This window comes from Mytilus galloprovincialis, chromosome 9, assembly GCF_965363235.1.
Source record: "Mytilus galloprovincialis chromosome 9, xbMytGall1.hap1.1, whole genome shotgun sequence".
Classification (NCBI taxonomy): Eukaryota; Metazoa; Mollusca; class Bivalvia; order Mytilida; family Mytilidae; genus Mytilus; species Mytilus galloprovincialis.
Window position 1 is genome coordinate 56,855,353 of NC_134846.1, and position 59,961 is coordinate 56,915,313.

Sequence of the window (59,961 nt, forward strand, 5' to 3'; positions counted from 1 at the left end):
AAAACTTTAACCCCATACTGTACGAACGAACCCATGATAGAACTGAAAGCATAATGACCATCTGTTGTCGCCGACGGTGCAATTGAATTAATTTATTGCAAAGTTTGTGGTTACTATTTACAAGATTGAAAAAATTAAGCATTTTTTAAAAATCGATAAATCCCAACTCTTTCGCTACCAGAAGATATGATATGAGTGCCAATGACACAACTCTCTGTCTAAGTCACAACCATGTAAAAGCTCTCACACAGACAAACAACCCCCCATAATTGAGAATTATAAGGGCATACACCACAAGCATGGGGCCATATTATACTGCATCTACCCAGCACGAGAAACAAACCCTGCAGTAAATAGATGTAAGAATATGTGGTATGAGTGCTGCTTGTGTTTGTAGTCACGTTTCGGATTTCAATAAAATTTATTTTGTATTACTGATCAATTATAAAAAAAAAGATTGTTTACCGCAAATTAAATAAATCCTTGAAGAAATTGTGGTGCTTGTCTTGTTTTTCTCGTGGTTTTTTTTTTTCTTTTCGTCATAGCGTGTCAATCGGAGCTTATACATGTGGGTCTCCAACACACAACCTCGGTATTGAAGGATTAGATAAGCTGTATATAGACTAGGACTCTAGGCCAACGAAGCCCTGTCCTATTTTTAAAACTGCATATAATAATTCAACAAGTCTATTTTCACAGCATTTATTGCAGATTTAAAGGCTTCTTTATAAAATGTATATGTTTATATATATATATATATATAAATTCTCAATAACGTACACTGAATCGTAAATACAACTTGGATCCTCCAAAATATTGCTCACAACAAAAAACATATATTCTACATTCACACTTATCTGATATGCATTGGAATGCTAGTTATAATATATAATGATTTAAGTATATCAAATCAAACTTTGTATCAAATGGATAGGAAATTATATATATGGTCGGATTAAGGCTTCTTTAATCATGAGAAAACCTACAATTCCATTTTTGTGTATTTAAACAGGACAACAATGTAAAGAAGAAAATAGTTTACATTAAAAATCAGGTTATATAATTTAGAATCAAAAATATTTGTTCATAGAACACCTTGCCCAGCTTGCCCTTTCCCATTTCCATGTTCTGTGAAACTTAAACTTTTCACATTTTCAAGTTCCATAAACAGTGTTGTTGAAGGCTGTACGGTGACCTATAGTTGTTAATGTCTGTGTCATTTTGGTCTTTTGTGGATAGTTGTCTCATTGGCAATCATACCACATCTTCTTTTTTATATTTGGCATATATACAAATGGATTTCATAATGAAATTATGCATCAAATTTCAAGTTGATGTGAATACAATCTGACCTATACTGTACTCTACCTTTAACCAAAACTTTAACCCCATACTGTTTAAACGAGGCTAAAAGCACTAAAAACATAAGGCTCTCTCAGCTCTAACTTGCGACACAATTAAACTCATATATTACAAAGTCTAGGTTAACTATGTACATACTTGAAAGATTAAACATGTTTAAATATATTATTATCAACCAAAAATAGTGATTGTAAAAAAAAACAAATTAAGCCAACCTGAAATGTTTTGTTTTCGTAAACTAAAGGCTCTAAAGAGCCTGTGTCGCTCACATTGGTCAACAAAGGACACAGATGGATTCATGACAAAATTGTGTTTTGGTGATGGTGATGTGTTTCAAGATTTAACTTTACTTAACATTCTTGCTGCTTACAATTATCTCTATCTATAATGAACTTGGCCAAGTAGTTTCAGTGGAAAATGTTTGTGAAAATCTACAAATTTTATGAAAATTGTTATAAATTGACTATGAAGGGCAATAACTCCTTAAAATTACCAATTCAGGGGCAGCAACCTAACAACAGGTTGTCCGATTCATCTGAAAATTTCATGGCTGATAGATCTTGACCTGATAAACAATTTAACCCCCATATCAGATTTGCTCTAAATGCTTTGGTTTTTGAGTTATAAGCCAAAAACTGCATTTTACCCCTATGTTCTATTTTTAGCCGTGGCGGCCATCTTGGTTGGTTGGCCGAGTTACCGGACACATTTTTTAAACTAGATACCCCAATGATGATTATGGCCAAGTTTGGTTTAATTCGGCCAAGTAGTTTTAGAGGAGAAGATTTTTTTTAAAGATTATTAAGATTTACGAAAAATGGTTAAAAATTGACTATAAAGGGCAATAACTCCTAAAGGGGTCAACTGACCATTTTGGTCATGTTGACTTATTTGTAAATCTTACTTTGCTGAACATTATTGCTGTTTAGAGTTTATCTCCATCTATAATAATATTCATGATAATAACCAAAAACAGCAAAATTTCCTTAAAATTACAAATTCAGGGGCAGCAACCTAACAACGGGCTGTCCGATTCATCTGAAAATTTCAGGGCTGGTAGATCCTGACCTGATAAACAATTTTATCCTGTCAGATTTGCTCTAAATGCTTTGGTTTTTGAGTTATAAGCCAAAAACTGCATTTTACCCCTATGTTCTATTTTTAGCCATGGCTGCCATCTTGGTTGGTTGGCCGGGTCACCGGACACAATTTTTGAACAAGATACCCAAATGATGATTGTGGCCAAATTTGGTTAAATTTAAATTTGGCCCAGTAGTTTTAGAGGAGAAGATTTTTGTAAAAGTTTAAACGACGGACGACAGACGACGGACGACGACGATGACGAACGACGTACGCCAAGTGATGAGAAAAGGTCACTTGGCCCTTTGGGCCAGGTGAGCTAAAAAAAACAAAGCACCTTACATCATTTTAAGTTTAGTGGCCACAACCACAAAAATATATCACATTGGAATGTGTATTGTTAGGAATCATTTCGAGATCTCTTGTCAGATGTAAGAAGTTTTTCTGTATCACAGTCAGCCGATACAAAATCATTATCCCATTCTAATTCAACGGACTGTGCTGGACTTTCTTTGTTTCTTGTACCAATGGTAGCATAAAGGTTTTCTTCAGTTAGTGATCTTTGTCGCTTTTGAGGCACTACACCTAAAATCAATTCAAATAATTGAAGAAAAAAAATAATGAGTGTGACAATTTTTTAACTTAGTCTGTTACTTTAAAAAGATTTATTGTGAGTAGTTATCACTACTATAGAATAACGTATAGTAGAAGGATGATGCAAGCTTATTTTCATTCTTCATTTAGAGCTCCTTGATGAAATCTGTAACTTCTATCTTCCCGTCTGACAGGGTTGATATGACAATATTTGCATAGTTCATTGATCAGCATTACTTTTCTTGATTAGGTTTATTTTTCAGATGCTATACGTAAAGTGTAAACCATATTTCATGTATAAATGAGTTAAAAATGACATGTTTGTCTTGCAGTGTTCATATTTTTATGGTTAATTGGTAAAAATTAAGTTTGATAAAACGTTTCATTTCTCAAATTCCTTAATTAATAGGTCAATATTTATCGGAGAATACAACATATGTAATGATGTAACTTAATGTGATACCTGTAGCAAGACCTTAATACTAAAGCAATTTTACAGTAAAATTTAATCATGATTTGTAGCAAGTGAGAAATTTTATCAAGTGCACTCTACATTTAACTATTCATCCATATGCAGTTTAGTTTTCTTGCTTATATACTTCAGTATGGCTTACCTTCTTCATGTTCCCATTCTAAGTCTATCGATGATGATTTGTCTTTGGTATGTGTCCCTGATAAAGAACTTGTTGAACTATGTCCATCTGTTGAGCCTGTTCAATTTAAAAGGTATACATATTTGAGGTATTTGAGAGAGGCGTTCATCTGATTTAAAAACAGTTTTCTTGTTCACCATAATTTTTACAAAATTGTTTGCTTCACATTGATTCATAGGCAAAAAGTAAAATCACAAACATACTGAACTTAGAGGAAAATCAATTCGGAAAGTCCATAATCACATGGCAAAATCAAATAACAAAACGCATCAAAAAGGAATGGACAAGAACTGTCATATTCATAGGCAAACGTCTCTTTTTAGTATTTCTGCAAATCTTACGAAAATCAAAGTGAAGGCCAACACTAAGTCTCTGATGGGACAGACTGACTTCAACCATTGTTTGACGACTACATCAAAGTAATTTATGGAAAAATCAGACAATCAAAACTGTATTATTCAGAATTTGGAAAAATATAATTCAATCATAGAGGCAGTATTGGGTATGGAACAGACCATCATGGTGGTTTCGTGGTAACGGTCGCCTCTAGTGTGGAGGTATTAGGTTTGATTCCTGGTCGTGTTAAATCCAAGACTTGATTCTCTAAACACACAACATTAAGAACAAATACTGGTTGTGACAGATACACAAGAATGTGTGCGAGTATTGAGATGATATATCGTCGTTTAGGCTGTGGACATTGTGTCGGTGCAATATAAGCAGAATCCATACTCAAATAAAAATCAATTGTTCTCGTTTTGATATGCAAGAATTCTATTCCTCTGAACGTTTTAAATATGCATCATCGAGATATACATTAATCGTATGGAACTAGTGATAATGACACTAGTTGTTCAAATATACCCAACAATTACATCGGTATTAGTGTACTTTAGGGGGTTAATCTCTTTAGAATTATTTTCAACTTCAAAAATCACCTACTTACCGTGATTTAAATGAGTCTTTTTAAGGGATCGCGCCCTTACACTTTCTAAGAACATATCAAAATCATCTTCTCCTCCTGCACTGAAACATTTAAAAATACATATACACTATATATAAAAATGGAAGTTTTTCAATGAAAAAAAATTAGAGTCCTCAAGAATCTTCAAAATATCTGATCTATTCGTTTACTTGCAGGAAATGATTGCTTGTATTAAGATATTTTTTGATTGTATAATAATACTGTATACCAAAGTTCATGAGTTTGTCGCGCGCTTTTCTTTGTTTAACTTCATCAGGAACGTTCAAACTAAAACAACTGACAGCAAAGACTGTATAATACCAAAACAAAATGAAAATATATATGACTAAAGTGACATAAAAAAATACAAATTCGACTATTTCAAAGGTAAGCTTTGTCTGAACCAGCTATAATCTTAGCCTCTTTTATCAACGGGCACTGGGAACTATCAATCTACCAGTTTAAGTGAGAACATGATAAGGAAACAATGTACATGAAACAATATCCTCGTGATACACTTTGAAAATATCACATATCAGAGGAACAATATTAACTTTTACAGTTTTAAAATTTAATTACATTTCCCATTCGGTTTCATCATCACCAAGCCATGATTTACCACTTTTGGAAGTATTTTTATTTTTTGCCGTTGTCTCTTTTGCTTTTTGGAATTTAGCAACCCGTGCTGCTTCACGTTTAGCTTCATAGAACTTTTCTTCTTCAGCTCGGATTTCTTCCTCTTCTTGTCTCAGCTTGAAAGTAACAAATAAATGAATTGAAAGGGTAAAATGTCAAGCCTTTGCTAACTACTAGTATACATTAACATTTTTGTCTCTACTCTAAGAAAATCATTTTTTTATTTGACAATTTTCTCTCAATAATTACACTAGCTCTTACTCTATATAGCAGTTTGAATCACAAAATTATTAACAATTATTTTAACTAATATTTACTTTGAGATTGCACTTCTAAGTTTTGTAGTGATTATTCAAATGATCATAACCTCTCTGAATTAGCACTGCGTTCGCTTGATTGAATACTACTATAATTATATAATGTTTCTGTTACAAAGACAGATCAAAACTTGCTAAGTTAAAACTTCATTTGAGAAATACGTTAAATATATTATCTACGGAAATCTTGATATTAAAGTTCGGTCTTATAAAAAAATCTAACCAATGTTCGATAATAAACTATTTATATTAAAACTTTTAAAAGAAAAGCTCCAACAAACATTTTCAATATGATTAAAATGTATAAACATGACTTTACAAAATACAAAACAAAATTAACATGTTTTCAATATATTCAAAATACGTAAATTATATTACATGTGCATACAATTTCATAAAATAACATACTATATAAATATAATAAAATATAAACGTAACAGAATAAAAAATATAGCAAAGTGAAGCGTTTTGTGAAAAAAATATGTAGTTTATTCATAAATATTATTACCAAATAACGATTACTCCTAAACCTTCATTCATGCATATATAAAATTATCAAAATGGGTTTATTTGTCTACGAGACAGTCATTAAATAAACATATGTCTTGGATTTGAAACTTTAAAAGAAAATATTTTGCATTTAAAGATATTTTTACAAATGGATACAAAAGTATTGTACCAAAGAAACTGTTAGCAAATGTTATCCTACCTTAGAGTCGATTTCAGCATCAAGTATTTTTTGGTGTTTAACGATGTCCGTATAAGATTTATTCAACAAAAGCTGTTTTTCTTTCTCAGTCACCAATCTAATATACAAAAAAATAAAAGGAAAATTCAACACATGCAGACATTAATTAACTAAAAACATTGCGACGAGACATCTTGTCCTTTATTTTGTATTTGTACAACATGAATAAATATAAAATAAAAACAGCCACGTACAACACATTGTAATATTTTTCAAGTTACCTTACCCGCTCAGCATAGGAAGAAACTGTAAAAGGCCCTGGTTGTAATTCCAAATTTACTCTACAAAATCAACTGCTCAATTTTAAAAAGCTAAAATCTGCTTTGAAATTTAATTATATGACAAACAAACCTCCATCCCACTGAGATGAACATTGGCTTAGATGTAAAACATGTAATTAGATGATCTTAAATACTGATCCAGAATTATGGAAAAGGGGGACCAAACAAGGCAATGTTGGGGTTTGGACACATGTAAACAGTTTAAACGTTAATCATCTATGTAACCCCACTAGGAGGAGAATTCCACTTAATCATGCCATTAATAAATTTGTATGATCATACCATCATTTGTAGTGTATTAGCCATACGTAGTTTAAAAAAAAAACTATAAAGAAATTCAGGATAATTCTAAATCTCGAGCTTTCTCTGAAACTAATTCTATATAAATGTTTGATTTTTCAACCCTGTATATCACCATTCATGTGAAATTAAAACATAATCTTAAAAAGAAAAATCAAAAATGCTTTTAAATATAAAACTAGCAGCATGCGCTATAAATTTGTTAATAGTGAACAAAACGGGGAAACATGCTACAGAGAAACCAGTAATCAGTATTGGCGACCTACATTTGCGCGGATTTGTAAATGAAACGCATTACATTTGCGCAGAGAAATAGTATTAAATTTGAATGAATTTACCTGCAGTTTACCTGGTTTTTTTTTTACCTATAATTTGGTTTTCGATTAACATCGTCACTATATATATTGAAAAGCATATACTAATATAAGACAAGTCTCTATTTGTTTATATAAACATTAACCAGATGCTCCGCAGGGCGTAGCTTTATACGACCGCAGAGGTTGAACCCTGAACGGTTGGGGCAAGTATGGACACAACATTCAAGCTGGATTCAGCTCTAAATTTGGATTGTGATTAAATAGTTGACACAGCATAGGTTTCTGACACAGAATGAATGTGTTCTAATGAACTTAAAATTTTTGTTTTCTCTTAGAGCAATTCACTATGCTGTTGAATATTAATCCTCTCAAAAAAATGTTTGAAGAAATTTTCTTTTTTATTTATGAAATTTCAAATGAGAAAAATTGAACCCAATTTTTTAATCACATCCCCTTTCCCTTATTCCAAAACTAATCTCAATTAAAATTTCTAATGGAGTTTGCAACTCATTTAAATACATCATAAAATATTAAGATGTAAAAAAACTGCTTGTTATCACTGAATGGTAAAGATTATTTTAATTTATCAGTTGGTAGTAAAAAGTGAATATACATTGTATATTGTATATAACAAAGATTTAAGTTGATTCTGGACAAAGAAAGATAACTCCAATTAAAAAAAAATCTTGCTATTGCACAATATTTTGCAATTAGATATTTCTTGCTTACTATTCTGGACAAAGAAAGATAACTCTAATTAAAAAAAAATTGCTATTTCACAATATTGTGCAATTAGATATTTCTTTCCATTGCGCAATACTGTGCAATTGAAAAGACTTGCTATTGCACAATACTTAATATAATAATTTTAGATCCTGATTTGGACCAACTTGAAAACTGGGCCCATAATAAAAAAATCTAAGTACATTTTTGGATTCAGCATATCAAAGAACCCCAAGATTTCAATTTTTGTTAAAATCAGACTAAGTTTAATTTAGGACCCTTTGGACTTTAGTGTAGACCAATTTGAAAACAGGACCAAAAATGAAAAATCTACATACACAGTTAGATTTGGTATATCAAAGAACCCCATTTATTCAATTTTTGATGAAATCAAACAAAGTTTAATTTTGGACCCCGATTTGGACCAACTTGAAAACTGGGCCAATAATCAAGAATCTAAGTACATTTTTAGATTCAGCATATCAAAGAACCTAACTGATTCATTTTTTGTCAAAATCAAACTAAGTTTAATTTTGGACCCTTTGGACCTTAATGTAGACCAATTTGAAAACGGGACCAAAAGTTAAGAATCTACATACACAGTCATGACAGTTAGATTCGGCATATCAAAGAACCCCAATTATTCAATTTTGATGAAATCAAACAAAGTTTAATTTTGGACCATTTGGGCCCCTTATTCTGTTGGGACCAAAACTCCCAAAATCAATACCAACCTTCCTTTTATGGTCATAAACCTTGTGTTTAAATTTCATAGATTTCTATTTACTTATACTAACGTTATGGTGCGAAAACCAAGAAAAATGCTTATTTGGGTCCCTTTTTGGCCCCTAATTCCTAAACTGTTGGGACCTAAACTCCCAAAATCAATACCAACCTTCCTTTTGTAGTCATTAACATTGTGTTTAAATTTCATTGATTTCTATTTACTTAAACTAAAGTTATTGTGCGAAAACCAAGAATAATGCTTATTTGGGCCCTTTTTTGGCCCCTAATTCCTAAACTGTTGAAACCAAAACTCCCAAAATCAATCCCAACCGTTCTTTTGTGGTCATAAACCTTGTGTCAAAATTTCATAGATTTCTATTAACTTAAACTAAAGTTATAGTGCGAAAACCAAGAAAATGCTTATTTGGGCCCTTTTTGGCCCCTAATTCCTAAAATGTTGTGACCAAAACTCCCAAAATCAATACCAACCTTCCTTTTGTGGTCATAAACCTTGTGTTAAAATTTCATAGATTTCCATTCACTTTTACTAAAGTTATAGTGCGAAAACTAAAAGTATTCGGACGACGACGACGACGACGACGCAGACGACGCAGACGACGACGACGCAGACGACGACGCCAACGTGATAGCAATATACGACGAAAAATTTTTCAAATTTTGCGGTCGTATAAAAAGCACTACATTTAGGTAAAAGAAAAGTTTTGAAGAAAATACAGCGACTATCATGGAAAAGAACATTCAAAGTATATAGTAATGAATAAAACGCAGTATACATGCGGATGATATCTTTCCTTGCCTGATACTTGTATTTTAGCGATTTGAGATAGCATTGACGAACATTTCACCAGTTTAAAATTTCAGAAACTGTTGAACCGTAAACTGAATTTTCTCTTTGTCTGTGCGTTTTACAAGAGCTTGGTATCGCTGACGCATTTTTAAATTAACAGTAGCCTGAACTTGTAGAATAATCCCAACGAAAATGTAGAAGGCTGGATAAGTTGAATAAAACTGTTCATTGTAATGGCTATGAAAAGACTCTGCCCCATTGTTGATACGTTTTGTTTCTTCATTGGGACAGCCGTCCACATTAATGGTGGAAATTTTGACTCGCTGGTAACATCATTTTCTACTAAGTAGTCGGCATTTGTTTCAATTTTCATTTACAGTCCTAAGCATTTGACATTTAACTGTCTTCAAAACTGTTCAGTTTAATGTCCTAACAATATTAAGTTTTTTTTATTATATGTTTTGTATAAATCCGCGCAAATGTAACTTTTCAACAGGTAAATTTCGCGCAAATGTAGAACCAACCGCGCAAACGTAACGCCCCGATCAGTATGATAGAGTTAATAATCGACAACATATTTGTTGAATCTGGATGTAGACTTTTTCAACAAATTGTCGGCATTCCTATTGGAAAGAAATGTGCGCCTCTCCTTGACGACCTCTTGATATATTCATATGAGTCGTAGATCCTTCAGACACTTGTCAAAAACAAGGCGATAAAAGAATCTAGATCATTTGATTTCACATTCATTTATATAGATGATGTTCTATCCATTAACAATCAACAACTGTTCTGATTGGGTTCCATCAATATATCCCCCAGAACTAGCAATTAAAGAAACAACATAAATGGCTGCCTCTTTCTCATTCTTAGATTTAAACCCCGAATTAGAGGTGAGCGGTCATCTCAGTACCAGAATATATATGACAAACGAGACGATTTTAATTTTGTAATTATCGATTTCACCCACCTTAGAAGTAATATACCAACTTCTGCTAAATATGTGATTTCCCTACTCATTCGGTATTCAAGGGTTTGCAGCCGCTACTCAGACTTTATGGACGTCCCCAGTGTCTGGGCAGAAAGTTGATGAACCAGAGTTATATCAAAGAACATGTTGTCATCTTCATCGTTCATCGGAAGATACCCCGAACTTTGTTGATAGATATTCCGTGTCAAAGTACTCCACGTCCTTCTTAAATAATATATGATGGTCGAGAGGTACATAGTTTAAATGTCCACGTCCTTCACAAATAATACATGATGGTCGAGAGGTACATAGTTTATATGTCCACGTCCTTCACAAATAATACATGATGGTCGAGAGGTACATAGTTTATATGTCCACGTCCTTCACAAATAATACATGATGGTCGAGAGGTACATAGTTTATATGTCCACGTCCTTCACAAATAATACACGATTGTCGAGAGGTACATAGTTTATATGTATTGACGGGGTTTGTCATCTTTTAAACTACATGTTCTGGTGTTATTTTAGTTATCTTTATAAATTATTAGCCTTTACTATTTATTCCAATGTTTGGACATATTCTTTTAGCGTGGCTCGGTACTTATACATCCTGCCATTGTTTTTTTTTTTTTTTTTGTGCTATAGATGGTATTTTTTTGTATTCTTGTCTTTCATTTTTGTTTATGTGCTTTGTCTTTATAACATTGTTTTTCTTTGTTGACACAATGTTGACTGCTGAATAGAAAATAAGAAGATATGATATGATTACCGAAGGGACGAATCTCCACAAGAGACCAAATGACACAGAAATCAACAACTGTATGTGTACCCTATTTGTGACGGTTTAACCTATTATATCTTTGTTCGCACATACTTGGCAATACATGTATAATGGAATTTTATGAGACTGTTATACAAGTGAGAGGTTAAGCTAGCTATAAAACATGTTTTATCCACCAGTTTTACATAAGGAAATGCTTGGACCAAATGATAATTATAACAATTGTTTTTCATTCGTTTGAAATGTCTGAGATTCTGATTTTGCCATTTGATAAGGGACTTTCCGTTTAGAACTTTCCTTGGAGTTCAGAATTTTCTGTTATTTATTTTTAACTATAGACTGAGACTGTGTCTCGGTTTTTTAACGTGCTAGCACAAAACTATTTTTTAACGTGCTAGCACAATAGTCTACAAAACTACATTTGTATGTACATTATCCTACTTACATTGTTGTTTTAACGATGAGCCCACCTTACTCACTTACTCCTTAATATTTACGAGAAAAAAAATCATAACATCGTTATCGAAAAGGTGAGGCTACAGAACATCTTTATCGAAATGGTGAGGCTACAAATAAACAGTGAAAGTGTAGCACTGCTTTTTCATTACCTGCATGCGTATCCGATAGCTACCTTTTCTATTTCTTTCTTTTAAAAATTACTGGTTTACGGAAGAATATCTACTCTACTTTATTTATAAAATTGTTAAAACCTTTTTTGTGCATTAATATTACAGGGTTTTCTTTCCTACAAATTTATATATACACATTCTTTATAAATTTCATTGTTAGCTCACCTGGCCCGAAGGGCCAAGTGAGCTTTTCCCATCACTTGGCGTCCGTCGTCCGTCGTCCGTCGTCATCGTCGTCGTCGTCGTCCGTCGTCGTTAACTTTTACAAAAATCTTCTCTTCTGAAACTACTAGGCCAAATTAATCCAAACTTGGCCACAATCATCATTTGGGTATCTAGTTTAAAAAATGTGTGGCGTGACCCCGCCAACCAACCAAGATGGCCGCCATGGCTAAAAATAGAACATAGGGGTAAAATGCAGTTTTTAGCTTATAACTCAAAAACCAAGGCATTTAGAGCAAATCTGACATGGGGTAAAATTGTTTATCAGGTCAAGATCTTTCTGCCCTCAAATTTTCAGATGAATCCGACAACCCGTTGTTGGGTTGCTGCCCCTGAATTGGTAATTTTAGGGAATTTTTTGCTGTTTTTGGTTGTTATCTTGAATATTATTATAGATAGAGATAAACTGTAAACAGCAATAATGTTCCGCAAAGTTAGATTTACAAATAAGTCAGCATTACCAAAATGGTCAGTTGACCCCTTTAGGAGTTATTGACCTTTATAGTCAATTTTTAACCATTTTTCGTAAATCTTAGAAATCTTTTACAAAAATCTTCTCCTCTGAAACTACTGTGCTAAATTAATCCAAACTTGGCCACAGTCATCTTTGAGGTATCTAGTCTAAAAAATGTGTGGCGTGACCTGGTCAACCAACCAAGATGGCCGCCATGGCTAAAAATAGAACATAGGGGTAAAATGCAGTTTTTGGCTTACAACTCAAAAACCAAAGCATTTAGAGCAAATCTGACATGGGTTAAAAGTGTTTATCAGGTCAAGATCTATCTGTCCTGAAATTTTCAGATGAATCGGACAACCTGTTGTTGGGTTGCTGCCCCTGAATTGGTAATTTTAGGGAATTTTTGCTGTTTTTGGTTATTATCTTGAATATTATTATAGATAGAGATAAACTGTAAACAGCAATAATGTTCAGCAAAGTTAGATTTACAAATAAGTCAACATGACTAAAATATTCAATTGACCCCTTAAGGAGTTATTGACCTTTATAGTTAATTTTTAGCATTTTTCATAAATTTTTGTAAATTTTTAGAAAATATTTTCCACTGTAATTACTGGGCCAAGTTCATTATAGATAAAGATAATTGTAGCAACAAGAATGTTCAGTAAAGTAAGATCTACAAACACATCACCTTCACCAAAACACAATTATGTCATGAATTTATCTGTGTCCATTGTTTAATATGCACATAGACCAAGGTGAGCGACACAGGCTCTTGAGAGCCTCTAGTTTATATACTTTCTGAACTATTAGACAGAATGTTGGCATACAAAAACTCAACCTGACCTGCAGAAAAATTCATGTTTTTTTACAAAGTTCTTGTAACCTATTTATTTCAACACAAATATATCATTGTATGTAGTTTATCATGCACTTCTTTTTAAATAAAAATAAATTTCATAAATTGAATTCTGTGTTAATAGAAATAGTACTTGTGCAACCAAATAAAATGATTGTGACACATACAAATTATACGATTAAAACCATTGTAATAGTAAAAACCCATGCTTTCTTCATACAGTATATCAGATTTAACATGATGAATTCTCTTTTCATTAGAACCTTTGACAGGGATAAAACATCGATAGGGATGACATATATTAAATACCCCAAAAGTCTACTCTTTATATCTACCAATACAATCGTTTACCGTGCATTGTGGGCTTTTTATATACTCATAAAAACCTATACAAATGACTTGACTGATCATTTATAAGTTATTGACGTTCAGTGATTCGTAATTGTCCTACCTTGTCATTTCATCTTCATTGTTGTCCTACAAAGATAAACATATCAAATGATATGAAATAAAAATTTTAAAATATAGGTCTAAGTCCTTATATCAATTTAGTTTTCTTTCAAGATGTATTTTTCAGATTGTAAAGAGTCAAAGCATATAACGTTAACATATATACTTATCCGTTGTAACGTATTCAACTGTTTTATACAAAAACATGAAAAAGTGAGATAATTATCGCTATTAATGAATTAATGATAAAACATTTCTTCAAAAGGAAAACTATCGCAGTGGTCGTTCGCATACAGAGCGTTATAAAGACGAATTTCTCAATAGCTATTTCATTTAAGAAATAGTAATGTTTCACTGTTATATAAAAATAACGCTTTCATGATATAAAAATTCTTTAGTGGATCAACTTATCAGAAAATTATAAATTGGGTCATCCATGAATTTTGATTTTTTCATAGTTATATATGAAATATTCAAAGTTCAGTGCGTCAAATATGTCAGAAAAAATTCTATATCCTGTATCTTTTTTTTTTTCTCTTTGTGGAAATAAATAAAAACTTACATACATAGTGAGGTGTCGCATTGTCGATTTTTATATTTTTTCTAATTAATAAAAATTCAGTTTATCATTGTACTTACATCGTCCATCAGATTCTCAAACTGAAAAAAAAAATAAGAAAGAAAATGTATCTACGTGTCTACATCATACATGTATATGCCCATCATGATTCTATGTACGTATAGTTTAATTTTGGATGTAACGCGTCTTTTGATTGGCTGACGTTATTTTGTAATCAGCCCATAGACATAATTTAGTCATGTGACCATGACGTCATCAGCGTTTTTTCATGTTTTCTACGGTTTAAAATGGAATTTAGAATTAAATTTTAAGAAATGACTTTGATATTTTATCTGTCTATTCAAAATAACATTAAAAAAACTGTTAAATAACCCGCTACGCTTAAATAAAGTTTACATTGGCATCCCGTTCTTAATTTGTCAATTATAATTATTCAGTAGAAAAGAAAAGATATGGGATATCAATGGCACAAGATCAGTACATGCACAGCAAAAACACAAAAAAAAACAAGTTTGGACTGTCCTTCTAATTAATAAAATATACATGTAGACAATGTAACATAACATGCTCTTCAAAGCGATTTTTTTAAAACAATTTTTAACCAGATGCTCCGCAGGGCGCAGCTTTATACGACCGCACAGGTTGAACCCTGAAAGGATGGGGCAAGTATGGACACAACATTCAAGCTGAATTCAGCTCTAAATTTGGATTGTGATTAAATAGTTGACACAGCATAGGTTTTGGACACAGAATGAATGTGGTCTAATGAACTTAAAATATTTTTTTTGCCTTTGAGCAAATCACTATGCTGTTGAATATTAATCCTCTCAAAAAAATGTTTGAAGAAATTTTCTTTTTATTTATGAAATCTGAAATGAGAAAAATTTAACCCCCCCCCCCACCATTTTTTTTTCACATCCCCCTTTCCCTTTTTTCAAAACTGATCTCAATTCAAATTTCTAATGGAGTTTGCAACAATAACTACTCATTTAAATACATCATAAAATATTAAAATGTAACAAAAAGTGCTTGTTATCACTGAATGGTAAAGATTTTTTTTATTTATCAGTTGGTAGTAAAAGTGAATATACATTGTGTATTGTATAAAACAATGATTTAAGTTGATTCAACTACTATTCTGGACAAAGAAAGATAACTCCAATCAATTGAAAACTTCTTGCTATTGCACAATATTGTGCAATTAGATATTTCTTGCTATTGTGCAATACTGTAAAAACTGGGCCAATAATCAAAAATCTAAGTACATTTTTAGATTAAGCATATCAAAGAACCCCAAGGATTCAATTTTTGTTAAAATCAAACTAAGTTTAATTTTGGACCCTTTGGACCTTAATGTAGACCAATTGGAAAACGGGACCAAAAATTAAGAATCTACATACACAGTTAGATCTGGCATATCAAAGAACCCCAATTATTCAATTTTTGATGAAATCAAACAAAGTTCAATTTTGAACCCTTTGGGCCCTTATTCCTAAACTGTTGGGACCAAAACTCCCAAAATCAAACCCAACCTTCCTTTTATGGTCATAAACCTTGTGTTTAAATTTCAAAGATTTCTATTTACTTATACTAAAGTTATGGTGCGAAAACCAAGAATAATGCTTACTTGGGCCCCTTTTTGGCCCCTAATTCCTAAACGGTTCAGACCTCAACTCCCAAAATCAATCCCAACCTTCCTTTTGTGGTCATAAACCTTGTGTTTAAATTTCATTGATTTCTATTTACTTATACTAAAGTTATTGTGCGAAAACCAAGAATAATGCTTATTTGGGCCCTTTTTTTGCCCCTAATTCCTAAACTGTTTGAACTAAAACTCCCAAAATTAATCCCAACCTTCCTTTTGTGGTCATAAACCTTGTGTCAAAATTTCATAGATTTCTATTTACTTAAACTAAAGTAATAGTGCGAAAACCAAGAAAATGCTTATTGGGCTCTTTTTGGCCCCTAATTCCTAAAATTTTGGGACAAAAACTCCCAAAATCAATCCCAACCTTCCTTTTGTGGCTATAAGCCTTGTGTTAAAATTTCATAGATTTCTATTCACTTTTACTAAAGTTAGAGTGCGAAAACTAAAAGTATTCGGACGACGACGACGCAAGACGACGACGACGCCAACGTGATAGCAATATACGACGAAAAATTAAAATTTTTGCGGTCGTATAAAAATGACAGATTGATAAGCCCAATTCTTCAGGTTACCTCCAAACTGAAAGGTCTATTTGGCTACTGAAAAGTTTGTGAAGCTACTCTTTACGATTAAATAAAGCTCATATACATTAAAACAATATAAAGAGGTTATAAATATGAAAATGGTCCAATTTATTAATAGATTTCTTTCTTTTTTTTTTTGGTGAATGTTCTAATACCAGGGAATGATCCTATACCATGCAGATGTATAATTTATCAATACTCCTCTCAACCTCACAAAATAGCTCAATTTGAAGGATCACAGCCAGGGGTATTTAATCATATCTTAATTCTTTTCTTTAATATTTTAATTCCATTTTATTTGGAGATCGGTGTCATTGAATATGATAAAGTTGGCACCATAAAACTTCACATAGTCCTCTAAATATTGTAGTACATTTGAATTTCTAGACATATATATCCCGTGCACGAAATTTGTAAATTATCCGTTTTATATGGATCAATCTAAATTAATATTTTTTGAATTCGAACCAGCTTATAAAATTCAGCAACATATTTATGTTTTTTTTTCTTTTAAACAGTTTTAAAAGCAGGATAATAGAACAATTTTAGGAGTCAGTTTGGTTTAATTTTGTCAAAATACATGTAAACTGTGGAAACTATCGCTTATCTGTTGTTGGCCTGCAATTCAATAATCCAACCCCATATAAATATGTATGCATGCATTCTTCAACTTGACACTGAGCCGGAAATTGCTTGTGCATGATGGTGAATTTTCGGATATTGAAAAGAATGTCGACATTGATAAGTGGAACAATGGAGTCTCCAAAGAACCATTTCGACGACGAATTCGCTCCAGAACATAATTATACAGCTTAAACAAAGATTTTCATATTCTTTAATCTAACATCATCACATGAAATCTAAGACCTAGAAAAAATGTTATAATATGAATGTTTTGGAAGTGTTCTTCGAAATTCCTCCTGATGGTTAATTCTGAGTCTTTGTCTAAAAACGCACAAAATGCTGATAAGATTACAAAGAGTCCATGTATTTTCAATTGTTTCTTTGATTTTTTTGTAAATTTTGGTATATGTTTTATTATGTAACAAATCAAAGATAAAAAAAAATGCGTCGAATCGTTGGAGATAAATTTGACAGCTAATTTCCCTTTAATCAAACAGAAATATATATATAGCATCAACTTTATGTGTAGATGCTGCTGAAATATCCACAAAAAGGAGTTTTAAAAAAAGATGAAATCATTTATCTTTTTGTCATGCAAGACGAATTTCAAACCGTCTTAATATTCGATTTAATATTAATTTGAAATTAAAGTACTGAACATAGTCAAGCTTTTATCTTCAGATTTGACGGAGCTTAACATTAGATTGCATTTCAGGCATTACAAAGTATATTATAATGTAAACATGTGTTTTGTCTGCACTTTATTCAACTTTTAATTTCCTATTTTAAAATGTTAATTACACGGCACATTATAGAATAGAAATTGTTTTTTTAAATATCTAAATGCAGATCGGTGCATCGGTATATCTAAGCGCTACGTGTGATGTTACTCAATCATATTCGACAGGATTCGTACACTGAAAACGTTCCATCAAAATAATTTTAAACGTAATGATATAAAAATAAATATCTTAAATAATATTTGATACCAGGTTCTACTTGTATTGTTATTGTGATTCAAATAATAGTTTCTTTCTTATAACATCAGTTTCTTTACGTTTTTCATGTATATATTATGTATGTATTGTCTACGAATCTACAAACATTATATGAGGGCAAATAAAATATTTGTTTTCTTACATGACGCATTATTGTAGAATACAACGAACATACCATACCTTTCAAAAATCAAAATGGATAAAGCAAATTTTTTACATGAAAGGCAATGAATAGACAATATCAACCGCGTATTTAATTAAAATATTTGATCACGTGATAAGAAATCGAATAATGAAAAAAACTTCGCACCTATCACGTCATATCAATAGACCGTACGTTTTTTAAATTCAAATGTTAAATGATGTCAAACGAACCTTTTTACAGAAGTTTATAGCATTCATTTCTAATTAAGATTTGGGAAAATATAAATGTGAACAATATTTTCAGCAAAACGTCACCATGGGTATATGTGGAGACGCTTCAACTTGGGCAAAAGTTGCCGCAATTTTAGATTTAATTGGATTACCATTGTTTATATCTGGATATGCTACTCCAGCATGGATGGTGTCAGAGACAATCAGGCAACTCTTAGATGTTTCTATAGGACTTTGGCAAGTTAATGATTGCTCCTCCGGGTCATGTAAAACTAGCAGTGTTCCAGATTCTTATAAAACTGGTAAGGATATTCCATCTTCAAAAGTTATTTTTTGTGGAACTTATTTAGGAGTAAAATGGATATTTAAGAAATTAGTGTTCCAATATATAATGTTATCTGTAACATAAATATTGTTTCCTAGTAATTGTTCGTATAATTTATTAAAAAAAAAAAAAAAAAAAAAGAAGTTATAAAAGACCTTAAAGGGCAAACTGAAACTAGCATTTCTGTTCACTATAACATATAGCCACATTTGTCTTTCAAAGTCTCTTTTCATAAGCACCATGTATGAAAATGGACTAGATGAAAGTTTGAACTTTGTTTTATTTTGTTTTTTTTCAAAAGATAAATCGAAAAGTTGATTAAATCTAGCGGAATTTGAATATTAAACGTCTTAATGATATTCTAGACATTTTACTTTAATTTTACACTTATGGATAAAATTAAAACGTTTGACAGTGATTTATGTTGCCAATGAAGTCCGGTATGTTATTGTTTTATTTACAACGAAGACTTTTCGGAACCAACATGGATTAGTTCGTGCTTAATATCTCATCTGAAAGGTAAAACATTGCCTCAATTCTTGAAAATGTTGTTTTCTATTTGGAAAGTTCAATAAACACTTAAAATTTATCTTCAGCATTAAAATAGCATATTTCTGTCATTGTAATATATACTGAGAATATACAAGAATAACTCTACGAACGACAGCCAATATATAATTGGAAAAAAGACAGACAACACTCGATCTTTCTCTAATTCCAACAATGGAGGTTATTGATCCAAGCATACTTTTGTAAGTGCGCGACATGGACAGATATCTATAAAAGTGTAACGGATAAAGTCTCTGTGCAATGACAAACAATTTATTTTTGACAATCTTTACAACAAGATGAAGTTTGAAGTAAATAGATCCAAGCATACTCGATTTTTTTGATTCGATATTTCTAACGACTAAATTAAAAAAAAAAATATTTGTAACGACAAACAAGAAAATAAAAAAAAAATGATTTTACTTTTACCCATCAAAACAATAGTACTATAAAGTTTTAAGATTATTTGCAAGTAAATGAACGATATGTTACCGAGATGCTCTCAAGAGCATGTGTCGCTCACCTGTGGTTACTGATGTTTTGAAAAACATGTAAAATAAGGTTAAAACATAATAAATAGTATTAGATATTAGATATTATTAGATACTATAATGATATCTAAGATAATAACAAAAAACTGCAAAATTTCCATAAAATTATTACAGAACTCAGGGGCAGCAACCCAACAACGGATTGTCGGATTCGTCTGAAAACTTCAAGGCAGATAAATGTAAATCTGATTGAACAGCAATTTTTTAAAGGTTTTAGTCTCGGAGATATAAGCCAAAAACTGCATTTCACCCCTATGTTCTTTTTTTAGCCATGTCAGCCATGTTGGTTGGCAGACGGGATCTTCGGACACACATTTTTTAAACTAGATACCCTAGTGATGATTGAGGCCAAGTTTGGTTAAATTTGGTCCGGTAGTTTAAGGGGAGAAGATTTTTGTAAAAGTTATCAGACGACGACAACGACGGACGACGGACGCCAAGTGAAGAGAAAACCTCACTTGACCTTAGGTCAAGTTTAAGGTCAAGTGAGCTTAAAAAACAGAACTTAATCAGATGGCAGCCAGTCTCAGATTGAAACAACAAACTGCAAAATTTTCAACATCAAACAAGATAGCCTTCACCAATACAATAAAACGTTTAAAATGTCAAGTAAATCAAGCAGAGAATACTCTAGTTAAATTACCGTCAATCTAACTTTACTGTAACTTGAAAGGACAAAAAGATGCTCCGCAGGGCGCAGCTTTATACGACCGCAGAGGTTGAACCCTGAACGGTTGGGGAAAGTATGGACACAACATTCAAGCTGGATTCAGCTCTAAATTTGGATTGTGATTAAATATACACTCCGCCATAAGTTAAGCACCACCATTTAATTTCGAAATAATTATTTTCTTAATTATTTTTTTTATAAAAGAAATACTATATATTAAACCTGTAAACAATAGGTAACTTTTGGATACAGGTAAAATGTCAATCGATTACATTTTGATTGTTCAAAACCAGTTTTAACAACCTGTCTTGTGTGTTTTTCGCGTTACTGTTTTTGCCTAAACACAAATGATTTTAGCACGTGCATTTCGCACTTGAATTAGCCATTGATATCAAACTTTTAAGATGGCAAGACGAAAACTGAGTATTGCGGAACGCTGGCAAGTTGTGGGTATGGCAAATACAGGTCTAAGTTGCCGTAGAATAGCGGTCCATTTTGGTGTTAACCACACTGTGATTATCAGGCTCGTGCAGAGATACCGACAGACAGGGTCAGTTGAAGACCGCCCTAGAGCAGGCAGACCACGTAAAACTACTCCCAGAGAAGACAGAAATCTTTCCCGGCAAGCAAGATTGAAACCTTTCTCGTCTGCTGATCAGCTTCGTAGCCTTTGGCCTATTGGGGGGAGAGTAAGTGTGCGGACTGTGATACGTAGGTTGCATAGTTTCCGTCTAAGGGCTCGGAGGCCAATAAAGCGCCCGGAATTAACTTTAAGACACCGTAGAGCAAGACAACAGCGGGCTAGGAACCATCGCCGATGGACTTGGCGCAGCTGGAGAAGAATTCACTGGTCCGATGAAAGTCGTTTCTTGCTGAAGCCCGTCGACGGCAGAACACGTGTTTGGAGGGAAAAAAACACCGCATATCGGGACAATAACATTCTTGGTACAACAGCTTTCGGTGGCAGCGGTGTAACAGTATGGGGATGTTTTTCCCATGACTGTAAGCTTGATATGCATGTTCTTCATGGTACCCTGAATGGACAAAGGTAACGGGATGACATCCTGAACACCATTGTATCGCCTCATTTTGACAATCACGCGTTAGCTGATAGACCGGTCTTTCAAGATGACAATGCGAGACCTCATCGCGCACGAATTGTCAACGCATACCGGACGTCGGAATCAATAGACACTTTACCTTGGCCGGCCATGTCACCTGACATGAACCCAATTGAACATGACTTTTTTGTATGGGACTTTATCGGCCGTAAACTTTACCAGAGACAACCAAAATGTGCAACAATACCAGAATTGATGGTCGCTTTGGTACAGGAATGGCAGAGATTTCCACAGTATAGGCTACGACGACTTGTGCAAGGAATGAGGAGACGTGTATTGAATCTCTACCGGAAGCGAGGAAGCTATACACGATATTGACTTTATGAACCTTAATTGACAGTAAATGTATACTTGATTGTTTTCCCAAAAGTTCAAAACTGTATCATTATTTGAAATATATGAAAATGATCAACAAATTAAAACATTTTATAGGGATTTTAACTTGTTGTTTTTAACGTAAAATTGAAAGTTCCCTTCACACAGCAGGAAGCATAAAAAAACCCTAACTTTTATTTTTTTATACTGCACAATATTTACATTTTATTTAACCAATGTCAACACGATTAACTCTTATTCAAAAATATTGAATTTTTGGATTTGAAAATTTCTTATTGATAAAAATATGGGTGGTGCTTAACTTATGGCGGAGTGTATAGTTGACACAGCATAGGTTTCTGACACAGAATGAATGCGGTCTAATGAACTTAAAATTTTTGTTTTGCCTTTGAGCAATTCACTATGCTGTAGAATATTAATCCTAATATAAATCTGAAATAAGAAAAATTGACCCCCCCCCCCCCCACAATTTTTTTTTCACATCTACTTTCCCTTTTTCCAAAACTGATCTCAATTGAAATTTCTAATGGAGTTAATTTTGCAACAATAACTACTCATTTAAATACAGCATAAAATATTAAAATGTAAAACAAGAGGCTCTCAAGAGCCTGAATCGCTCACCTTAATTCTTTTGGTTAAATCTCTCATCAATGATTATTTTGGCTTTTCAATTTATTTAAATGTTTTTTGGATCGTCCTATTTTCTTCAAAAGCCAAAAAAAATAATCATTTTCTCCTATGTTCTATTTTAGCCATAGGAGCTATGTTTCTTGACATACAAGGAAATAAAATATAAAATTTATACTAGATACTCTGAAACTCATTTAGCCTAAGTTTGGCTGAAATTGATACAGCAGTTTCAAAGGAGAAGATTTTTTAAAGTAAGTCAACATGATGAACAAATTGTGAAAAAAGTCTTTAAAGGGCAATAACTCCTTAAGTGGTCAATTGACAATTTTGGTCAAATTGACTTAATTGAAGATCTTACTTTGCTGAACATTATTGCTGTTTACAGTTTATTTCTATCTATAATTATATTCAAGATAATAAACAAAAACAGCAAAATTTCCTTAAAATTATCAATTCAGGGGCAGCAACCCAACAACAGGTTGTCTGATTCATCTGAAAATTTCAGGGCAGATAGATCTTGACCTGATAAACAATATTACCCAACGTCAGATTTGCTCTAAATGCTTTGGTTTTTGAGTTATAAGCCAAAAACTGCATTTGATCCCTATGTTCTATTTTTAGCAATGGCGACAATGTTTGTTGATAGATCATAACTTCGGATACAATTTACAAACTAGATATCCTAAGGAACATTCAGTTAAAGTTTGGAAGTATTTGGCCCAGTAGTTTCAGAGGAGAAGATTTTTGTAAAAGATAACTAAGATTTACGAAAAATGGTTAAAAATTGACTATAAAGGGCAATAACTCCTAAAGGGGTCAACTGACCATTTCCGTCATGTTGACTTATTTGTAAATCTTACTTTGCTGAACATTATTGCTGTTTACAGTTTATCTCTATCTATAATAATATTCAAGATAATAAACAAAAACAGCAAAATTTCTTTAAAATTACAAATTCAGGGGCAGTAACCCAACAACAGGTTGTCTGATTCATCTGAAAATTTCAGGGCAGATAGATCTTGACCTGATAAACACTTTTAACCCATGTCAGATTTGCTCTAAATGCTTTGGTTTTTGAGTTATAAGCCAAAAACTGCATTTGACCCCTATGTTCTATTTTTAGCAATGGCGACCATGTTTGTTGATAGATCATAACTTCGGATACAATTTACAAACTATATACCCTAAGGAACATTCAGTTAAAGTTTGGAAGTATTTGGCCCAGTAGTTTCAGAGAAGAAGATTTTTGTAAAAGATTACTAAGATTTACGAAAAATGGTTAAAAATTGACTATAAAGGGCAATAACTCCTAAAGGGGCCAACTGACCATTTCCGTCATGTTGACTTATTTGTAAATCTTACTTTGCTGAACATTATTCCTGTTTACAGATTATCTCTATCTATAATAATATTCAAGATAATAACCAAAAACAGCAAAATTTCCTTAAAATTACCAATTCAGGGGCAGCAACCCAACAACGGGTTGTCTGATTCATCTGAAAATTTCAGGGCAGATAAATCTTGACCTGATAAACAATATTACCCCATGTCAGATTTGCTCTAAATGCTTTGGTTTTTGAGTTATAAGCCAAAAACTGCATTTGACCCCTATGTTCTATTTTTAGCAATGGCGACCATGTTTGTTGATAGATCAAAACTTCGGATACAATTTATCAATTAGATACCCTAAGGAACATTCAGTTAAAGTATGAAAGTATTTGGCCCAGTAGTTTCAGAGGAGAAGATTCTTGAAATAGTTTACGACGACAGACGACGGACGCCAAGTGATGGCATAAGCTCACTTGTCCCTTCGGGACAGGTGAGCTAAAAAGTGCTTGTTATCACTGAATGGTAAAGATTGTTTTAATTTATCAGTTGGTAGTAAAAGAGAATATACATTGTATATTGTATAAAACAATGATTTAAGTTGATTCAACTACTATTCTGGACAAAGAAAGATAACTCCAATTGAAAATTTCTTGCTATTGCACAATATTGTGCACTATTGCACAATATTGTGCAATTAGATATTTCTTGCTATTGCGCAATACTGTGCAATTGAAAATATTTGCTATTGCACAATACTGTGCAATTGAAGATTTCTTGCTATTGCGCAATACTGTGCAATTGAAAATTTCTTGCTATTGCACAATACTGTGCAATTGAAGATTTCTTGCTATTGCTGAATACTGTGCAATTGAAAATGTCTTGCTATTGCACAATACTTAGTATAATAATTTTGGATCTTGATTTGGACCAACTTGAAAACTGGGCCTATAATCAAAAATCTAAGTACATGTTTAGATTCAGCATATCAAAGAAGCCCAAGAATTCATTTTTTGTTAAAATCAAACTTAGTTTAATTTTGGACCCTTTGGACCTTAATGTAGACCAATTTGAAAACGGGATCAAAAATTAAGAATCTACATACACAGTTAGATTTGGCATGTCAAAGAACTCCAATTATTCAATTTTTGATGAAATCAAACAAAGTTTAATTTTGGACCCCAATTTGGACCAACTTGAAAATTGGACAAATAATCAAAAATCTAAGTACATTTTTAGATTCAGCATATCAAAGAAGCCCAAGAATTCATTTTTTGTTAAAATCAAACTTAGTTTAATTTTGGACCCTTTGGACCTTATGTAGACCAATTTGAAAACGGGACTAAAAATTAAGAATCTACATACACAGTTAGATTTTGGCATATCAAAGAACCCCAATTATTCAATTTTTGATGATATCAAACAAAGTTTAATTTTGGACCCTTTGGGCCCTTATTCCTAAACTGTCGGGACCAAAACTCCCAAAATCAATCCCAACCTCCCTTTTATGGACATAAACCTTGAATGTGTTTAAATTTCATAGATTTCTATTTACTTATACTAAAGTTATGGTGCGAAAACTAAGAAAAATGCTTATTTGGGCCCCTTTTTTGCCCCTAATTCCTAAACTGTTGGGACCTCAACTCCCAAAATCAATCCCAACTTTCCTTTTGTGGTCATAAACCTTGTGTTTAAATTTCATTGATTTCTATTTTCTTATACTATAAAGTTATTGTGCGAAAACCAAGAATAATGCTTATTTGGGCCCTTGTTTGGCCCCTAATTCCTAAACTGTTGGAACCAAAACTCCAAAAATCAATCCCAACCTTCCTTTTGTGGTCATAAACCTTGTGTCAAAATTTCATAGATTTCTATTCACTCAAACTAAAGTTATAGTGCAAAAACCAAGAAAATGCTTATTTTGGCCCTTTTTGGCCCCTAATTCCTAAATTGTTGGGACCAAAACTCTCAAAATCAATCCCAAACCTTCCTTTTGTGGTCATAAACCTTGTGTTAAAATTTCATAGATTTCTATTCTCTTTTACTAAAGTTAGAGTGCGAAAACTAAAAGTATTCGGACGACGACGACGACGAAGACGACGACGACGCAGACGACGACGCCAACGTGATACCAATATACGACCAAAAAAATTTCAATTTTTGCGGTCGTATAAAAAGAAAATTTCAAAAAATCGAAATGCAGCTTCTTCCCTCGATTCAAATATCACAAACAAGCGCAATGAAAAGCGAGCTACGCATTATCTATTTATTGTACGACGTGCAGACAGACGGACAGATAAAATAACCGACGGAACATGGTATTCAATGGATATGACTGAATTGTTTTTCATTTGTCATTTTGAAGCCTTTTATAGCTGACATTTGGTATCTGCTTTGTTCATTGTTGGAGGCCGTACGGTGACCTATAGTTGTTTATTTCTGTTTCATTTGGTCTCTTTTGGAGATTTGTCTCGTTGGCAATCATACCACATCTTGTTTTTCATATTGGTAATTTTTGGTTTAAATATATTTTACTTATATATCGCACATTTGACGATAAAATCTTATGTTTGGTTCTAGCTGAAATAAAGAACATTCGCAAAATAATTACCTTAATGATACGGTTTTTTTCACGTTTCTTCTTTTCTTACGATAAAACGTAAAACGTAAGAAGCATTTACCATTTTCGGTCTCCAAGTTACAGATTCTTATTCACTTTGAGGTATTTAAATTTCTTTTACATTTCATCGATAGATATTATGTTGCTTAACATCCAATAGCATTTATACCAAGTATTTACTGAATCAGATGCGAATCCAGGATTTTAAAAGGTTGAGCAAACTAGGCAAATTTTGTTTAGTTCTCCATGATGAGAGCCCTCCCCCTTAATCCGCCTCTTTGGACGACTAAGTATTTTAAATATATCTGTAAATAAAGATCTGCACCATCTGCGCATGATACGCCTGTCGCTTTTTCAAAGAATAAAACTTCTCAATGGCATATCAGAAATTAAAAAAAAATAACTAAAGGGAGGTCATTTTAATATATAAACCAGTCATCACTGCTGACAGCATTTGTGAATGTTTGTCCAAATACTCGAAAATTCGATTTTTTAAAGTAAATAACACCCCATTACTAGAAAACGCAAAATCGAAAATTTATAAAAATCGAAAAGGAGCTCACGTCAATAGATATAAACAATTCACCATAGTTTAATGCAAATTGGTAAACGCGTTTTTGAGTTATTGTGCGACGTTTTGACGACAGACGGACAACGGTATACCATAATACGTCGCGTAAACGGGCGTATCAAATTGATTGGGATAACATAAAACAACAGATGTAAAATAGATGTACCAATATATACAAGGTGCTTTAATTGATATTGTTCATCGTAAAAGCTGAAACATGATCTCGAGCAAAAAGGTCTTACTTTAGCTGATGCACTCACATAGGAGAAATTTGTAATTATGTATCATATATTATATAAATAACACATAGCTGAGAGGGTGATAGAGCAGATTGTTACCCCGAGAAAACATTGGCAACTGAGGCGAAGCCAAGGTTGACAATGTGTTTTCGAGGGTTAACAATCTGCTCTATCACCCTCTCAGATTTGTGTTATTTAATTTATTATACTGAATGTTCTGTTGTTACTGTCGATTAAATTTAAAATTCAAAGTAATAAACTACGAGATCTTGTACATAACCATCCACCATCCGTATTTAATAAAGCGCACACTTGATCAAACGTCTCCGTGAAGGGTAATAGAGTATTTGTCATAGGATAGAGTCGTATTTAACAAAGCGCACACTTGATCAAGCGTCTCCATGAAGGGTAATAAGAGTAAATTGACACTCCGTATTAGCCAATCAAAATCTGGCATTTTGACATGAAGTATAATAAATAAAGATGTTTGAAAATGATCTCTTGAGTCTCAACCACTTACATGCATAATAGTATGCAGAGATTCAAAACGAATGACTTTTTCTTTTCATTTAACCGAATGACTTTCTATTTAAATTTGAATTCCCATATTAAATGCAATTTGTACACATATAAAATAGAATTCTTATTCGTAAAATTATTTTGAAAGCTCTTTGAAAACCATCAACTTTTATTTCCTCAGAATTTTAATGGAGTTGTCTTAAGTTTTCTTTTTCTTTTCTTTTTCAAATGTGGGTTAAAGTATAAATAGGATTTTAAAAGAGATGGTTTTACGTCATATTTTAATTTAATTTCGTTATACCAAACTTTTTTTTTCTGAATCTTAAATCAACACCGGAAAGGGAATTTCGTCTGGAATTTTTCACTAGCATTGAGTCAATTTTTAAAATTGAGTGGAACCTAGCGGCATAAAATAAGAGTCTGAAAATGTATTATCTAACTTTTATACCGATATCCATAATATTCAAGACTTAATCCATTCATTTTTTACTCACTGCTATTGGTCTTTTTAATTGAAATATTTGAATGATATTTGAAGTGTAAGCTAAAAAAAAGTTGAAAAATAAGGGTGACCAGACGTATTCAATTCCCGCCACAAGGTATTCATATTCTGCGTGTAGAATTTGAGTATTACAAGAAACAAATGTTCCCTTTTACTTTTTCTCTTATTTTTTTCAAATTTGAAGATATGATTTGATGACATCAGCGTAATATGAATCACGGATTTAGGGTGCTTATGTTATTGTATAAGTTAGTTACTTACAATCGACACACCTCGACAGATTCCACCGCCTATCGCGTCAAATTAGACTGAAAATGGCTAGATATGCCGAGGCGTGCCGAATGAGAAATTTCAGATATAAATTTCGGAAAACAAAGTCTTGAAAGGCTCTTGAATTGAACTGATGTCTAACAATGAGAAAGTATTACATGATCCTCTTAAATTAGACAAATTACAAACACAATTTCGTATAGATTAGAACAAATAATTATGAGAAAAATTTTCTTTACAGGTTCGTTTCTTGGAACTCAGGCTCTAGAGTCACTTGCAATGGTAGGATACGTTTTAGCAACTATTTTCATAGTTATCTATGTTGCTACAGAAAAAGCTAGAACAAGATGTTTCGCCATTACCATAATGACATTCAGTTTAGCATCAAGTAAGTTCCATTCAGATTCGACATCGAATAAAAAATACAATATACAATTATAATAAATCATTAACTTTAACCAAATATAATTGCCTAGGAGCTTTTATTAAATTTTAAAGTATTTCTAAATGTATTATCATGATTTAAATCTTTTTAGTCAGAGGCGGATTTAGGGGGGAGGGGGCTCGGGCCTTTTTGGGAAAAAATTTGGTTGCTTATATAGGGAATCACTGAAGCGTGACTGGAGCGGGCTCCCTCTTAGGTCAGTCAGTGGGCCGCCACTTATGAAAATTTCTGGATCCGCCACTGTTAGTGTTCATTTATTAAATGTGGATTAAAGATGTTCACGGGATTCATGTACATCGATACGTAATATGACATGTTATATTAGATCCCGAAGATACACAAAACCAAAGAGATTGTCATGCAACCTCTTTCGGTGAGACGATGACGCTGAAATTCAAATTTTAGTTTGTTTATAAAGGAAAAAAGTTTGCAACAAAAAAAAATGAACTGGCGAAAAAATATTGTTTTGAGATGGTGTGGCTAAAATGAAAATTGACAAAGGGAAGATTTTTATTTACTCTAAATCTATGTTTAAAAAATGCCCTTTACCGGTAGCATATTACCAGGGAAAACTTTAATATTCCTATCGATGTTCGTATAGAAATAATACCGTAATTATTTATACGCATTTTTTTTTAAATTAAGGAAATCCCAAAAAATGTTTTTAATCTTATATACAACATAGATAAATGTTCTGATTTTCTGTATTCGTTTCTGTTTCAGCCTTTTTCTGTGTGATCGGAATGATTATCTGGCTGGCAGAGATTCCAGAATCGTATTTTGGATCCTGGTCACTTGGGTTGACAATTGTCGCTGCTGCTTTATATGTGGTTGCTAGTTGTCTTCTGATAAGAGACCTTCGTGCGCAGAAAAAGGCCAATATTCTGAAAGTTCAACCACAAGAAAAAGTACCACCAATTCCTTTACAACCTACGTACTTTATTCGAGATCACAGTCCAAGATATGAGAGAAAGGCGCTTCCTCCACCATCAGAAACATATTCACCGAGAACGCCTCGGTCAGTGCGGGTCGATGTGGTATCCCCAGCCTTCACAGATAACTCTAACAGATCACAACGCCGCTATGGAACACCAAAATATTCACAAAGATATGATTATAAAGCGCGATAAAGTGAAGTTACTGCATGTGGATAAAGTTATAGAAGTTATTATTCATTAGCTATAGGGGATCCTGGTCCGTGTCAATTGCAGTAAACAAGGATTTCAACTCGAGCAAATTGTGACGTTTGTTAATGTAGGATGACGCTGTTCATTAAATAGAAGTTATCACAAAGCATGTCATTTGTTCACTATGGATACATAAATTCTAATTCATACTTTTCTAAATTCCATATAGAGTGTTCAAACACAAGTTATTGTCTTAGATTAAAGAATGAATTGTTAGAACTTAGAAGTGACAAATTTTGATAGAAATAAGCGAGATCACAACATGGACCGTCAGTGCCTTGTTATACATTGTGAATGTCATCATACGAAAACCTTGTCTCAAAAAGGAATCAGTTCAACATCCTCAATTAACGTTTCTTTACAATGCCTAAATAATAGGCATATAGTCGAAAAATTATTTCTATGGCTGTATTTGAATTACATATTGTATTAATATTTTGAAAGACGTTTTAATTTATACAAACGAACTATTATAACCGACAGTATATCGTTGATGTATGCTTTTGAACTGAAGCGACTTCATCGCACAAATGGAATAATCAAACATGTGGGGGAAAATCGTTATCGACAGGCTTAAGAAAATATGTACACAATGAAATATGGAAATGAAGGATAGATGTTTACTATAACCTAAATCCGATAAAATGTCAATTAAATACAAAAAAATGTTTTTAACAATAATATCATTAAAAAAGTAATTTTCGTTAAATTTTCTGTATGTAATGAGGCTATTTTGTAGATTTAGTTTTTCTAAATTAAATTAAAGGAATTAAAGTCTTAAAAATGATTAAATTCAAATTCAAAAATTCTGATTTCTGACAGATTTATTATAAACGCGTCTTGTGCAAACTTATTTACTAAAGGATGTTATTTGAATTGTAAAACTTTTTGGTTTTTGAAATTATAGGGCCAATAGAGGTCTCATTGTACCTCTTGTTACATCGATGACCATTTTACAATTTATTTATTTTTTAAACAAACGCAGTGAAATTAACGCATTTAAAAATTATCATCTAATTAAATATTGCGGGAAATGAAACTTTTGACCAACATTCTGTGATTTGGTGTTCACTTTTTTAATTATTAGTTTTTGCAGTCAGAAAATAGTAGAAAACATTTTGTTTAGACTCACAGGCACTTCGCTCTGAATGTTTTTTTACCAATATTATTCAATATTATAAAAGTATATTGGTAAAAACATTTTCAAAGACAAGTGACTATGCTTAGTGCTCATTTTTTTTTACATAAATAAGGCCGTTAGTTTTCTCGTTTGATTTTTTTTACATTGTCTTATATCGGGGCCTTTTATAGCTGACTATGCGGTATGGACTTTACTCATTGTTGAAGGCCCTATGGTGAACTATAGGTGTTAATGTCTGTGTCATTTTGGTCTTTTGTGGATAGTTGTCTCATTGGCAATCATACCACATCTTCTTTTTTATATTTAGACTATAAACTTGTTCTTTCTTATGGTGTGATCGTGTACCCAGAAGTATACATGTTGTTTTCTGTTATCATCACTATACTATTACTGGGACCAGTATATCTAACATCAACATATGTGTTCCTGGTCGGCTGTCGACTACTTTATAGTTTACAAATATTTAATTCTTTGATACTTATTTCTATTTGAAATTTTTGGAGCGATGCAATGTACTGTAAAATGTACTATAATATTACTTTCTTTTTAATTGAAAACCGTTTGCCTTTAAGTACGTCTGCTTAAATACAATCACACCAATTTCCATATGCTCTGACCAAATTTAATAACCAGTTACTTTGATTGAAAAGATTGAAAGTTGATGACCTGTTCTAAAATTCCATTGTTTTGATGTCGTTGTTCTCAAAAAGTTGTTTGTGGGAAGGTCAACACAATGTACTGGGTTCTGTTGACACCGTAAACAAAACGACAATGAGCAACACTGCTGAGAAATAGAACCGTATCATTACATATTGTAAGAATGTAAATCATTTTCATTTTCTTTTTATCTTTTGACAATATTTACCACATGGATAGTGTCATGGCTTTGTATAAACCAACAATGAAATTTTGAAAGAAGACAAAGTTTGTTGAGAAAAAAAAGAGAAATGTACGTAAATAATGGCATAAAAGAAGATATGTTGTTCAATTTAAACTTATGTTATCATAAAATATCAGGTAGATTTATTAAATAATTTATTGACGTAAATGTACTTTTGTTATTCATATTTTCATTATTTGTTGTTGTTGAATAATCTTTTCTTGTTATACATTGATGTTTGTCATTTGATTTCATTAAACATATAAACATCAATATATTGTCTTTTCTAGGCCTAAACATGCAAACAGTTTGTGGTCCAATGACTTTCATTGTTCCTGTTAAAGTCATAGTGAACTATATATTGGTCATGAAATCGTCAGCTATATTTCAAACGGAAAATCAAAGCATTGGACTTCACTTTTCCCCAAAATTAACTAAAAATGAAATTGTGAAACTCTCAAAATTGTGCAATCTCTGTTGTTGTAATTTATAATGAGTTCTTGGATACTCATATAGCATGCAATGGACATATTTTAACTGCAAACATGACAACAATTGGTGATAATAATTGTTTATCTGTAACTCCTACAAAATTGGTACATGTATATTAAACCTGGAATTTTAGAAATATGGAGCAGTTTATATGAATTTCGTTTTTTTTTTGTATTGAACAGATTATTTAGAGTAAATATTTAGTTTTCACTGAGACATGATACATGTATTATATGTCTCTGGTTTTCATCAGTCCTTCATGATATGGAATCATAGATTTATAACTTTATTTGGCACATGTCACAATAACAAAGAAGAACTTTCCTAATACCCTACATGTATATACCTGCATTAAACCTTATATAAGTATCAATACAACAGAAAATATTAGTTTGAAAAAAAAAACTATACAGACCTCAAAAGATATTCTTTTGTAAACATATCTCGAATGTCTTGCCAAGAAAACTGTTTGTTAATAAGTTCAAACTGAAACTTGTGTAATTTTCTAAGTAATTTTGACAGAAATGTGAATTGTAATACATGTTTTCTTGGCTCATCCACTCAAGGAAATACTGATAAATGCCAAATTGCGTCACTAAAAAATCTTTCAAATAATATTCAGATCAATGTGTCAAAAATGTCAAAAGCAAGGAGATGATATATTAATGTGTTGTTAGTACTCTTACAATTGAAAAAAAAACAGCTTTGGGCCTCTTAAACCCTGGACCAACAGATAAAAGTGTTGAAGTCTCAGTATATAACTTGCTTTGTATATTGCATTATACTTGTGCATTTCTACTAACAAAATGCAATAGGAAACTCAATGATTTCATGAGAAGAACAACTGTAATTAACTTTTTAGACATAGTGTTTTTTCCAAAACATGAGGTAGCTGTGCATTGGGTTTGAAACAGGTCTCAAGGTGTAGCTAATCTAAATACTGTTTGTGATAGGTAAAAGAAATTGGGTAGTAACCATACCTGTGTCTGCTAATAGAAATAAAAATAGGCACTTTATAATAACTGGTGAAATCATAAAAAAGGCATATGAATTTCATGCAAGTTACTCATAAGGAACAATTCAAACATGAATCATGAAGCATTTGTTATGTTACTGTCAGATTATATTGCAGGAAACAATGATCAAAATCGACTTAGTATCTGAAACAAATTATTTATCTTGGTATTAAGTTATCCAGTCTTTCACATAATATATGAGAATTTTTTTTTATCTTTTAAACATGCTAGATAAACAGGGATAAATGTCTCTTGTTTGTGTTGTTCTGTTTTTTACACCATGCATGTAGGCAAACAACAAAACATATATTATGATGATACATAAAATGGATAACAGAACATATATCATGATGATACATAAAATGGATAACAGAACATATATCATGATGATACATAAAATGGATAACAAAACATATATTATGATGATACATAAAATGGATAACAGAAAGAACCATAATTATTGGAGCAGTGTTCTCCCCAGCATTTTTGGATAGCACCAATGTAATGCCAGTCAACAGCTTTGTGAAATGATTCCCATATTTATTTTGTTTTCCTGTTAGTTTTTGTGTCATTTCTTTACATGTATGTCTTTTGTTTTGTTAACTGTGGTATTGTGTTATGTAGACTTTGGGTCCGAAAATTATTGGTAAAAAAGAAGTAAATCAATAAACAGTTTGTACACTTTAATATCTTTTAAGAATAAATCAAACATGACTATACACAAGACATAATGTTATAACCAGATGCTCCGCAGGGCGCAGCTATATATGACCGCAGAGGTTGAACCCTGAACAGTTGGGTCAAGTATGGACACAACATTTAAGCTGGATTCAGCTCTAAATTTGGATTGTGATTAAATAGTTGACACAGCATAGGTTTATGACACAGAATGAATGTGGCCTAATGAACTTAAAATTTTTTTTTGCCTTTGAGCAATTCACTATGCTGTTGAATATTAATCCTCTCATAAAAATGTTTGAAGAAATTTTCTTTTTATTTATGAAATCTGAAATGAGAAAAATTTAACCCCCCCCCCATTTTTTTTTCACATCCCCCTTTCCCTTTTTCCAAAACTGATCTCAATTCAAATTCCTAATGGAGTTTGTAACAATAACTACTCATTTAAATACATCATAAAATATTAAAATGTAAAATAAAGTGCTTGTTATCACTGAATGGTAAAGATTGTTTTAATTTATCAGTTGGTAGTAAAAGTGAATATACATTGTATATTGTATAAAACAATGATTTAAGTTGATTCAACTACTATTCTGGACAAAGAAAGATAACTCCGATCAATTGAAAATTTCTTGCTATTGCACAATATTGTGCAATTAGATATTTCTTGCTATTGCGCAATACTGTGCAATTGAAAATATTTGCTATTGCACAATACTGTGCAATTGAAGATTTCTTGCTATTGCGCAATACTGTGCAATTGAAAATTGCTTGCTATTGCACAATACTTAATATAATAATTTTGGATCCTGATTTGAACCAACTTGAAAACTGGGCCCATAATCAAAAATCTAAGTATATGTTTAGATTCAGCATATCAAAAAAGCCCAAGAATTCAATTTTTGTTAAAATCAAACTTAGTTTAATTTTGGACCCTTTGGACTTTAATGTAGACCAATTTGAAAACGGGACCAAGAATTAAGAATCTACATACACAGTTAGATTTGGCATATCAAAGAACCCCAATTATTCAATTTTTGATGAAATCAAACAAAGTTTAATTTTGGACCCCAATTTAGACCAACTTGAAAACTGGGCCAATAATCCAAAATCTAAGTACATTTTTAGATTCAGCATAACAAAGAAGCCCAAGGATTCAATTTTTGTTAAAATCAAACTAAGTTTAATTTTGGACCCTTTGGACCTTAATGTAGACCAATTTGAAAACGGGACCAAACATTAAGAATCTACATACACAGTTAGATTCGGCATATCAAAGAACCCCAATTATTCAATTTTTGATGAAATCAAACAAAGTTCAATTTTGGACCCTTTGGGCCCCTTATTCCTAAACAGTTGGGACCAAACCTCCAAAAATGAAACCCAACCTATCTTTTATGGTCATAAACCTTGTGTTTAAATTTCATATACTTCTATTTACTTATACTAAAGTTATGGTGCGAAAACCAAGAATAATGCTTATTTGGGCCCCTTTTTGGCCCCTAATTCCTAAACTGTTGGGACCAAAACTCCCAAAATCAATCCCAACCTTCCTTTTGTGTTCATAAAACTTGTGTTTAAATTTCATTGATTTCTATTTACTTATACTAAAGTTATTGTACGAAAACCAAGAATAATGCTTATTTGGGCCCTTTTTTGGCCCCTAATTCCTAAACTGTTGGAACCAAAACTCCCAAAATCAATCCCAACCTTCATTTTGTGGTCATAAACCTTGTGTCAAAATTTCATAGATTTCAATTTACTTAAACTAAAGTTATAGTGCGAAAACCAAGAAAATGCTTATTTGGGCCCTTTTTGGCCCCTAATTCCTAAAATGTTGGGACCAAAACTACCAAAATCAGTCCCAACCTTCCTTTTGTGGTAATAAACCTTGTGTTAAAATTTCATAGATTTCTATTCACTTTTACAAAAGTTATAGTGCGAAAACTAAAAGTATTCGGACGACGACGACGCAGGACGACGACGCCAACGTGATAGCAATATATACGACGAAAAATTAAAATGTTTGCGGTCGTATAAAAACCAGCACTGAACAAGAAGGGCAGTAGGTCACACAAACCATCATCAACCTAGGCCCACAAAATGATGAAACAACAATTAACAACACAAGGTCTGGATACTTTTAGCCTTACTTCATACAGACACAAAAACGTAAATAAAACAGTATCTTTTATATACGTACCATATTCAGTGGAAATTTTAATTGTTTGAAGGATTTTTCATACCCTATTTAATAATTGTTTCAGCTACCACGTTTGTCTATCTTATTAGTATGGCTATGAGGCAAAACAAAATAATACGTGCATTTCCTATTACACCTTTGAAAACCAGGTGCTCCACAGGGTGCAGCTTTATACGACCGCAGAAGTCGAACCCTGAACAGTTGGGGCAAGTATGGACACAACATTCAAGCTTGATATAGCTCTGAATTTGGATTGTGAATTAATAGTTGACACAATATAGGTTTCTGACAAAGAATGAATGTGGTCTAAGAACTTAAACTTTAAAACTTTTAAATTGGACATTTACCTATTATGGTCCAATATCCAAAATTAAAAAAACATGGTTAGATTCAGCATATCAAAGAACCCCAAGAATTCAATTTTTGAAGAAATCTAATAAAGTTCAATTTTGAACCCTTTAGACCTCAATGCTGACCAATTTGATAACTGGGCCTAAATATCAAAAATCTAAATACATATGGTTAGATTCATCATATCAAACAACCCCATATATTCAATTTTAGTTGAAATCAAACAAAGTTTATTTTTTTACCTCGATTTGGGCTCACTTGAAGACTGCGCTTATAATCAAAAATCTAAGTGCATGTTAAAATTCAGCATATCAATAATGAACCCCAAGAATTAAATTTTTGTTAAAATCAAACTTAATTTAATTTTGGACCCTTTGGACCTTAATGTAGACCAATTTGAAAACAGGACCAAATATTAAGATTCTAAATACACGGTTAGATTCGGCATATCAAGGAACCCCAATAATTCAATTTTTGATGAAATCAAACAAAGTTTAATTTTGGACCCTTTTGGTCCCTAATTCCTAAACTGAATGGACCAAAACTCCCAAAATCAATCCCAACCTTCCTTTTGTGGTTATTAACCTTGTGTTTAATTGTCATAGATTTCAATTCACTTATAATAAAGTTATTGAGGGAAAACCAAGAAAAATGCTTATTTGGGCCCTTTTTAGCCGCTAATTCCTAAACTGTTCGAAATAAAAAAAATTAAAAAATTAATCCAAACCTCCCTTTTGTGGCCATCAACCTTGTGTTAAAATTTCATAGATTTCTATTAACTTATACTTAAGTAATTAAATACTTAAGTTATAGTGCGAAAACTAAGAAAAATGCTTATTTGGGCCCTTGTTTGGCCCCTAATTCCTAAACTATTGGGACCACAACCCCCAAAATCAATCCCAACCTTCCTTTTCTGTTAAAAATTTATAGAGATCCATTTATCTTAAACTAAAGTTATGGTCTGGAAACTAAATGTGTCTACGGACGACGACAACATCATACCATTATACAACACAAAAAAAATTTTGCGGTCGTATAAAAATAGAGTAGGTAGGTAGGGATTTTTTTTTATTTTACATTTTTTTTTTCATTGAGTCTATGGGAGGGACATTCTGATATTAATGCCTCGTTCACACGGATATTTAATTGGAATTGAATTGGAATCAAATGCGAATCGAATTCACAAATTGCGTTCACACACTCTTCTTTTTTAATTCGAATTGATTCGAATTGGCTAATTCGAATATCTAATCCGCATTAGAAATACGCTTTTGTGAATACAAATTAAAAGTTAACGTCGTTTGGACAGTAAAGCGAATTTGACGCGCATTGTAATTCGAATTAGAATTGACGTTAACTTAGGACTAAAAACGTTTCGAATGCGAATTAAACTAATTCAAATTAGTTAATGTGAATCGAATTTGAATTACGTGTGAACTCAACATAACAGTGCTTATTGAAAAATGACCAAATAAAATTCAGGGTAGGCTGTTTTTGAGCTTAAAAACTAGGGTGGGTACTGTAATAGGAAACACACATCTTTTTTTATTTGGCCTGAGAGTAAGAAAATATCTTAATTAAGTTACCTCGAAATAAAAGAGTTACAGGAAATATAAGTCAAGGGTGAACAGAATAAAAGACTAAGAGTATGCATAATTTTCAAGACCAGTTGTAATCATGTGCAATACAAATGTGAGCTATTGCAAATATTTAATCTGCATTTGTTATAAAGTTATGAAATATGTGGTTTCTATATCATCTATAGAAAAACAAAGTATATGGGGTATCCATCTAAGACACAAAATCTATTCATGCACAGCATGTACACTCTAAAAGATTACAAAATATAAACTGAAGGAAACTTACCTCTATGGAAATATCTCTTTCTACATTGTATCTTGTTCTCAAAAACTTTCTTCTGAAAAAAGGTTCAAGAATTAAAGATTGCAGTAAGGGAGTAAATTCAAGATTCCTTCAAACACTTTAAGTACACACCTGTAGTAAAATATACCAGCTCAGGGTAAAATATTTGGCATAAAATGTTATAATATTGACAAAAAATTATGTGATTATGTGATTACTTTTGACACCTCTGGACCTGTTTGAATAAATAGTTCAGTTGTGCTTTAAGTTACCATCAGGAACTACTTATGTATAGATATTCTGTTCTCAGATTACCTTATGTTAAAAAAAATAAAACATCAGGGAAAAATTATTTGATAAAAGTGAAAGTAGTAATTTTGTCAAAGTGAAAGTAAGGTAGTAATCATGGTAATTAGCTTTGAGCTTTTTATTTATGACTTAAATCATGTAAATGCTGCATGCAGTGCTCTCAAAGGGAAAAGAAAGATAAATTTTGATTAGAGGTCTATATTTTACTAAACTATTAATGTTCTATATGCAGTTTAATGCATTTCATGTTAGAGGCCTAGTTTTTGTTGGTTTTTTTAAATTTATTTCAGATTCCAACAAGCACTATCGAAATGAATTGTAGTCTGGAGACTATAGTTTAGCATAGACATATATGTGTCTGTAACTTCAGCTACTTTACTTTATTTTTTTATTTTTTTTAATAAGTTTTGCATTGAAAAACTAGATTTGATCATTTCATATAGGATATATGGTGGGTACTTTTGTTTGTCCGATTAGTCCGTTTTATATTATGCATCTTAACGTCTGACCGGTCGAACAAAATTACCGGACTAATGGTACATTCCGTGATCGATTTTGCGACTATAGCTCGACAGACCCTCGTGACATAGTCATAGACCAGTTTGCACAGGTGATCGAAAGTAGGTCTGTTTATATCAGATAATTTCTCCTAATCTCAATAAAGGGGGCGTGTCGTCTTGTGTTTACAGGTAATCGCTTTCCTGAATGTTTACATATACATATTATGCACCTTTTGTCAGAAATACCAAAACACCTTCCTAGACAATTCCCCATGATTGAGGAAGAATAAACAATATCACAACATGATCTTTCGTCATCAATTGGGAGCAGACATTTACTTCCTGTGTAAACAGGAAATGTACAAATGAACAAAGAAAGACAACTTATCGAAATATAACTAATTACCAAACTGCAACGTAATTTAAATTGGCCTGGCATCCCGGCCCAATCTAGCTGCGCGTCGACAAGATTAGCCAGGACCCCAGGATAAATTTAAATTGACTAACACTACAAAATATTTTATGCATCCAACTTCTAGAATTTCAGATTTATTTATTCTGTGGTGATTTGTTCTTCATATATAAATTAATTTGCAACATTTTATGAGAGGAGTGCAATGCAGAATGAATTATTAAGAAAAGGATAAAATTTATGTATGTGTTTAATCATAATTCCACTGCTTTTACAAATACCCAAGGATTTGTAAAGTAAGACTAGACTATACAAATCCTTGAAATACCTAATAGTGTTTATTTGATGCAATATTTTACCAAATAGACGTATGAGGGGAGATAACTCATATGATATATATTATTTTTGTAAACGAATCATATAGTTTAAATTTAAATTACTGGCCGGGCACTGATTTTATTGTGTTGTTTGCTTATGTGTTAAAAAATCTTTAAAGTATCTTCTGAGAGATGTTTTGCTTACGAATAAAATTACGAAAAAACACTGGAGATAAATCATTTGTTTGCAAGTCAAAAATTCAACCACATATGTTATTTTTTATTCTCGGACATACAACCTTTAAAGTAACCATGGATGCGCTGTTATATGACTGTCACGTGTTGGTTTTATCATGTTCAGTTGTCAGTAATAAAAAAAAAGTAACTTAAAAGGCAATTTCAAGTCAAACATATTTTATTTTATCATATCAATTGGAAGATCGAGTGCATCTTCTCAGTAACCAGAGCTTTTAAACAAACCTATTGGGGAAAGTAGATACGATGTTCTAGTTTTCGACAAGACAAATCTTAATTTCCACAATATTCACACTGATACCAGTAATAAATACTAGTACACCGATGACGATCGACTTCCTCAAAACCGCATGACTTTATTTTTATAGACAATATATTTGTTGATCTTTTTTTATTTATATTTCAACAAACAGTCGGTATTCTCAAGGGTAATAATTGAACACTCTACTTTCCGACTTGTTTTCGTCCTCATGTGAAACAGAATTCATACAAAACCCTCTGAATCAGAAATAGATAAAGCCTTTGCCATGTTCTTCAACTTCATTTTCAGAAACTATTGTATATCGTTTATATCCTGTTACTTAAATTACTAAATATACAACATGTCCGTGCACGTGAGTGTATGTCACTGAATCACATATATATCCCAGTGAACTTGAGATTAAGGATACCACCGAAATTAGAATGTCTGCTTCGTATCTTGATCCTTTCGAAGTTTCTTCTGTGGTCAGGTCTGACTAATAACTTTGATTTTTCAAATTTGAGCATCTTCACTAATTTCAATATGTGAAAGCGAACATTTTAGTTTAGTTTGGGAGTATAAATAATTCAAAAGATCACTAAAATAAAAAATAAAACATTTACAATAAAGGAATATAAAACTTATTTTTAATTCGTCTGAAGCAACTTTTTATACGTCATTTATAGAATTGAGATTTTGACCTTTCGAAGCTTATAAAATGAATTCATATTTTCTTTCTTTTTTTAACTGGGGTGTGCATATTGCTCAATCCACTTATCTGTGTAGTGATATGTTCCGTTATGTTTGTCTTTTCATTCAAGTTTTCTCCCAAAAATAACAAAAAGTAACAGGGTTATCTATAAGAAATACAACTATATTCAGAATGCATACTAAGTCTTGTTTATTTCCCTGCCAACTGAAAGAGAAATCTTCGGAAATTGTTTCAGTTTGAGCCTTTTTTTTTACTACAAAATATAATTTAAGAGGTCACAAAACGAACGGTGGACAATCGTCTACATCAAATGACAAGTTCGTAATTGAAAGATTGTTTGAAATAATAATGATTTTCTACCTCAGGAATATTATAGATAACCTGGACTGTATTTGGCAAATCCTTTCGGAATATTGGGTCTTCAATGCTCTTCAACTTCGTAATATTTTTTTTATGGCTGTACTGATCCTAGAAATATAGTCTAACGATGTGTTGGTTGATAAGAATCTGGAGTTAATAATTCTACGGAGGGATCCAACTTGTAGGAGTATATTCGGCGTCATAAAAAGCAAAACAATGACTACCGTATTGCCTTAAGCAGTACGTACCACTGTACCTAAAACATAAAATTGACAAAAAAGAATCAACAAAATGGCAACAAAAATTAAAAACAGGCAATAACAAAAGATATTTGCTTCGTGCATTACCATATTTGATTCCTCAAAGGGGACCAAATTTGGCCTTTATAAATAATAAAAAATAGTTATAAATATATATCATATATTCTAAATATGTATTAAATTCGTTTCACTGAATTATATTCGTAATACCTGTCAATTTTTGTTTTATTTGTTTAAATTGATTTTATTGCAGGCTGTATATATTCACATATCCTGTTAAACATGTCTGCAGAGGACAACACGACAATGTTTGAAAATGTTAAACGAATATGTCACGACAACCGTTGTTGTAAAGGACTAGAGGTAGGTTGTATAACTTATAGACCATCTTCAGTTTTCATACAGCTGGAATTTGACCCTGGCGGGCGTATGAACCGGGAAACAAGGGTGTAAATCAATACCATTGTACCCCTTATTGGCCCCAATTTTTTTATAGATAAAAAAAATGAAGATCTAGACTATTAGACGATAGAAAAAAGAAATTAGTTTGTTTTTGTTTTAATTTTGATTTTATTGTCACTTTACCCCCTTTTTCCCCTTCTTACTTCCACTTTTCAGTACTCTGTATGCCGCGGGAGATCCTTGGAATAAAATACCAGTTTACTTCTTGTAGAAACAAGTGTGTTACTCAAGGATTTAAATTTCATACGTTTATGCCTTGCTGACAATAGCGATTACAGTGGTAAGATGGCTGATGGCTTATGGCTTATTGCCATACATTCAACTACTAGTGGACCTCTTTTTGTGTCTTATTTTGGATACTTATATATGATTTCAATGTTCCTTTGTTTCTATTTATCTGCGGTTTGATGGGCTGGATAGTGACGGTCTTGCTTCTTTCCTAAACTAATGATGTTTTGGTGTTTGTAGGGGGAAAGGTAGAAAGACCATTCACAATTTGTTTTACATTCGTATTCTCTTTTAATTAAATAAAAATAGTAATAAACCTTTCAAATGTACAGTTCATAAGATAAAAATATTCCCTGTGGAACACCTCCCCCCCTTTTTTTTGTGCTCTCTATTTTCAACCCTCGAATTAAGCTTTCCAATCTAATCAAAATTAAAACCTTGCTTTCTAACCAATCTGGTCATGTACCGGACCGGCAACTTTCTTTATTTAATACGAAAATCTACAGCGCCGTTATACACATGCATGTTGTTTGCTTGGAGTATACGCCCGAAAAGAAAGAAATAGCCCAACTCCAAGATACTATATTCCTGCATCACGTGATTTTTACCACGTGGAGCTTACATTAGAATAAATACCGAATATGGAAAGTGAAACTACAATTCAAAACATAAATTCCGAAGGCACAAATAAGAAAAAGAAGGTTTTTTTGGCAAAGGGTGCCGGGGTAATTCTCTAGATGTGTTCAAAGTATACATGAAATATTTGCCACTGTCCTTTTCTTGTTCTGTGAATTCTAAGCCTGAGTTTTCTATTTGTTACTGGACAATCTGAAAAAGTTGTAAATCGTCAGTTACTTTTCATATCAGAGTTTGGATCTTTCTTGAATATTAACGTCTCTATGTATCCCTTTGTTTAACTATAGATAATACTGTCATTTCAAAAAGAACTTTCTGTTTGAATATATTGTATTCATACAACGTGTCATTTTTAATAGTAAGTATAGAAAGTCCCTGCCTCTTTTAAATCCACGTGATATGTTTTATTCTAGATCTACAAATAGAGCCCGAAGTATAGTTAATAAAAGCTCTACCCCATTAGGGTCGTTATGGTTTACTTGTACATTTTCCTAGAAAATGGAACTAGCTTGTAATTTTCTTTTTTCATTTTTGAAATAAAAATATACAGAAAAGTGTTGTACAATTCTGTATCAGCTTTCATAAATAATTCTTGAACAGTTCATCATTTAGTCCTTTTTATAGAGCCTCCATGTATTAGATTGATTGTGTTTTTTAAACGTCAGATGGCAAAAACTTTGAATAATGCGTATTGAGAATGAATTCAAAAAGGTAGGTTCTGTAAAGTGAACAAAAGTTAGACTACTGTGCTTGTTTTTTAAATGTATGCATTCTTCGAATTGAACAAATGTGGTGTATTATGGTCAACTATCATTTAAAAAATGTATTTTTTGGGGACAAAAAATGCTCCTCCTAAAAATGATGCAGCAACTACTTTTAAGAAAGTTCCTATTATTTTGTCTATTTTTTGCAGTGATTTTTTGTCTATTTTTTTTTAGTTTGCGACCAACGTTTCCGATCTTGTGGTTGAAGAAGTTGGAGACGGCAATCTGAATGATGTTCTCAGAATAGTATCGCCAAGTTTTAAAGGAATAAACAGTGCAGTAGCAAAACGTGGTCCTCCTTATATCAAGGTAAATACTTTAAGTATTTAAGATGTATGCTAATATTTTGAGAACTATAGAAAAAAAAGAACACATTTCAAAATTATTTTAGTTACCCATCCGTTGATAAACACAATAAATATCATTGAAGGTGGTAACAAAAAATATTAATATTTTTTTCTTCTAACTTTGTTATAGTGCTTAGGACCAGAATATCCACTGACCATTAACAGAAACAAAGTAGAATATGATGCGCTGTTAAAATTCGACTCTATCATACCAGGTTGTGTTCCAAAACCATTGTGTCGAGCTACAGACGAAAATATATGTAAGTTGATCTAGCTATTTTTATATTCAGTCAAAATATTGTGCCTACTTAGAGATACAAGTAAAAACGATTTTCATGTCTGATGTGTTTAAAATTCAGCTTACTACGCATGTCGAAAGGATAAAAAACGTTATTTTAAAGATTTCTACATTTTCTTATTTTTAAATTACCGCTTTCTTTCACTCTTTTATATTTAATTTATTTGGTTCCGAATTTTTATTTCAGATTTTATGGAAGATTTAAAGGACTATGAATTGATGAGACATTTGCTTATAAAAGGAGTTAATTGTGAGGAAGCCATTTTAAAATTGGCACAAAACATTGTACATATACACAAAGAAACACAGGTTTCCAAATTATCACAGAAAGAAAAACAAGAATTAGCTGAAAATTTTAAGTATGTATCTCAATAAGGAATTATTTTTATTTTTCAAAGGAGAAATAAAAGAAACTTCAACTGAAATAGCAGTCATAAAACGACAAATATTTAGTGTTTGATGTTTCGAATATGTTGATCAGTGGGGCGTATCACAAAAAAGTAAAATAACAAAATCACCGGAACTCCAAGGAAAACTTGAGACGTGGAGTTCACTATCAAATGCCGAAATCAGAAGCTCTAACACGTCAAACGAATGGAAAACAACTGTCATATTCCTGACTTGGTACCGGCATTTCCTTATGTAGAAAATGGTGGATTTTGCATGGTTTTATAGCTAGCTAAACCTCTCATTTGTATGACAGTCGCATATAATTCCATTATATTGACAACAAAGTGTGAACAAATTAAACAGGCATAAATGCGGTATTTGTCCCAAAATGATCTAAGATCAAATCTCAATGGAAGACACAGGAATATGATTGTCTCCCTATGGTCTTTTCAAATGCAAAAGTATTTCGATTCCTGCTGGTTGTATAAATACAAACATATAATGTATGTATAAGTCTGTTTGGGTGTGTATATAAATACACAGCTACGGCCGATCGGAATTTCAACAACCTTTTTCGTGGTTTATGCAATGCAAAATTTCTTAACCTATATATCGATCCCTCACATTCCTTGACAATTGAATGTCCAATCATTCATCGTTCGGTCCTTATTGCAATGGGCGCAGGACTGACATTTTAGCGAAAAATTTTCAACTACTAGGGGACATTTGAGTGCCGGAATTAGAGCCCATTTTAGCGCCGAATTAATCCGTTCATCTGTATTTTCGATAGCCCATTTTAGCGAAAACTTACCTGGTTGAATAATACTCATTTAGCTTTGGGCAGAAGTTCAGTGTAATTCATAGCGAACAAATAGTGGTGCAGAGTCGTTCCATGTCAATTATAGTAATTTTATAGTTGTCACCCAGCTATATGCGTTTTTCTTGATACTATTATCAAATTGCAATATACAACATATATAAAAATACGGAGTATAGGCGAATGTGCACCAAAATCTAGACAAGATAAAGAGATAGAACGGTTCCTAATGCAAATCAACAGTATTGTACAGGGGTTTGTATATCCAGGCCACATTACATACGTTCTCTAGAATATAAATTACAGGCTAGAACGAACTTTTGTCAGTTGATTAAATCTTTTAGACATTTAGTGACATCATATGTTTAATATTGTGCTGTCTTGAGTCGATTACAGTTTTTTTTATTTATTATATAGTATAATGGGTTAAAAATATTTCGCTTTAATGGACATTAACAATTTTAATTTTTCGCTAAAATGGGTTAAAAATCAGGCGCTAAAATGGGTTTTACTTTGGCACTGAAAACGTCCGATATTTTTCGCTCAAATGTCCTTTATATCAATCCGCTAAAATGTCCTCTGCCGATTGCATTTTCCTATCGCATTTAATAATAAAAATAATAATAATAATAAATAATAAATAATAATAATAATAATAATAATAATAATAATCATGAAGCATTTGTCAACTGGATTTGAAACAGAAAACAATGAGTTAAAGAATCTAAAATTAATGTTTGTTCTCATATGAAAACTTATCATATTCATTTACATCAATACCGGTTTCTCTTGAATTATCTATTGACAATGGTGTACTTGTACTTAAAAGGTTTCCAAGGTTTTACAAATAAAAAGTACTTAGATAAAAGCTTCCATAAACTTTGTAGAAACGAGGAAATGGTGGCATTGACAAACAAATTTGTCTTTACCGCTCCATTTGTAAATGGAGAACCAACCAATCAGTGTGCAGATAATGTTCGACCATTGTTACCGCAAATATATGATGATCCCAATGTCTTACAAACTGCTGAAAAAATGCGGAAATTGTTTTTAGAAAAGAAGGAATGTCTGTTGCATGGAGATTTGCATACTGGTGCTGTTATGTGCACTTCTGATGGGAAAGATCCAAAGGTAAGTTGTTCTCCTCTTATATTTAATGCGTTTCCCTCAGTTTTAGCTTGTTACCCCAATTTTGTTTTTTGTCCATAGATTTACGAGTTTTGAACAGCGGTATACTACTGTTGCCTTTATTTATTTGAATTACTGGTCAAATTTTAAAAAATGAACAACATTATTTTCGTTTTATTGTGAATTTACTTGAGTGATCTATAAAAATACATATTTTGACATCAGTTTTCATGTTTCTTACAACTCTTGATTTATACTTTCAATTTTTCGTTGGTTTTAAGTTTTAAAATGATTGCCACAAACTATCTGTCACAGTTACGTACTGCAAATCGTGTTTTTTTTCTCGATCTAGCCCCTAATCATAATCAGTTTTTGAAAGGGGTTGTAACTATATGTCTTATTCTTAAAATATCCTGTACCAAGTCAGGAATATGGCGGTTGTTATCCTATAGTTCGTTTCTATGTATGTTGCATTGTCGTTTGTTTTTTGTTGCACCTCCTCAGTGTTTCTGTTGTTTCGTTGTTTTCCTCTTGTGGTTGGTGTGTTTCCCTCGGTTTTGGTTGGTGACCCGTATTGGTTTTCTCTCAATCGATTTATGACTTTTGAACAACGGTATACTACTGTTGCCTTTATTTATTACATTTCAGATGATGGATATAGAATTTGCCTTTGTTGGACCATGTGCTTTTGATGTTGGAATGTTTTTAGCTAACTTGATTTTTACCTACTATCAACATATGTCGACACAACAGGACAACGATACACATCGTCAGTATGCCTATGGTATTGTCAATCTAGGCAAACGATTCGGTAAGTACATAGCAAAACTCATCATAGCCACTAGCATAATAATTTGTACGCCAAACGCGCTTTTCGTTTACACGAAGACTTAATAACGCTCGAATTAAAAAAGTAAAAAAAAAATGCCCCGAAATAAAGTGAGAGGTTGACATGTCGATAGAGCAATGAGAACCCAAAATGCCAAATACAGCTATTCCTGGGGTAGAAAATCCTTAGTATTTCTAAAAAAAGTCTTGTGAACAGGTCATTTATTATAATTATGACCACATCAATGATAATTAATGTCAACACAGAAATGCTGACTACTAGGCTGGCGAAACGCTGGATGATAGCTCGTTTTAAAAGTTTTAGGAATAAGGAATTGGAGCTTTATAAGTGAGAGAAAACATATACTCATGTTATGTAATTTTTCCATTTTTTTTATATAGATTTCATTATGATTGCAGTCAGAATTTTAAATTGTAGCCAGTTCCTTTGTCCTTTGTTGTTAAAGTTTTCACATTTTTAAAAATTTCTATCGGAATGATTATTAATCTCCTTCTGGTTTAAAAAATATTTAGGAATTTTAATGGTCACCATGTTTAATTTTTTAAGATTGGTTTGACGTCTTTGGCTGCATTTCTTTCTAACCAAAATTTTGTAAACGTTGTTTGTTGGTGTTTTCTAAACGCTACGAAAATAGAAACAAATACAGCGTTTAATAAATCTTTACTGACCCTGTTTGAACTTTCAATTATGCATGCACATGTTGTTGGTAAACAGATTTTTTTCAAACGTAGAAAAAGTATATCGTTTTATCAAGTTCAGGTTAGAAACAAATGTAGCGTTTGTACTATAAACAAACGACGAACGACAAACTGTAGACGCATCTTTAGCGGTTGCATAGTTTGTCAAAGTTTATGTAAATTTTGCGTATGTTAGAAACAAATGACCAAAACATGTACGCGCTTATTCGTTTGCATCGTTTGTGTTAGAAAGGAATGCACCCTTTATAACATCTCATCTGTATTAGCGATTTTCATAATTTTAAGGTCAATATTTTATCTGGTAGATGATTGTTTACGCCTTGTATAACTCTTATACTGTTATACCACGTTAATCAATAAAGGTTAATATTGCTCATGTTAAAGTTCAATCTGATGGTTGGACATAACGAAATCATACATCTATGTTACGGTAGGTTTGATAAATTTTCCCCTACCTTTCATTAGCCCAGGAGTCAGCACTTCTGTGTTGACATGAGTTATCATTGATATGGTCATAATTATCAGTTGAGAAAATTTTGGTTTTCCAAAAACTATGGATTTTCTAACCCATGAATTGAATGGCTGTATTTGGTAACTTCATGAATTTTGATCCCCAATGATCATTAACTTTGTCTTTATTTGTCTTCTTTTACATTTTTTAATCGAGTAAATAAATACTGATGAGTCTTCTGTAGACTAAACGCGCATCTTCCGTACAAACTTTGATCCTGGTATATATGATGAGTTTATTTAATACGAATTTTACTCATCACAATTTTATTGTGTCAAGATAGTTTTCTTTTTCTTTTGCCAAAACAGAAGAGGAACGACAACAATAACTCAATGCTACATTTTTCTAGAAAAACATTATATACTTACGTTACATTTGTACCTCACTATAAAATGTACATATAAGAATTTTAGAAACGTGAACAGTGTAGATTTATTTCATATATATTTTCGCACAAGTGCTTGTTCTGTATAAAACGAGTCACTATCTTTTGACAGAATCAAGGGTCTGTGTCTTTTCGCTTCAAATTTACAAAATACATTGCTACACTTTATAAAGACATTGATTAACATTACAAAGCAGTTGCAGTTATACTTATTTTTGATACTTGTATAGTGAAAATTTACATGGAGCATATGACCTGCATCAGTGGCAGTATTGAACATTTTATGTCAGAGGTAACAGGATTCTGTGGTTGTGAACTCATAAGAAGGTGAGTGATTCAATCATAGAAGCTCATATTAAGTTTTTTTTTTATATATTCATTCTGTGTTTACTTCATCAAAAGATAACCATTTACGAAACAAATGATTAGTGAATGATTTTACAATTTCGGTCTTCTGGTGACAAGAAGAAGGCAAATTGTATCCCTTGAATGCAAATATTAATTGTTTATAAACATCTATCAAATTAATTTTTTCAAACGGTCACATCTTCATTAAAGGTAAACCTGTCTTATTTTGGATCATCTATGAAATGAAAGACACATAAGCAACGGTTCAATAGATACTTTGCTAATATAATCCTTATAGATTTCAACTCCCACATTCATAATGACTGGCGAAACTTTTGTTTTCATTATTTCATGTCTGCATAAATTCTTCCCAATTTCTACATTTAAATTATTAAAATTAAGTTCATGTTTATCATCAATTTGTAATGTATGTTGATAAGCGGAGTGAAATTGTTTTTATTTATCATATCATGATTATGACACAGAGTGAACACAAGAAAGATACGGTGTGATTGTTTTTTAAATTTCTCGTGTCATCCGGAGTTATTTTCAACGCATTAACGCTCAACTATGTCACCCTACGAAACGAATGGACGGTATAATCCTGACATTGAACAAACATTTTTAAGTGCCGATATTTTTAGAACTTTAATTTATTGTAATATATTTATTGTATAGTCCTATTATTGGTCTCCGTAAGCCATTTTATGTATGTGGAATTAACTATGTGAAACATGTTAAGAGTGTAAAAATACAAAACCGTTGAAATTTTTGAAATATTTTCTAAAATTAAAAGTTTTGGTCAATTTGCTCGAATAGGCTTAATTTTGCTTTACCAGTCCTCTTGCTTGCTTTGCTTTGATTGGAGAGATGAAAGAGGATAGTCATTTATAGTTTTGTCCATCGACAAGTCAATTTTCAATTTGCCCAAATCTACCATTATATAATTCTGTAAAAGAATATACTTAACCAGTATACTTTACTTAGAATTACATGTAAGCCTGAGAAAATCTCTGTTTGTGAATCGGTTGAACCCTGGTTTGAGCTTTACATGCTACAGCTTTTCAATCAATCGGGGAATGTTTGGTTTGGGCATACATCAACACATCTATTTTTACTGCAGGCTTTGCAATATTTAAATCGGAATTATAGAAAATGGAATGTTATTAGTAGATAAAAAACAGAAAATGATGAACACTTTTAGCAAACGATAAATTGGATCGGGTTTCTGTGTATTAATATAATTTGTACAACTCCCCTTATTCTTGTGAAGCGTGTGATTTACACCGAGGCTTGCGTTGCTTTACATCGACGCCACACTAGTTTAACCAATCGGGGAATGTTTATTTGGGACATGTGACCTATTATAACTGCAGGTTTTAGAATATTTTAATCGAAATTATAGAAAAATGGAATGTTGTTAGTACATACAAAACAGAAAATGATGAATACTTTTAGCAAAATATAAATTGGATCGGGGTTCTGTGTATTCACATTATTTGTACATCTCTCCTAACTGATGCAATATTTTGGATTTTCTGTGACCTAAATGGTTCGCGAAAATTGATACTTTTAGTAACCGTTTGTGTCAACATTGTTGTTCATTCGAAATTCACAGTCCACTAATAGCCAAGTATGTAAAGTTTAGAGCAACTTAAAAGAGAGGGGAAGGATATCAAATATCAAAATATACTCATTTATAGTAGAAAATAAACTAACAACGCCATGACTAAAAATAAAAGTGACCAACAAATAAAACAACTGTTACAGTACACATAGCGCAAAACCACTGAGCAGCATAACACCCCCCCAAAAAAAAAACCACTTGGGATGATCTCAGGTGCTCTAGAGGGGTTAAACGTTTTGTAGGAATTGATGCAGTATGCATAATCATTTTTGTCGAGCCTTCGACTTAAGTCGAAAAAACGAGATATGGCGATCCTACATTCGGCGGCGGCGATGGCGTCCACAAAAATTCACTTTGTGGTTAAAGTTTTTGAATTCTTAATAACTTTCTTAAAAGAGGGGTGAAACAAAGCTTGATTTCTACCAAAATTTTGTAAAAAAAAAATCCTGTTTTTCCGTATTTTACTTATAAATGACATTCACTCTGTGGTAAAAAATAAAAAAAAAATAATAACTTTATTAAGCTATCCTGGATTGGTACCAAACTTGGACAGAAGCTAGTATCTAGAAAGTAATTTTGATAAAATTCTGTACCTGTTTATCCATATTTTACTTATACATGGACTTAGTTCTTTTTCCAGTTAACATTATATACAGTCTGCAGTTAAATTTTCAAAAGAATAATTAGACTATTCATAAACTATCCTGGATTTTTACCAAACTTCGACAGAAGCGTCTTATAATCAAAAGATAGTATCGAGAGGAATATTTTTATTATTTACTTTGTCCTCATTTTTGTTTAGCCTTCGATTAACAGCAAAAGTAGGCGAGACACTGGTTTTCCGCGGAACCCCTTACACATTTTTCATATATGAATTTAATCGAATGTAACATTTTTTCAGTAAAACAAACATTACATTTGCATTTACTTAAAAGATTGAAATTGAAAAAAAAAAATATTTGTTATTTCTTTTCGACACAGTTACCATCAATCTTTTTTGGATTTTTTTTTTATCATTAACGGTTTCGTTTTTCATAGGACTGTTGGTGTTGCCCATGTAGAAGACTTCAAGGATTCAGAGTTCGGTGAACAGGAAGCGTTGGGTGCTGGTATAAGACTTTTACAAGCTGTAGACAGGATAGAAACAGTAGATAAATTAATGGTTATAGCACTTATGCTTGCTTAAATAAAGTTACATTTGTATTACATACAAACTTTGTATATAACAGTCTGCATTAATTCACAATTTTCAAAATACAAGGTTAATAAAGTCATCATAGATACCAGGATTATATTTTGTACGCCTGACTAAAACATGTAAAAAACCATTTGACTTAGTAATGCCCGAATTATAGACTAGCGCTGTTGATTTTTCTCATTTATTATTATATGAAAATTCAAATGGAGCAGAACATAGATGTTTTAAACATATTGGTTTTTGTATTTATCCACTTTTTATAAAGTGTACGCATTGAATATGGTTACAAGATTTATTTTAATATTTCCAACTATCTCAAATGTGAAATGAAGTCCATTGCAGATGCTTACATTCGTCAGCCAATAGATAAGAAATCATATTCCTCCAGTGCTGAACCTTAATCACACATCTATGATCATTTTTATTTTCATAAGTGTGCAGTCTGTTAAATACCGTACATTTCTCAAAATCCCAAGCAGAATTTATTCGGGTGTATATGTTTTCATATAGTTGGTACCAAAAAATTCATCTGGGCAACATGTATGATTGAAGTTAATTCAAATTTTATTCGCAGTCTAAAAAAAATGTATGCAATTATGGTATAATACATTGTTATACTTTTTTATTTATCTCGATGTATATTTAGTGCCATAACTAACCCATAATATATCTTCTCTTCCTTTTAACTGCCTTTACAATTATTAATGTAAATGCAAAAAGAAAAGTCAAGGAGAACATTTTGAAAAAAAGAGACACACTAACACGATTTTTGAGGTTAGTATAAAGAAGCCAGAGGACTTTTGCGTCAGAACCATGCCAACTGCCACCTTTGAAATGTACGAAATATTTGTGTCCATATAAGGAGTTATTAATATGTAAAATCTGTGACTGTATGTTGTAAAACTGGTCTTTTCTGGTCAGATATATTGATCCAGTAGTCAACATAACAGTAAAAAAAGGTATGATATAATTCCTCTTTGCTGAAATAAGTCCGGAAATAACATATCCCATAAACGGGTGATGTTTTGCAGCAATCATGAGGTCATTAGAAATTCCCGATGGATTTGTCTCCATTAAAACGATACCCTGTGATGCAGATAAACTGTTGAGAATCTTATCTATTGCATTTTGACGGCAAGCAATATCAAGATCAGAATAAATCCCGCCGAAGCAATAAAGAAGAAAATATCTGGCAACGTCTACCCTTTGAATATCAAAGGGGTAACTGTCATATGTTTCTATGAACCATGGAAATGTATCGCTCATAAACTTCCTTAACATCAAGTCGTCCCAAAATAAGTACGTTATCTCCATTTTTCCGCACTTTCTTATACGCCATGTTTTTTGGGCTGCCCACCATACTTCCGTTACATTTCTATCTTTCCATGTTTGATGTACTATCATAGGTATTCCTTTGTACGTTGAAAAATTCTTCCATTTATGTGATATTAATAAACCAGGATCTTCAATCAACGAAGAACGTGTAACATACATGAATGTAATCCATACATAAAATCCCAACATTAAGAGAAACACTCCTAATATTACACTAAACACAAATATTTTCGTAATAATTCGATGAAAAAACATAGTGTCACATTCAGTATCACCACGAGGTAACTTGATAAAAGAAATGTTAAGCAAATATACCGAACACAAAGATAAACGATGTCCATTTGATAACATGGTATTTAAATAAAACTTAATCGGTCATAGATCATTATTTTAGAAACACTTGGCTGATAAAACTATCAATATTGCAAACCATACAAAATTTTGAAAAAAAATGTACGGCCAATGCTTACAATAAATGTAAAGGGCTGCCGAGCAAAATGTTAATGGCAAACCCCTCATCAAAAACATTAATTGTTATGCTTGCCCTTATATATTATTATCATTATCCTTATAATATTAATATATCAATATCCTTGCATGTCCCTTATAATATTTATATGGCATTATCATTATAATATTTTAAGTCACGATCCTTATCGGATCCTTATAATACTTATATGTCATTGTCCTTTTTCTTATGATATTTATATACCATTATCCTTATCCTTCTAAAATTTATATTATTAGTTACATAGTGTGCAAGTGACCTATATATTTCTATTCCGTTAAATTTGGATTTTCCTTTATCTATTTCTATCTTTAGTAACTATCTATCTATCTATCTTCCCGTCAAGAAGATGACTCATTCTTAAATGAATATACTCCAGCGTGAATGAACAGCTAAAAACCTTCAAGTATGTACAGTTAAAAGTTAACTGTGGAACAAGTGTGTAGAACTAGTTTGTAGAACCTGGGTATATAATCCTCATAAAACATTTTTTCCTTTGTTACATCGAAGTTACTGCGAGCAAACCCACAGGGGGGGGTAACCATGGTAACTTCCATATTTTTTTGGTAGGGGTGTGCCATTTTTGCCTCAAACAACGTACCCATTTTAATATAACATTCACTGAAAATCAGTACCTATAGTTAGATAAATATTTAAGAAAGAATGACCTATATTTATATATTTCCGGGGTTCATTTGGGAACTTATTTAAAAGGTGAACTTTCAAATGAATTAATTTAATTTAATATAATAGTTGACCATTAATAATGTAAGATTCGCAATAGCATATTTATTTATGATATATAGATCATACCCAAAATCAATATTCAATTATCAAACGTATTAATATAGGATGTCATTAAAAAGGAGGGTCATTTTTATATAAAATCTCGCAAAATTATGACCCATATTTTTGGCACATCCCCGTATACCCAATAATAGGAAATTAAACAAGCAATCTGACAACTTCCTTATTAACGATAAGGGTTTAAACACCACTAAATAAAGGTCTACCAACTCGCCCCACTTATAAAAATCTCTTGCTTCCTTTAAGTATGTTAAATTACTAGTTGTAGGTATCCAGTTGTCCTGGTCAGTGGTATGTGTCGTGGGCTGATATGCTTAAGGTCTTGAGTTCGAATCCCAGCATAGACACTGGATTTTTTCTACGTAAATTTTGATAGATAGTCTTTTTCCGTATAATTAATTATAAGTTTTATAGTGGATTTAACATTCCCGCCAAAATGTTACAGAACAAAGGAAAGCATGCAAAACAAAGAAACTCAAACTGGGGTGATCTGGTAGGGGTGACCTGAGCCGGATCACCCCTACCAAAGGACAAAAGAGCTCGGATGTAAATAGTCATATATAAGTCCGATACTTGTATAGTATGTACCGATGTGTTCACAGTAACCTCTACGTACAACATTAAGTTTAGCATAGACAAATGTGTGTTTGTTTAGAAATGTTTGTAATGTTTTTAATAAATGATTTAAATGTTGTATCGAATAGAAAATAAAAAGTTACTGCGAGCAAACCAAGCCTACATTTTGACTTGCCTCTTATTTAGTAGATAGATTATAAATGTTTTAAATTCGGACGAAGCCCGAATCCCCATATGGAATTTACTGACCCCATATATATCGTTTAATTAAGGTCAAACACACGCTATGTAACGAATTTGTCCTACCGACTATCTTAACTTGTTAGCTTTAAGGAGGCTCGAGGGTACAAAAAATCAGCAAAAATTGAAACATTTTTTTTTTCATTATAAATGTTATTCCTTATGACACTATTAGTTGTTACTTTATGATATGGTACAAAATCAACAAAAAATATCAATTCGTCTTGGCCCCAGATGATTTTTTTAAATGTTTATATCATTGAAAAAGCTAGCTCCAAACTACCTGCCTTTGGTGAAAATATGCAATTTTTTTGCATTAAAATTGAAATAACTTTTGTACCTCATCGGTGACCTATATTTTTTTTATTATTTTATTCAAATAAACTGTACCTAAACTAAACTATTGTAAAATTTAAGCGAATTCTGTAATTGAGTTCTTTTTTTATTTCGATATTAATTTTTTTTCTCCTATTAGTTCAACAGAAAAAAATGCAACTTATCAAAAATGCATCCTTCTTTCAAAAGCAGATTGTGAGCTTAAATGAACGGTGATCCCATATTTTTATTTTATTTTCCCATTGAGTATACTTAAAGTTGGGTTTTTTTTTAGAAAAAAAATTAACGAAATCCTATATTTCAAAAAAAAAGATTTATTCCCGCGAGCCCCCGTAAATGTTTTTCATTAATTTGTTACAAGCGTTCATCATCATTTTCTTCGTCTGTTGAAAACTTTAAGATTTTTCCTCAACGTCTTGTTGTTTTTATGAAGGGATGTAACACCTTACTAACCGTGTATTGATATAAGCTCCGCCTACTAATTTGGAACCCTACTAACCTAATATGGAATATAAACGGTCTCCACGCGGTTGCTTTTAACCTGTCATACTCATAGAAATGCATAGGAAGTAAGGTTAATCATTATCCTAAACCTTATCATATCTACATATCAGAATCCGTATCCTTATAACATTTATATATTATTATCCTTATCCTATGACATTTATATGTCATTATCCTTAAATAATTAATGCATTTGATACGTCAATTAAAAATTTGATTTTGTTCATACTTGTATGGCTAAGTTTACAGTCCAAGGGCGATGGTTAAGCAGAGATGAAAGGATGTATAACAAACGTGTTTAATAAGGTAAACGGTACTTATTGATTCTTATGGAACAAATTAAATACACAAAATCATTTAAGGAGGCTCGAGGGTATACAAATTCAGTAAAAAATTAAACATTTGTTTTTTATTACAAATTTTATTTATTACCTTTTGTAGTTGTTACTTTATCATATGGTACAAAAAAATATTTAAAAAAAAGTTAATTCGTGTTGGCCCCAGATGACTTTTAAAATGTAAACATCATTTAAAAAGTTCTAAATTATCTCCCTTTGGTGAAAAAAATGCCATTTTTCGGCTTTAAAATTGAAATATCTCTTTTAACTCATCGGTGACCTATATTTTTTAATATAATTTCGATATATGCTGTACTTAAACTAAATTATTGTAAAATTTGAGCGATTTCTGTAATAAATTTCTTTTTTTATTTCGATATTATCTTTATTTCTTCTATTAGTTCAACAGAAAAAACACTTTTGCAAAGATGTATGCTTCTTTCGAAGGCAGATTGTGAGCGCAAATGAACGGTGACCCCATTTTTTTTTATTTTATTTTTCTATTAACCATAAGATAAAGTTCATTTATAGAAAAATATAGAGAAATCCTATATAAATGATTTAGACCCGCGAACCCCCTTAATAACTGTTTATGTTAAAGTTTAATTACCCAATGGGAAAATAGGGAGAACAACTATCTACATTCGATCTATCAATTCACTTATAATCCATGTGCTCAACGATTCTGTGTTGATTGTTTTTGATGGACTTCACATTCTAAGGTGAATAAGCTTGCGATCACCAATCACTGACTGAAATATTATTTCTCAAATATACGTTCGATTCTTAATAAAAAAAAATATTGCATAGGTACGGGGAGCCGAACGGAACTCTTGTAGTTTTGTAAAACAGAGTTCAGTTTAACAAAATTTGTAGCATTATACAAATTTAAATTTTGTATGTTTTTCAGAGGGTTTGTCATGACAAAATTCATTTTTTTTTATCACAGACTTTACTTGTGTTCTAATTTGAAAATTGGGCGACAAAATTTGTTAAGTTTGGATTCTGTGCATACAAAATTGACTTTTGTGACTCAAAATTCAATTTTATGACACAAAAATTATCTTTGTGAAACAAAATTTGAGTTTTGTTATATTTTCACTTCTGTCTAACCATACTCAATGTTATCTTCACTAAAATAAACACTAAATGAATTTTGTCTCACAAAATTGAATTATGTCTCACAAAATTGAAATGTGTCTCACAAAAATGACTTTTGTGTTTTAATTTCCATATTTCAGGTAACGAAAGTGAATTTTGTATGCAAATGAGTATATTTGCTATCTATTTGACAAAATAATTCATGACAAAAATTACTTTTATATGCAAAAATGAATTTTGTGTACAAAAAATGATTTGTTTAGTCCCATTCGACGCCCCGTAATAGAGAATGTAGTTTAACCATGCATTTAATAATTTCCATAACATAATTAAAAGTATCTTATTTCCTGACTTTAAACACTAACTGTCAAGTAAACACATGCTTATTTAATGAACATTTAAACTATTCTTTAATACAAATTAATGAGATACACTGGCCAAGGAATAAGATCAGCACAACAAAAGAAAAAAAAAACATGTTTTAATAAGTTAATAAGTTACGTTACACATTGCTATTGTCTATCTATTGTGTTGCTAACCTTGCGCCATACAAAATTCCGTACAGACAGAATGTACCTTCGTCCTTTCCTTTTGGCTAGCTTTACAATCAGCAATGTAAACGCAAAAGCTAAGGTCAACAAGAACATTTTACAACAGGATAACCAATTCAGTTTTGTATAAAGAAGCCAAAGGATTTTTCCGTCCACACTATGCCAACTGCCACCTTTTAAATGTTTGAAATATTTGTTTCCATATAAGGAGTTATTAATATTTAAAATCTGTGACTTTCTGTTGTACAACTGAGCTTTTCTGGTCAAATATATTGATCCAGTGGTCAACATAACAGTAAAATAAGGTATGATATAATTTTTCTTTGCTGGAACAAGTCCGGAAATAACATATTCCATAAACGGATGTTGTTTTGCAGCAATCATGAGGTCATTAGAAACCCCCGATGGTTTCGTCTCCATTAAAACGATACCCTGGGAA

The 59,961-nt window shown here is 32.0% G+C and overlaps 3 protein-coding genes across 5 annotated transcripts; 2 read left to right on the plus strand and 1 right to left on the minus strand.

Annotated features, from left to right (window-relative positions):
• Positions 1 to 686: 686 nt before the first annotated feature.
• Positions 687 to 40,340, minus strand: LOC143045384 (AP-1 complex-associated regulatory protein-like). 3 transcript variants are annotated; one of them, XR_012968944.1, is made up of 10 exons: positions 40,213 to 40,340; positions 39,177 to 39,228; positions 14,519 to 14,539; positions 13,881 to 13,906; positions 6,316 to 6,412; positions 5,233 to 5,405; positions 4,636 to 4,715; positions 3,651 to 3,746; positions 2,765 to 3,027; positions 687 to 1,597 (listed from the first exon to the last, which is right to left on the minus strand). XR_012968944.1 is itself a non-coding variant. In XM_076217842.1 (9 exons), exons 1-9 carry the CDS (start codon positions 40,254 to 40,256, stop codon positions 2,843 to 2,845), a joined length of 771 nt encoding a protein of 256 aa, XP_076073957.1. In that variant the 5' UTR covers positions 40,257 to 40,340; the 3' UTR covers positions 687 to 2,842. The 3 variants fall into 3 exon arrangements, 2 of the variants coding, with proteins under 2 accessions (XP_076073957.1, XP_076073956.1); XM_076217842.1 differs by having other exon boundaries at positions 687 to 3,027; positions 39,177 to 39,225; XM_076217841.1 differs by having other exon boundaries at positions 687 to 3,027.
• LOC143045385 (uncharacterized) lies at positions 18,614 to 32,837 on the plus strand. Its single transcript, XM_076217843.1, has 3 exons — positions 18,614 to 18,990; positions 29,159 to 29,305; positions 30,086 to 32,837. The coding sequence occupies exons 1-3, from the start codon at positions 18,774 to 18,776 to the stop codon at positions 30,490 to 30,492; spliced, it is 771 nt and encodes a 256-aa protein (XP_076073958.1). The 5' UTR covers positions 18,614 to 18,773; the 3' UTR covers positions 30,493 to 32,837.
• Positions 40,150 to 53,314, plus strand: LOC143045382 (methylthioribose kinase-like). Its single transcript, XM_076217840.1, has 9 exons — positions 40,150 to 40,171; positions 42,793 to 42,902; positions 44,804 to 44,938; positions 45,107 to 45,236; positions 45,462 to 45,633; positions 47,369 to 47,612; positions 48,258 to 48,420; positions 50,284 to 50,380; positions 53,067 to 53,314. Exons 2-9 carry the CDS (start codon positions 42,822 to 42,824, stop codon positions 53,212 to 53,214), a joined length of 1,170 nt encoding a protein of 389 aa, XP_076073955.1. The 5' UTR covers positions 40,150 to 40,171; positions 42,793 to 42,821; the 3' UTR covers positions 53,215 to 53,314.
• Positions 53,315 to 59,961: the final 6,647 nt, after the last annotated feature.

Bases quoted from the DNA above. Each gene is read 5' to 3' on its own strand.
- LOC143045385 (XM_076217843.1), top strand. From the start codon at position 18,774: ATGGGTATATGTGGAGACGCTTCAACTTGGGCAAAAGTTGCCGCAATT. The intron at 18,991-29,158 runs GTAAGGATATTC...TTTTCTTTACAG, and splicing joins TCCAGATTCTTATAAAACTG to GTTCGTTTCTTGGAACTCAG. The intron at 29,306-30,085 runs GTAAGTTCCATT...TTTCTGTTTCAG, and splicing joins GACATTCAGTTTAGCATCAA to CCTTTTTCTGTGTGATCGGA.
- LOC143045384 (XM_076217841.1), bottom strand. From the start codon at position 40,256: ATGGGGAATTGTCTAGGAAGGTGTTTTGGTATTTCTGACAAAAG. The intron at 39,229-40,212 runs GTGCATAATATG...ACCTTTTTTCAG, and splicing joins TTTGGTATTTCTGACAAAAG to AAGAAAGTTTTTGAGAACAA. The intron at 5,406-6,315 runs GTAGGATAACAT...GTTACTTTCAAG, and splicing joins ATGCTGAAATCGACTCTAAG to CTGAGACAAGAAGAGGAAGA.
- LOC143045382 (XM_076217840.1), top strand. From the start codon at position 42,822: ATGTCTGCAGAGGACAACACGACAATGTTTGAAAATGTTAAACGAATA. The intron at 44,939-45,106 runs GTAAATACTTTA...ACTTTGTTATAG, and splicing joins GTGGTCCTCCTTATATCAAG to TGCTTAGGACCAGAATATCC. The intron at 48,421-50,283 runs GTAAGTACATAG...ATACTTGTATAG, and splicing joins CAATCTAGGCAAACGATTCG to TGAAAATTTACATGGAGCAT.